This window comes from Haliotis asinina, chromosome 1 (genome assembly GCF_037392515.1).
Source record: "Haliotis asinina isolate JCU_RB_2024 chromosome 1, JCU_Hal_asi_v2, whole genome shotgun sequence".
Taxonomy (NCBI): Eukaryota; Metazoa; Mollusca; class Gastropoda; order Lepetellida; family Haliotidae; genus Haliotis; species Haliotis asinina.
Genome location: NC_090280.1, coordinates 48,146,223 through 48,218,311, shown reverse-complemented (window position 1 = coordinate 48,218,311; position 72,089 = coordinate 48,146,223). Strand labels below are relative to the sequence as shown.

The 72,089-nt window shown below is 39.1% G+C and overlaps 1 protein-coding gene across 1 annotated transcript; it reads right to left on the bottom strand.

The window, feature by feature from the left end:
- Nucleotides 1-14,706: 14,706 nt before the first annotated feature.
- Nucleotides 14,707-69,245, bottom strand: LOC137273201 (ankyrin repeat domain-containing protein 50-like). Its single transcript, XM_067805702.1, has 5 exons — nt 68,936-69,245; nt 67,572-67,751; nt 65,159-65,188; nt 15,975-17,950; nt 14,707-14,802 (listed from the first exon to the last, which is right to left on the bottom strand). The coding sequence occupies exons 1-5, from the start codon at nt 69,243-69,245 to the stop codon at nt 14,707-14,709; spliced, it is 2,592 nt and encodes an 863-aa protein (XP_067661803.1).
- Between the last annotated feature and the right edge of the window lie 2,844 nt (nt 69,246-72,089).

Here is a 72,089-nt window from a genome sequence, read left to right as displayed (position 1 = left end):
TCAAATCCCTTAAAGCTAAATGCCTGAAGGCACTTGATCTGTTAAAAGTGGTTTCCAACACAAAGTGGGGAGGGGACCAAACTACACTCTTGCACTTATACCGATCACTAATCGACGTCGAGGCAGATGAACCATCTCTTACACAACGACGAACAAAGTTAGCATTACAATATATTACAAAACTATACTCGAACGAATCTAACCCTGCACATAACTGTGTCTTCAATCCTCTCTATGAGGATCTGTACAACAAAAAGTGTTCTCTTGTTCCGCCTCTAGGACTCAGAATTAAGCCATTTATATCTGCTGCTGGCATTGACCTGGAAAATATAGCTCCTTCACGACTCCTTTCTTCTCCTCCTTGGCAATTAGTTAGGCCCCAAGTTGACCTAACATTAACTACTTTAAAAAAAACAGAAACGAATGAATTACAATATAAACAAGAATATAATCAATTAAAGAATAAATATAGCAATTACAAATCCTTATTTACAGATGGGTCCAAGGATGGTGGTGCGGTGGCATGTGCCGCTGTGATTGGATCCAGAACAATATCGTCTAGATTACCAGATAACAGTTCTATTTTTACAGCTGAAGCTAACGCCATACTAACGGCTCTTAAATATATTGAAAAACAACATAAACATAAACAGTATATACTCTTTTCAGACTCTCTTTCTTGTCTTCAGGCTATTAAAAATATTTCTTGTAAGCATCCACTTTTAATTGAAATTATTGAATTGTATAATGATCTTGCCACTGGCCAATACGACATCGTCTTTTGTTGGTTACCCAGCCACGTAGGCATTTCTGGGAATACGATGGCCGATCTTGCTGCCAAGGCGGCACTGAATTAATCTGTGACACCACTTCATATTCCATACTCAGATTTTAAACCTACTATTAGATCTTATATACGTGATCTGATGCAGAAGAAGTGGGACACCCCAGTAGATGTAAATAAATTACATGCAATAAAACCTTACATTGGTTACACCTACTTGGGTTGTCAGTCCAGACTTGAAGAGGTCATTATGCGACGATGTCGTATTGGCCACACCAGATATACACATGAACACCTGTTGAAAGGTGACGATCCTCCGTTCTGTATCCCCTGTGATGAAAGAATCACAGTCAAGCACAGTTTGCTTGACTGTGTTGCATATTCCATCACAAGGGATACCTATTTTCAATCACGAACTCTGAAGGATCTTTTTAGTAATGTAAGTTCTCATTTAATCATTGCATTTTTAAAAGAACTAGATTTGTTAAATGACTTGTAAATAGTTCAATATTATATTAGTGGTAGTCTAGATTAGTAACTAAGATTGTTAGTGGCTGTACCCTCAAAGGGGGTTGAAGTATTGTAAAATTATTGTCCTCCTGAGAGGGTACGTAAGTCCCAAAACATTCTATGTAAATTTAGTACGGCCAAACCTTTAATCGTAGTATCTTTGTTGTTTTTAATAATGGCTAATTTTCATTATAACCGCCAATGGCTGAAGGGATGGTGTTAATCCAGCTAGGGTCCATGCAGGTAGCAAAAGTACAGTAAGTCCCAATGGACCCTATGATGGTGATCTACCTTCGGTTGTTGGCGGTCTCTAGCCCGTGTTTTATATCGTATTGTCCTCTTTAATTACAATATTTTAGCTTTCAATGCTAGTTTTATGTTCATATCTGTGATAGCATAGTATTTTTACTGTCCTTCAATGACAGGTTTTTACGTTTTCAATTTATATTTTAAAACTGACATGAATTAAATTAAATTGTTCTCGTCACGATATGGCTGTAATATTGCCGATGTGACGGTAAATTTTAACTCACTCACTCACTCACTCACAGCAGTATTAGTTCGACTCGAAATGAAACAAAAGCATTGAAAATGATCACACTTATAAAAAGGTTTCTCGGAACATAGATTCATCGGCTCGACCTGTGTATTAAATAAGTAGACGTCGTGTGAGTCCCATGGTGGTATATATATATATATATATGTATATATGGTGATCTACCTTCAGTTGTTGTCTGTCTTTATCCCGTTTTTTATATTCTTTCGTCCTCTACAATTAAACTGTTTTAGATTTAGATACTAGTTTTAAATATCTATCTGTGATAACCTAGTTGTTTTACTGTCCTTTGTTGACAGATTGTTTACCATTCACTATTATATGTGATATTAATGGTTCTCGTCACGATATGGCTGAAATATTATCGATATGACGTTAAATTAACTGACTCACTCACTCACTCAGTCACTCACTCATATTGAATTGTCTGGTGTTTAATTATAAATGTTAGTGTTACAAACTGTTTCTATATTCATGTAATGGTATCCTAGTTGGATTTACGGTCATTCGCTGAAATGTTTGTTTTTGGTTTCTTTTGTTGTTGTTTCAGTTTTTGTTTGTTTTGTTTTGTAATAACTAAGTTCATGTATTCTAGTTATAAAATTATTACTTGTCTTTAGTTACGGCTGAAATATTGCCGATGTGACTATAAATCGTAAGTCACGTACTCTATTGCAGTAAAGTAAACAGTTGTCATGGTGGCTTAGTAAAGATATCTCTGAATGTGATGTGGATGTCTATATAACTATGACTTATTTAAAAGGACCCGTGAAAATGCAGGAGTAGAATAGGCCTTCAGCAACTCATGCTTGTCATAAAATGCGACTATGAGTGTCGTAAGAGGCGACTAACGAGATCGGGTGGTCAGGCTCGTTGCCTTGGTTGACACATCGGTTCCCAAGTGCGCAGATCGGTGCTCAAGTTGTTGATCACAGGATTGTCTGGTCCACTTTCGATTATTTACAGACCGCCGCCATATAACTGTAATATTGCTAAGTGCGGCGAAAAAGTAAACTCACCCACTCACTCATTTATTTAAAAGAAAAAAACGGTCATCGAAGAACAAATAATAACTGGTCGATCACAGATAAGAATCGAAACTAGTCTAGGCTTATTTTAAAATGCAACTAAAACAACTGATATAGATGAACAGCAAGTGAGAGAGGGAGTGAGTTAAAATTTATCGTCACATCGGCAATACTTCAGCCATATCGTGAGGAGAACGATGAATTACAAAAATGTAGATTAATTAATGACATATTGCAAAAACTTGTCGACGAAGGACAGAGAAACTAACTAGAACATCACAGAGAAGAATGTAAAGGAACTGATTAGTTTAACTATAGAGTACAATACAATATAAGAATGGACTATAGATCACCAACAACTATGGGCAGATCTCCACACTAGGGACCATGGCGACTTACATTACTTTTGCGGCACCCGTGGCGAGCCACCTCCTCGTGGTGGGTGCTGGGTCACGCTAAGAGCTCGCCGACACCCCCTTAGTGGACCCGGGGGGACATTTGGTCCACCAACCCGTTTGCCGTGGGTTGCGGTCCGTGTCGGCGGAGGAAGGGATCCTGGTGGTTGAGGGCAACAGGAGCTTGCAACCGTGTTCCTGTTGCTCAGTACACCACTTTGACCCTGACTTCACCTAGACGGGTGGTCGAATGGGCCCGGTTCGACCAATCGGCTGGCCATGCCAAGCCCTGTGCATGGAATCTATATATATTTATCATTGCACAAGTATAATTTGAAATTGATGTAATTTTGGTCTTGGTTTTATTTTTATAAACATGTTTGATTTGAATTATGACGTTTAGAACTTTGTCTAGAGTCTTATGCCCAGAAGGCGGTGGCTCATGGGCTAGTCTGGTGGATCAATTATTCATAATTCTTCTGCTGGAGTATATCATCCCGGTATCCTTGATGCTGCAGGCTGGAGGCCCGCTTGCTTTAGCATTGTCCTTGTGATACTCCGTGGTGGATGGGGAGCTCGGATGATGAAACCTAAATAACTCACCATGGCTGACGAAACCCCCACTAAAAAGAGCAAACATCCTCTTGAAAATGACCCTGTTGATGACCTCAGACCGTCTAAACACATTGACTACTGGCCACGTTTTATTGTCATTGACACCAAAGATAATGCACCTTTAAAGTTAAACCCTTTTGCGGTGTCTAAGGGTATCCAAGGCATTGCTGGTGATGTAAAGAACATTAGAAAATTACGTTCTGGTGCACTGTTGATCGAGTGCGCCAAAAGGCAACAGTCAACGAACCGTTTGAACACTGACACTTTCGTTGGCACTCCGGTTACTGTCACGGCCCACAAAACACTGAACACGAGTAAGGGAATTGTACGTGATCGAGATCGCTTGCTGGCAGACATGTCTGAACTTGATATCGCTTTCGAAATGAAAGATCAGGGTGTATTATTTATCAAACGTTTCACAACCCGTAAAAACAACACAACTATTCAAACTAATACCTATCTGTGGCACCCGTGGCGAGCCACCTCCTTGTGGTGGGTGCTGGGTAACGCTAAGAGCTCGCCGACACCCCCGCTGTGGACCCGGGGGAATATTTGGTCCACCAACCCGTTTGCCGTGGGTTGCGGCCCTGTGTCGGTGGAGGAGGGGATCCTGGTGGTTGAGGGCATGGGAGCAGGACCAGTGTTCCTAATGCTCAACACACCACTTTGGCCCTAACTTCACCTAGACGGGTGGTTGAATGGGCCCGGTTCAACCAATCGGCTGGTCACGCCAAGCCCTGAGCATCACTATATGTAATGGTGCACAAAATTTTGACAATTGTACTGAGTGTATTATTAGGTCTTGGTCGATTTTTGAGTCTTGTGAATTTCAGTTTTACAATCTAGTCAGACAAAACGTTATTCAAAGCCCTGTTTCACTTATTACTAATATGCAGGCTGTTGCTGTGAGAATTATTTTACATGTAGCGTTTACGCTATGCTCACTTTATATTTCGCCATCTTCGATGTTTGCCAAAACTGATCTTCAGGCTCTATGTGACCAAATCCCGAAGCCCTGTATTATAATGGGAGATTTAAATGGGCACAACCCACTCTGGTGTAGTGTAACTACAAACACTAAAGGTAGATTGTTGGAGGACGTTTGTTCTGACAATGATTTATGTATTTATAATGATGGTTCCAACACATATTTACACCGTGGTACAGGGACCTATTCTGCTCTTGACTTGTCATTGACAAATTCAGAACTACTAAATAAATTCGAATGGTCAGTCCATGATGACCTCTGTGGACGTGACCATTTTCCTACTATATTAAAAGCTGTAACTCCATCCGATGTTCCTCCATCATCAAGGCGAAATTTTAAAAAGGCTAACTGGGCTTTATATGAAGCACTGTGTGCTGAAAGACTTAAACCTGAACGTTTTATTGACGTTCCCGATGCTATTAAATGCTTTTCTGAGGAACTGAATGCCATAGCTGATGAGTGTATACCAAATTCTTCTGCAGTTCCACACATAAGAAAACCATGGTTCAACGATGAATGCAAACAAGCTAGGAAGGCAAGGAAAACAGCAGAACATTATTTCAGTCGCCATCCTATGGTGCATAATTTCAGTAAATTTAAAATTTTTAATGCTAAAGCGCGGCGTACTTTTAAACAGAACAAACGTCAATCTTGGCAAAATTATGTATCCAAAATAAATTCTCGGACACCCATGTCCAAGGTATGGAACATGGTCCAGAAAATTAAAGGTAAAGGTACTAAATCTACTGTCCATCATCTTAAACATGGAGATCAATTGCTTACTGATAAATTAGATATTGCGAATAAACTGGGCGAAACTCTCGCTAAACACTCTTCCTCTTCAAATTTTGTACCAAAATTCCAGCAATATCAAAAACAACAAGAAAAGAAAACTATTAATTTCAATTCTGATAATTGGGAAGATTATAATGAAACGTTTCCTATTCATGAACTCCATACTGCTCTTGATGAGGCTCATGACACTGCTACAGGAGCTGATAACATACATTATCAACTCCTTAAGCACTTACCAGAATCCTGCCTAGAAACTCTTCTCAATATTTTTGATGATATTTGGACATCGGGTAACTTTCCTTCTTCATGGCGTGACGCCATAGTAGTACTCACACCTAAACCTGGACGTGATCATACGGATCCATCCAATTATCGTCCGATTTCATTAACTAGCTGTGCTTGCAAGACCATGGAACGCATGATAAATAGTCGACTTAATTGGTACTTGGAAACAAATAACCTTATCACAGATATACAATGTGGTTTCCGGAAACAGGTTTCCGGAACAGGAGTACTGTCGATCACTTAGTGCGTTTAGAATCATTTGTGAAAAACAACATGCTGTGTCTATCTTTTTTGATCTTGAAAAAGCATATGACACAACCTGGAAGTGTGGAATTCTGAGAGATTTACATGACTTCGGCTTGTGAGGTCGTTTGCCTGAATTTATTGCCAACTTTTTAAATGACAGACAATTCCAGGTCCGTGTGGGTTCTACCATGTGTGATCATTACAATCAGGATCAGGGTGTTCCACAAGGCAGTATTTTATCTGTCACTCTTTTTAGCATCACGATCAACAGTCTATCTAAAGTTTTAAAAGATTTAATAGATGGATCTTTATTTGTGGATGATTTTAATATTTCTTGTCGTGGGAAAAATATGCATACCATTGAACGGCAATTGCAGCTTTGTTTAAACAAACTAAATCATTGGTGTCTTGAAAAAGGCTTCAAATTTTCGAAATCCAAAACTAATTGTATACATTTTTGTAGAAAATATAAACCACATAAGGACCCTGAACTATATCTAGATGGCACTCCCATCAAAGTTGTAAAGGAGGCCAAGTTCTTGGGCCTAATCTTTGACTCCCATTTAACATTTCTGCCTCATATCAAGTCCCTTAAAATTAAATGCCTGAAGGTTCTTGCCTTGTTGAAAGTTGTTTCCAACTCAAAGTGGGGAGGGGATCAAGCAACCCTCTTACACCTATATCGATCACTGGTCCGTTCGAAAGTCGATTATGGCTCCATCGTATATGGTGGAGCCTGCAAAAGCAACTTTAAACTTCTTGATTCTGTTCACCATCAAGGCTTAAGACTTTGTCTTGGGTCTCTCCGAACTTTACCTATTGATAGTCTCTACGTTGAGGCCGATGAACCATGTCTTACTCAACGTCGTACAAAATTGTCTTTACAATACATTACTAAATTATATTCTATTGAATCTATCCCTGCATATAACTGTGTGTTCAATCCCCTTTATGAGGATTTGTATAACAAAAAGCCTGCTCTTGTTCCACTGGCTCTTGTTCCACTGGCTGACCTTACTGCTAAAGCAGCACTCAACAAATCTGTGACGCCACTTCTTATTCCATACACTGATTACAAAGTTTGCTTTAGAACTTATATCCGAGCATTTTAGGGCGGTGAGATAAATGGTGAGCGTAAAATTGTAAAGTGAGTCGCACGGCAACAGCGGTAACTCGGTAACTCGGCTATGGATATTATTCTGTTTGATAAGGACTGAAGATCCCCCAGTGACCGGATCACCCGGTGGTGATAAAGAAAGATTAGCATTGAAATGACGTGGGTCAGAAGGGTCAGTGTTATATTTTCAGATCCCTTTGGAGCTCTGTCGCTTTGCTTTTTCGGAATAATCAGGCTTAGGTATATTTTTCCTTTCAGGATTTTGTTGTTCTGTAGGTAGTGATTGAGACTTTGTGGCTGACTGAGATGAGGAATGATCGACTAGGGCTATCCTTGAAAGTACAGTACTACACTGGGACCAGTGACGTGACTGTAACACGCCTCCCACAGAAGCATATTTTGTTCAATCTTGAAACCAGTTTAGTGTCCTGAATTTTTTTTTTGAGATTTATCCGTGGGATGTGTGTCTTTTAGATTTCCCAACTTTTAACCGTTGACTTTCCCACAAACTGACAAGTTTGTGTCAATGTGTGTTTTCAACAACACTACGCCGACACACGTCCCTAGACACACATCAGTCGTTATTGAACGGTGCTTCGGCTACCTGACTCGATCGAAAAACGTTTTAGCCGTCCAATGATATCGCAAGATCATATTTATCACATTAACAAATGTTTATATATTGTTCTTAAAGAATTATTGTTGTACATGTATTTCAAAGGGACTTTACGAGGTTCTATTTTCTGTAATGTAAGCATGTCGTTACCCTGGAGAAGTAGGGTTCAGTGAATTGGCATGACAAGAATCAGGTGTTTCAGGTCACAAGTCGTGTCTGCGGGTGGTTCTTGTTTCGTGATTTATTTTTTTTAATTTGGCATATTTCCTGCAATCACTTGTATCTCGGTTATTCTCTAATTATGCACAGGTTGTTGTACAGTTCTTTGGCGACAAACGTTAATAACCTTTAAATATATTTCATACTTTTTCTAACTTATATAAGGTTGTCTCGTCACGAGGTGGCTGAAATATTGCAGATGTGATGATGTATTTAATTACTTATTCAGTATTGGAGAATTCGGCAACAAGCATCAAAAGATTGCCCCATGAGCCACTATCTTGTGGGCCTGTGACTCTTAGTAAATTAATATTATAGTAGAAAGTGAATTCACATTAGCTGACATGTTTCCCTCGTTTTTAAGTGCAAATATATTACGTAAACAAGATATTGCGAATTTACAGAATGAATCACATGTCCAGGGAAAGTGTAGTCGATATGCTATAAGAAGAATAATATTGTCGGTTCCAATTCGTTCAACTGCCCAACCCCTTCTCTGGCATGGTTAGCCATCCCAGATAAGAGGTTACCCGGTGCTGATACATCTTGCGCCCACCTGTGGAGCTTTGGTCACAAATTCCATCCCTTGTACCTGGAACTCATTAATTATTGTTTATCGCTGAGAGTCTGGGCTACCTTACACGTTTCACGTTTAGCCGTATCACAAGTATACTTACAGAACTGATTTTCTTCCAACAAATCCAGTCTTGGCTATTCGTTGAAATCTGTGGTTGAACAGATACTACATTCTTCAATGTTCTGCAAATCAGCTCCTTTGGGTGGAATTGTACCATACTACAACTAGTTACATGCAAGCATTTAGTGAGGCACTGTAATATCCCGTATGGCTTGAATTCAGCAAGCGGTGCGTCATGACCACATTGCTGTTGCTGTACATAGTTTCTCGTTACAGGGATGTCCTTGATCACATCTACGCTGTACATTGAAACCCACGGCAAGGTGAAATACGCCAATTGCGCTTGAAGTATCATTGTTAAAGACCCAGATGTCAATAGTTCGATATCTTTATCTACAAATTGTTTGTTGCTCAATGTAAAACGTTATGCCAGCAGATATTCACTGCGCAGTGTATCAAACTGAGTACGGATTTCAGGAAACAAGTTCCAAGTCAGTCTTCAGGAAAAGTGTGATCTGTTCAATGTCCCCGTGTGGATTTATGTAATCGGACTAGTCGATACCATCAACAGGGGTTGAGGGGCTTTGGTAGCGGATCTCACCTGTGAGTAGCTGCAGAGCACATATCTGTCCGCGAATTTGTAATAGTAGAGGAACCAAACTATTATGAGGACACACAGATCCTAATCTGTGAAAATGGACTCATCCTGAAACACATAGTCTTTAGGGTAATTCAACTCTTACCTACTTTTTGCAGGAACATCGAGGAGAGTGGGCATTCGTACAGCATATTCATATGATTACATGTTTCGGTAAACTGCTATCTCATTGGTGAGAAAAGGTGGGACACAAACATGCCTTCCACCATGACACCTTCCTGTAAATTGGAAGTGGATTTATCTCAGAGCAAACACTGTCACTGGTAATGATCTTTTCTTAAAGGTTAGTTTTGCAGCAGGCATTACTTTCAATGATTATTTTAAAATGGCCGTTAATGCTTTCCCGTTAATGTCACCTCTTGTAATACAATGTCTTCCATTTGAATATTAGGTACTATTATATACTTGTAAGCACATCAGCTGTGAGCCATATCTGCATATACTGGTTATATTGTATAATAACGTAGAAAAATAAAGCACTTCAACAAAAGTCAACTGAAAAAAAGTAATCAAAAGATGTGACGATAAAGTTAAGCATTCAAACCTGACCGCGTCCTAAATGCGTGTTAAATAGATATTAAGAAATGAAACATCAAATTACGTTTTCTCCTTTTTCTTTAAATGTTTTAAATTATAATTGTATGGTACTAATCAGCGGAAACAGGTATGTAATATCCACAAATCCATACGTGGTAATATCCTCATGCACAATGAAAATTAACAGGACAGACTTAAATTTTAATTCCCTGGTGATTATGAACGACTGCTCATGTTTATGTATGCGGGGGATCAGCAAGCAGTATTGTAGGCTTAATATCCATTGTATTGTTTCTTTATATTCCGATACGTTACCACTTATTCATTCGTCAACCAAATATTTGCGTGGTTTTGCCTTTTAACCGTTGTATCTGACATCAATAGTTACGAAGTTTTCAACTGAGGGGAGATATATATTTTTGATCGGACAGCAATCATAAATTGCTGCATAATAGGAAATTTGCCATACTGACTAATCGACGACGGGGCACTGAGGGGTAAACTATCACTGGTGACATTGTGAAAATTCTGCGTGATTTGTAAAACTGATTTGATTGATTTAAATTGTAAAAGTAACACACTTGGTATTCGTGAAGCCAGCCGCTAGTGCTGTTTGTATTGGTAGGCTAATAGATCTTTCTCCGCCAAAAGACGCATAAATTAAGGAGAATATGACACATTCAGAAATCTAGCGTGATTAGACGATTAGGTAGTTGCTCTCTTGTGGGGAGACACACTTGCCCTCACTGTACTTAAGGCAGTGATCAAGACTCAACATCATATTCTCACTTTCTGCTTCAAAAAGCAACCCACAGTAAAAACATGCATGTTACCGATGTGCACTGAGTGGAATTCTCCATGAATACATGTAAGTCATAAAAACCTGTCGTTTTTGCTCTACCATGCAAGAAACATGATCTAGCTGATATCAGGTTACGCTCTGAACGTTAGCAAGATTTTTGTAATCTCACAGGCAACCATAGCATGATTGAAACAAATTATACATTGGTATGAAATAAATTTCGTTACAAAGGAGTGAATATGTCACATGAGTGAGTGAGTAAATATATAACGTTACATCGGCAATGTGTCAGCCACATCGTGACGAGAAGACACTCACACACACACGCCCCCCCCCCCACACACACCCATACATACATACATACATACATACATACATACATACATACATACATACATGCATACATGCATACATGCATACATGCATACATACATACATACATACATACATACATACACACATGTCCTTTTAATATTCAATAAATACATTGCTTAAAAGATCCTTAACTGTTTTTGCTCTGGAATATTTATTCCTTATGATTAAAAAAAACAATACAGTGAAGCAAGACATGCTTTACCGTGATTCTTTCATCACAGGGGATGCAAAACGGAGGATCCTCACCTTTGAACAGTTATTTATGGATATGCCTTGCGTTGCCAATACGACATGGTCGCATAAAGACCTCTTCAGATCCGGATGGTGATCCACCATCAGCTGTTGGGAACATATGGCCTGTGTTTTATTGTTGTATCGTCATATATAGTTCAACTGTTTTAGAGCTCATTACTAGTTTTAAGATCAAATCTATGATAATCTGAATATTGTACTGTCCACTGACAGGTGTTCACAACTTCCTAACTTACTCTGCATAAAATGTATTGTTCTGGTCACGCTATTGCTGAAATATTGCCTATATGACAATACATATTAACTCACTCACTCACTTGTGCTATAAACCAAAGGGGATTCAAAGGTGAACACAGGTACAGAGTGCCCCTCGCCGTCACGTTTTGCTTCAACAAGCAATTGTTCATTACCATTCACCAAATATATGGGCGTAGCAGTAACTGTACCATCAGTGTTTTAGTTATAGTCGTTAACAATTTTAGTCCTTCTACCACAGTCACTACCTTCAGGTGTTTGTGATCTAGAGCCTGTTCTTATTTTGTACTGACTATAGTGATTTGATTTTACGACAGCGTACTAGTTTTAAATTTATGTGTCTGTGATACGCCTTCGATGGCAGGTATGTTCTAACTTAATTGGGTTTTTTTCTTTTTCATATTGATATAAATCAGATTGTCCTCGGCACGATATGGCCGAGATATTGACATTGTGATGCTAACTGATAATTCACTCACTCGTTCAATCACTCTACCACAGAAAAAGTCCTGATTCAACGAAAATATGCCCTCACCATCATGGATGTTGTACCCTTTGGTTGCAGTACTCTCGCCTTGAGCGAAATATAGGACCACTCCAAACTTTCCCTTTGTGTATAGGAAAACCTTTTTGGGGTTTACAATTGAATGACAAATTGGGTATATAAAAGAAACAAATTCCTTGAAGTGACAAAATGAAGCGTGAAGGTATGATGAAGGGACACGTTTTTAAGGATGTACAACTTGACGCGTCGTTATTACATCGACAATTTTGGGTGTATATACTCATACATTTCATGTATATATGGTAGATAAAAAGTTGACCATCAAATACATCTACCATGAATGTACATATACATTTCAATCCTGTCTATCCTTCCCTGCACCTGAGGACTTGGACTCTAGATCTTGATTAGAAGGTACGTATAGATAAGGATCACACCCCACATCTTTCCGAATACATATGTGCAAATAATTTTGTGCTTTGTAATACACTGTGCTGTGTCATATTTATAATGTTCAGTATACGAGGGAAATCACTTAGTGCATTGGACATAAATTTCATCAGCAAACAAGGGACTCAAAGTCCTTTGATTTCGAATCCGAGTTGTGATCCAGTCAGTCAGTTCTGGAATGTATGCAATCTAGTTGTTCACGTCTGTAAAGTCTCGATCACTATAAAGTAGCCATCACTATAAAGTAGCAATCTATTAATTTTGGTAGTCTATGTTCGTTGTCATCGGGGTGGGTATCCATGGACATGTGATTTTCCATATGGTGATTCCGTAAGTCTCCTTTAGATTATTAATTTCAACATCCGCGCTCCCAAATACCACAGAATATCGAATATGCAGTGCTTCAATCAAGTGGGTATCCGACTTGCAGCAAGGATACAAATGTGACACACTACTTCCGAGGGCCTGGCATATCAACCCGATGGATGAACCCAGGACTATTCCACAACACGTAAAGTAGAAGTAAAGGTCGAAACGGTGCTCTTCATATCACATCACCTTCAGAGGTTCTAACTCTAGTGAGTGAGTTAATATTGATCGTCACATCGGCAATACTGCAGCCGTATCGCGACGAGAACAATTATAATTGCATTGTATATCAAGAAAATTAGAACCTAAACCCCTGTTGACGACGAACAGTAAAACCACTAGTATATCACAGATAACCATTTAAAACTAGTAATTATGTCTGAAAGATTTGACTATAGAAAACAAAACAATATGGACTTCAGGGAATGTACCTATTCCAAATCTGTCTAGAATCATACTCATCCACCTAACTAGAGACCCATATCGCTAACCAGTTGCGTCCGTAAAACATGTAACGAATGGCAAACAATGGGGTAACATTGTTATAAGGGTAACGCTATAGGGTAACATTGTAACAATGTAATAACCTTATTACAAATATTCAATGTGGTTTCACGTAAAATCGTAGCATCATTGGTCATTTGGTACGTTAGGATCCTTTGTGAAAAATCAATAGTAGAAAATAACTACATGCAGTATCAGTCTTCTTTAATCTCGAGAAAGCATACGATAACACCTGGCAGCATGGCATTTTCAATGATTTACATGATTTTGGTTTCAGTGGGCGTTCATCTTTTTTTTATATCACACTTTTTAACCGACAAGCAATTTCAATTTCGAGTGGGTTCACCCCTGTCAGACGATTATAATCAAGATCAGGGTGTCATGCAAGGCAGTGTATTTGTCTCTCACACTGTTTAGAATTAACATCAACATTGCATCCAAGGTTTTAAATGATTCAATAATTGATGGATTACTTTTCAGAGATGATTTAAATATTTCTTATCGCTGTCAAAGAATACAGCATGGTAATGAACGGCAACTGCAGTTGTGTTCAAACAAAATTTATAAGTGGTATCTTGGAAACGGTTTTAAGTTTTCTAAATGCAAAACTACTTGTATACATTTTTGTAGAGTGTATGAGTTGATGTTTACCGTCACATCGGCAATATTGCAGCCATATCGTGACGAGAACATTTCACTTAATAAAATGACAAAAGTAAAGAGTAAAAGCTGGCGACAATGGACAGTAAAAATACTAGACTATGAACGTAAAACTAGTATGTAAAACTAAAACACTGTAACGAGAGAAGACAATACAATATATAACACGGGTTATAGATCACCAACAACTGAGGGTAGATAACCATACTAGGGACCGTGGGGACTTACATTACTTTTGCTACCTACATGGAACCTTGCTGGATTTACATCATCCCCTCAGCCGCTGACCATTATAAGACGATTTACTTTGAAAGTTCTGGCTGGGACTTACGTACACATTTTTGTAGAAGGTATAAACCGCATAACTGTTTCTAAATGGCACTACCATTAAATATATTATGCCACATATTACAACCTAATGCCTGAAGGATTTACTAATAGTTGTTTCCGATTCCAAGTGGGGAGGGGAGCAAGCAACCCCTTACTGCTTTATCAATCTTTATGGTTTCATCGTTTATGGTGGAGCTTGCAAAGGCGACCTAAACCTTTCAGATTCTGTCCACCATGAAGTTCAGGCACTGTGCCTTGCCTCCTTTCGAACTTCGCCTGTTGACAGTCTCTATGTCGAGGCTGATGAGCCATCTCTTTCACAATGCCGTACAAAACTAGCTTTACAACATGTAATAAAACAATATTACAGCGAGTCAAATCCTGCAAAGAAATGTATCTGGAAACCCCTCTTGAAGATCTATATAACAGGAAGTCTTCTCTTGTTCCGTCTCTTGGTATACGAATTAAACCAATCATTTCTGCTGCCGCTATTGAGCTGGAAAATGTATCTCCTTCCAATCTTGTTTATACTCCTCCTTGGCAACTGGTGAGACCTGAGGTTGACCTAACTCTGACAAAGTTTAAGAAATCTGATACAAACAAGAATATATTCAATTAAGAAGTAAATACAGTACATACAAATCCATATTCACAGGTGAGTCTAGATCATCCATATAGATAATTAAGATGTAACGGGGACAAATCATGACAAGACGTGATTAATAATATCATCAAGGTAGAAATTCAATAACTGGATAGAAATGGTCGTAGAGGGTAAGGTTAAGTTGATATTGATGTGGAGCCAAGTCGAGAGTCGGGGGTACTCGTCTGAGCCCAAAACTGGGGTCGAGGGCATGTACACACTCATTTGATTGTCACTAAAAAGATAAACCCAGGGCACCAGCATTCCGACTAAGACTGAAGTTTTGAGGCCGAAGTCCCTAATTAAGTACCAAGCAGAGTAGGTTCAAACAGCATCTCTAAGGTTGATTAAAACGCTATTGAAAGAACATCCCCGTCTGGCGAGCTAGGGGAACTACGGTAAAGGTCCAAAGGTCCTGACACTGTACCTCTCGTACATACTAAGTCATCAGGACCTAAGTACGAGTTCCGGTAAAAGTCATCCCAGGTGTGGAATAACTGACAGGTAAAACAACTACGAGTCCGGTAAAAAGACATCGTTAAAGAACTCTTGCGCCTGTTCTGTGCTGCCAGCATCACAACTGTTCTCCCACAACTTGCTCTACCATGATTTCCAATATGCTCTGTCAAAGTTCACACTTCAACCGCACAGGCTGAGTGAACGGTGGTCAAACAGAATCCATCTGTGATATATACGTTGGCTTATACTGACAAGTACATTACAGGAACAACAGTAAAAAAAGACCTGACCGCAGACAGTTCAGGGATGGTGCAATTACATAGACTACAGGTGCAATACAGTAAACTAACCTGAAACCTATGACAAGTCAGCTCCTTTACTCACGAGTAACGTTACCACGTCTTTATGTCCGTATTTTTCTGCCAGCATCACTGGTGTCATATCCTGCACTCCTCTACAGTTGATATCTAATACATTCTGTGAGAGGACATACCTCACGACCTCCAAACGTCCTTCCTGACAGACCAAATGAAGGATGTTGTTCTTGCCATCATATGTGAGTGACAGATCGGCGTTATTCTGTACAAGTAACTCAACCACTTCCTTGTGTCCCCTTTGTCCTGCTGACATCAATGGGGTCATATTCCCATAGCCTCTGCTGTTGATGTCCGACATATTCTGTGAGAGCACATACGACACCATCTCAACGTGTCCACCCCGGCAGGCATAGTGAAGGATGGTGTCACCTCCATTATCCACCAATATCAGATTATGGATTGTACTCACAATTAGATCCACCACACCTGTATGTCCCCTTAACGCTGCTCCTAGGATAGGTGTCATCGTCTGAAATCCTCTACTGTTGATGTTCACCATATTCAATGAGAGGACGTACTTCACCACTTCAACATTTCCACCCCGACAGGCATAGTGGAGAATGTTGTCACCTCCCCCATCTAACTGTGTCACATCAGCTCCTTTACTGACGAGTAACTTTATCACATCTGTATGCCCCGTTAATGCTGCCCTCATTAGCGGGCTCATCTTCTGAAATCCTCTACTGTTCATGTCCGATATATTCTGTGACAGCACATACGTCACCACTTCTACATGACCACCCCGGCAGGCATAGTGAAGGATGGTGTCACCTCCATTATCCACCAATATCAAATGTTTGCCTGTATTCACCAACAACTCCACCACATCTTTGTGCCCCTTTAACGCTGCTCCTAGGATCGGTGTCATCGTCTGAAATCCTCTACTGTTGATGTTCACCATATTCAATGAGAGGACGTACTTCACCACTTCAACATTTCCACCCCGGCAGGCATAGTGGAGAATGTTGTCACCTCCCCCATCTAACTGTGTCACATCAGCTCCTTTACTGACGAGTAACTTTATCACATCTGTATGCCCCATTAATGCTGCCCTCATTAGCGGGCTCATCTCCTGAAATCCTCTACTGTTGATATTAACCATTTTCTGTGAGAGGACATACTTCACCATTTCAACATTTCCACCTCGACAGGCATAGTGAAGAATGTTGTCACCTCCATTATCTGCTAATGACACATAAGCTCCTTTACTCACAAGTAAGTCTATCACATCTTTATGTCCATCTTTTGCTGCGATCAATACTGGTGTAATATTTTCTCTCCACCCACTGTTGATGTTCACAGTATTCTGTGAGACGATGAACTTCACCGCCTCTATGTTTCCTTCCCGGCAAGCAGACTTAAGCATGTTTCTGTGTTTGTAATATCTGAGTGACCCATCAGGTCTCTTACTAAGGAGTACGTGTACCACTTCTCCATGTTTGTACTCCTTTGCCACCATAATCGGTGTCATATTCTTTGATCCTCTTCTGTCAACATCAACCATATTTTTTGAGAGGATGTACTTCACCACCCCGGCATCTCCCCCTCGACAGGCGCAGTGAAGGACGTTATCACCTGTTTCATCCACTAGTGACACGTCAGCTCCTTTGTCAACAAGCAACTCCACCACGTCCTTGTGTCTGTTCTCGGCTGCCATCATCACAGCTGTTCTCCCGCACCGCACCCTACCGTTGATATCCAACACATTCTGCAAAAGGACATGATTGACCACCTCCACATGTCCACCCAAGCAGGCCGAGTGAAGAATGGTTAGACCGAATCTATCTGTGATTGACAAGTTGGCTCCTTTGCTCACAAGTAACTCAACCACTTTTTTATGTCCCTCGCCAGCTGCCCATATCACGGGTGTTCTACCAATCCATTCTTGACAGTTAATGTCCTCATGACCTTGGGACAAGATGTCTTTTACCTTAAGGAGGTCCCCTGCCTTACAGGCGCTGTTTAGTTCACAAGACAAAGTCTCTGCAACACAAGTTTTCCGTTCATATATATTGGAAAAGATTATGAAGGTTACAAAACTAAAATTGCAGGATATCATATGATGTCGTCATTGCTAGCTCTTTGTCATATATTTACATCATTATGTTCGGTTATAAGTATGATCAGGTTTTACGAAAGGAAGCTTCAAATTACAATTAGATAATGGAAGGTCAATTCACATAACTCCATGTGTATTTTTTCTCAAGTTACAGTGACGTGAGCAGGGACAATATGTACCATCACACTTGTTCATCAGTATATCTCTATTGATGAAAGTCAATTCTATGCCACCCTATGTCCATGTCTGACTACCCGTTGCAGTAATGCAAGCCTGAACACGACCACGATGAGATTATTCGAATTGACATATTGTTCCCCATCTTTATCCCTGACTGATGTTGGTGACATGCCGCATATGTGTTTTTTAAGAGGGTTGCCCACATATGATTGAGACCAAGACACATCGGACGGGACGGTTGAACGGGAATGTGTGAGTTGATGTTCTGAATGTTCTACATGAACCTTGACCAAACAGGTCTGGAATTAATACATGACAATTTTATGGATAGCAACTTCTTGGGTTTATTTTCACGACGTTTCGGGGCTTACCCCAGCCCCCTCATCAGGTTGAGCTGAACTGAACAGTAAGCTAGGATAAGCCCCGAAACGTCGTGAAAATAAACCCAAGAAGTTGCTTTCCATAAAATTGTCATGTATTACTATGCCAACTTCTAAATACCTTTGAAGAATCAGGTCTGGAATTGTCAGCTGACCAGTTCACATGACTTTTGACAAATGAGAACAAATCAAATCGACAATAATAATGAGCCTCGTTTTGACATCACTGCTGGCACCTGCCCAAACAAAGGTTCTCCAAAGTCTGATGTGATGAGGCACCCGTGGCGAGCCACCTCCTCGTGGTGGGTGCTGGGTAACGCCAAGAGCTCGCCGACACCCCCGTAGTGGACCCGGGGGGATATTTGGTCCACCAACCCGTTTGCCGTGGGTTGCGGCCCTGTGTCGGTGGAGGAGGGGATCCTGGTGGTTGAGGGCAATGGGAGCAGGACCAATGTTCCTATTGCTCAACACACCACTTTGGCCCTTACTTCACCTAGACGGGTGGTAGAACTGGCCCAGTTCTATCAATCGGCTGGTCACGCCAAGCCCTGAGCTACAACTATTTCATGCTCAAAATTTATGAAACTGGTAATTTGATTTTTCATGCTTGGCTCTTTGGAGATTGTAATTTGAAATTCATCATTTTATATCTGTTTTTGCCTAGAGTCGTATGCCCAGAAGGCGGTGGCTCATGGGCCAATCTGGTGGAAATATTAATCTTTTGATTTTTCTACTGGAGTATATCATCCGGGTATCCTTGGTGCTGCAAGCTGGAGGCCCGCTTGCTTTGGCATTGTCCTTGTGATACTCCGTGGTGGGTGGGGAGCTCGGATGATGAACCATTTAAAACCAACTATGGCTTACGAAACCCCCATTAAAAAAGCAAAACGTCCACTGGACCCTGATGAAGATGATAATGAACACAGACCGACCCAATCAATTGACTACTGGCCACGCTTTATAGTGATCGAGACTCATGATAAGACACCACTAAAGTTGAACCCGTTTGCAGTATCGAAGGCTATTCAAGGCATTGCGGGTGATGTCAAAAATGTTAGACGCTTGCGTTCAGGAGCTCTTCTCATTGAATGTAGTAAACGACAGCAAGCTACAAACCTGATGACAACTGAAATGTTGGTAGGAATTCCTGTGTCAGTCTCAGCTCACAGGACGCTCAACACTAGCAAAGGCATAATTCGAGATCGTGATCAGTTGTTTGCGGACATGACGGAATTAGATATTGGGACAGAGATGAAAGATCAAGGTGTCATGCATGTCAAAAGGTTTACAACCCGGAAAAATAAAGAAACTGTTCCAACAAACACATACTTGTTTTCTTTTTCCTCGCCAACTGCTCCAAAATCTGTGAAAGCTGGATACTGTAACATCGCTGTTGATACCTATGTTCCTAACCCATTAAGGTGTTTTAAGTGCCAAAAATTTGGACATGGAGTGAATAGTTGTACATTGTCTGTCACGTGTGCTCACTGTGGTGAGCAGACACATACAACAGAAGATTGTACCAACAACTTTAAGAAATGCGTTAACTGCGCCGGAAGTCACTCGTCTTTCTCAAAAGACTGTCCAGTTTGGAAACGGAACATGGAAATCAACAAAATCAAATATACTCAAAACATTAGCTTTGCAGATGCAAAAAAACTTGTCCAAAGATCAGACTTAACAGAAACTTATGCTTCTGTTACCCGAACATCGCCTTCGCCAACCGTGAATGTAATCAAGTCTTCTGTTTGCTGTCAAACCAACTTAACATGGATTAATACTGACACTCCTCAGACTTTGCTACCTGAATCATCCACTCAAACTGCTGACGTACTTCCGGAGCCCATGGGTGTTCAGGATGTACCTTGTACACAGGAGAAATTATCTCAGACAAATGCAAAACGGACGTCTCAATCCAATGTGAAAGAAACTGAGAAAAACAAGCTTAAATCTAGATGTGAATCTTCACAAAAGGGTAAAAGTGGAAGAGCCTCAAAGGGGTCTAGTAACAAAATCCAACTTTTTAATAAGTTCGGATCCTTGGAAGATATGGATGTTTCCGAAAACATCCAAACAAGGGCACATAGCTTGTCGCCCTCCAAAAGAGTGCGGGGTAGATCCCCAATAAATCCCCCCAAAAGATAGTTTATTCCAATAATATTGTACAGTGGAACTGCAGAGGACTGAGGACTAATTTACATGAATTACAGCTAATAGTCCAAGATTTTACACCTTCAGCGTTATGTCTCCAAGAGACATATTTAAAACAAACAGATACATTTGACCTTCGTCATTTTAATACATATCATTGTTTTTCACCTCCGGGTGATAGAGCCTCTGGTGGATCATCCATTCTAGTCAGACAAAACGTTATTCAAAGCCCTGTATCACTTATTACCAACATGCAGGCTGTTGCAGTGAGAATTACTTTACATGTAGCATTTACGCTATGCTCTCTCTATGTTTCGCCGTCTTCAACGTTTGCCAAAACTGATCTTCAAGCTCTATATGACCAGCTCCCGAAGCCCTGTATTATAATGGGAGATTTAAATGGGCACAACCCACTCTGGGGTAGTGTAACTACAAACACTAAAGGGAAATTGTTGGAGGACTTTTGTTCCGACAATGATTTATGTATTTATAATGATGGTTCCAACACATATTTACACCCAGGTACTGGGACTTATTCTGCTCTCGACTTGTCATTGACAAATTCCGAACCATTAAATGAATTCGAATGGTCAGTCCACAATGACCTGTGTGGAAGTGACCATTTTCCTACTATATTAAAAGCTGTAACTCCATCTGATGTTCCTCCATCATCAAGGCGGAATTTTAAAAAGGCTAATTGGGCTTTATATGAAACACTGTGTGCTGAAAAACTAAAACCAGAACGTTTTATTGACGTTCCTGATGCTATTAAATCTTTTTCTGATGAACTGAATTCCATAGCTGATGAGTGTATACCAAATTCCTCTGTAGTTCCACACATAAGAAAACCATGGTTCAACGATGAGTGCAAACAAGCTAGGAAGGCAAGGAAAAAAGCAGAACATTATTTCCGTCGCCATCCTATGGTGCATAATTTAAATAAATTTAAAATTTTAAATGCTAAAGCACGGCGTACTTTTAAACAAAACAAACGCCAATCTTGGCAAAATTATGTGTCCAAAATAAATTCTCGGACACCCATGTCCAAGGTATGGAACATGGTCCAGAAAATCAAAGGTAAAGGTACTAAATCTACTGTCCATCATCTTAAACATGGAGATCAATTGCTTACTGATAAACCAGATATTGCTAATAAACTAGGTGAAACCCTTGCTAAACACTCTTCCTCTTCTAATTATGTACCAAAATTCCAGCAATATCAAAAACAAGAAGAAAAGAAAACTATTAATTTCAATTCTGATAATGGGGAAGATTATAATGAAACGTTTTCTATTCATGAACTCCATACTGCTCTTGATCAAGCTCATGACACTGCTACTGGAGCTGATAACATACATTATCAACTCCTGAAGCACTTACCGGAATCCTGCCTAGAAACTCTTCTCAATATTTTTGATGATATTTGGACATCGGGTAACTTTCCTCCGTCATGGCGTGACGCCATAGTAGTACCAATACCTAAACCTGGACGTGATCATACGGATCCGTCCAATTATCGACCTATTTCACTAACTAGCTGTGTTTGCAAGACCATGGAACGCATGATAAATAATCGACTTGTTTGGTACTTGGAAACAAATAATCTTATCACAGATATACAGTGTGGTTTCCGTAAAAACAGAAGTACTGTCGATCACTTAGTGCGTTTAGAATCATTTGTTAAAAACGCACTAATTAATAAACAACATGCTGTGTCTATCTTTTTTGATCTTGAAAAAGCATATGACACAACCTGGAAACATGGTATTTTGAGGGATTTACATGACTTTGGTTTGCGAGGTCGTTTGCCTCAATTTATTGCCAACTTTTTAAATGACAGACAATTCCAGGTCCGTGTGGGTTCTACCCTGTCTGATCATTACAATCAGGATCAGGGTGTTCCACAAGGCAGTATTTTATCTGTCACTCTTTTTAGTATCAAGATCAACAGTTTATCAAAAGTTTTAAACGATTCAATTGATGGATCGCTTTTCGTGGATGATTTTAATATTTCTTGTCGAGGTAAAAACATGCATACTATTGAACGGCAACTGCAGTTGTTTTTAAACAAAATAAATAAATGGTGTCTTGAAAACGGCTTCAAATTTTCGAAGTCCAAAACTAATTGTATACATTTTTGCAGAACATATAAGCCACATAAGGACCCAGAACTATCTCTAGATGGCACTCCCATCAAAGTTGTAAAGGAGGCCAAGTTCTTGGGATTAATTTTTGACTCACATTTAACGTTTCTACCACATATCAAATCCCTCAAAACTAAATGCCTGAAGGCACTTGACTTGTTGAAAGTCGTTTCAAATTCTAAATGGGGAGGGGACCAAGCTACCCTCCTGCAACTTTATCGATCACTGATCCGGTCAAAACTTGATTATGGCTCCATTGTCTATGGTGGAGCCTGTAAAAGCAACCTGAAACTTTTAGATTCTGTTCACCATCAAGGTCTAAGACTTTGTCTTGGCTCCTTTCGAACTTCACCTGTTGACAGCCTGTACGTTGAGGCTGATGAGCCATCTCTTGAGCAGCGACGTATCAAATTAGCTTTACAGTATGTAACAAAATTATATTCCAGTGAGTCAAACCCTGCATATAACTGTGTTTTCAGTCCTCTGTGTGAGGACTTATACAATATGAAATCTTCGCTTGCACCGCCTCTTGGTTTAAGAATTAAACCATTTCTTGCTGCTGCCGGCATTGAGCTGGAAAATATAGCTCCTTCCCGTCTTCTCTCTTCTCCTCCTTGGCAGTTGGTTAGGCCCCAAGTGGACCTAACACTGACTACATTTAAAAAATCAGAAACTAATGAATTACAGTATAAACAAGAATATCATGAATTGAAACATAAATATAGCAGTTATAAATCCTTATTTACAGATGGGTCCAAGGACGGTGGCGCGGTGGCTTGTGCCACTGTCATTGGATCCAGAACAATATCTTCTAGATTACCAGACAACAGTTCTATTTTTACCGCTGAGGCTAACGCCATATTAACAGCTCTTAAATATATTCAAAGACGCCATAAACATAAACAATATATAATCTATTCCGACTCTCTTTCTTGCCTTCAGGCTATTAAAAATATTTCTTGTAAACATCCACTTTTAATAGAAATAATTGAATTATATAATGATCTTGCTACTGGCCAATGCGACATCGTCTTCTGTTGGTTACCCAGCCACGTTGGCATTTCCGGTAACGCAATGGCCGATCTTGCTGCTAAGGCAGCACTTAACAAATCTGTGACACCACTTCTTATTCCTTATTCTGACTACAAAGCTAGCATTAGAGCTTACACTCGTGATCTGATGCAGAAGAAGTGGGACACCCAAGTAGGTATAAATAAACTACATGAAATAAAACCTTACATTGGTTATACATACTTGGGTTGTCAGTCCAGATTTGAAGAAGTCATTTTGCGACGATGTCGCATTGGCCATACAAGATACACTCATGCATACCTTTTAAAAGGTGAGGATCCTCCGTTTTGTATCCCTTGTGATGAGAGAGTCACGGTCAAGCATATTCTGCTTGACTGTGTTGAATTCTCCATCACAAGGGATAAATTTTTCAATGTCAAAACTATCAAGGACCTTTTTAGCACTGTTAGTTGTCATTTAATTATTGGTTTTTTAAAAGAAATTGATTTTTTGGTGGAATTTTGAAATTATGTTGTGTAAATAGATGCATTTTAATGATTGGTAGTTTGAATTAGTAACTTGAATCTTTGGTGGCTGTACCCTCAAAGGGGGTTGAAGTATTGTAAAATTATTGTCCTCCTGAGAGGGTACGTAAGTCCACAAACATTCACAGTAAATTTAAGTCTACCAGGATTTTAATCGTAGCATTCATGTTCTTTTAATTTCGGCTAACTTTTCATACAATCGCCAGCAGCTGAAGGGATGGTGTAAATCCAACTAGGGACCATGCAGGTAGCAAAGGTACTGTAAGTCCCCATGGTTCCTAGTGTGGTGATCTACCTTCTGTTGTTGGCGATCTATAGTCTGTTTTTATATTGTATTGTCTAAATAGTGGTATTAGTTTTAACTTTCCATGCTAGTTTTAATTGAAATTGTGATATTCTAGTTGTTTTACTGTCCTTCGTTGACGGGTTTTTATGATTTATATATGCTCTTTTTCATTGTTGAATGTTCTCGTCACGATATGGCTGAGATATTGCCGATGTGACGTTAAGTATTAACTCACTCACTCACTCACTGATGTGATGACGAAAATGTGAACATGTTGCCGACTTTCATTTAAATTTCTCATTCGTCACGTATAGTCTCCTATCGTATTACTGTGAAATACGCCTGTTTCCAATAAATACGTTTGGTCATTAATGAATCAACAACCTACGGTGGAATGGACGCGCTCTGCCACAAGGTTCTCTTCATCTATTTCAAATTGTGCTGTATGGAAGCGGTTAAAGTGACGATGATATGTGAAGCACTACTACTAGACATTAGTGGTTGAACTTGCCATATAATCTGCATCTACTTTGACTCGTTGTTTAAAACAGGACGTAACCAGAAATCAGTCCCTGAATGAGTGAGTTGTCAAATAAAGAAATTAACAACTGTGTTGTAAAAGTTTACGAATCCATACACATTTCTATGATATAGTTACACTAGCAGTATATAATACAGCGGCAGTACAAATTCCACTTCAAAAATCAGCTTAGACTGATAGATACTTGGGGTTCTAGTACGTTCCTCTTCTCTGACATAGAATATAGCACGATCTTAACATAGCGCACTGTCGCCCATGGGGTGTGTACAGGGTCTTAATAGTGATAATTATATTATCTGTCCCTGCTGAGGTGTGCTGGGGCCCACAGTCTCTAAGCCGGTTGAATTTATATTGGAGAGAGAGGAGGTTCATGTCTTCTGTCACTTGAGTTTTTTGATCATGCAGCGGTTAATGAAGTTGTTGTCGCGATGAGCTCACGACCAGTTCAAAGGGCCGGAGATGGTCTCTGAGAATTTCTTCCGTCATGATAGTATACATTGGTATGGCAGCTTCCCATTTTAAGATCGATTTAAATCCAGCCTCTGTTCACACTACTCAGTAAAGTATTTGAGACTGTTCAACGGTGATAATTTTTATCGGGATTTGTGCCTTTCCGTGTACCAAAGTCCCATCACCAGTGGGAGGAAGGCTGTAGAAGTGACAGTGTAATTTACCCGTCTGTTAGTAGCATTTTCAGGGGTCAGTATTGACTGGGAGGAGTACGTTCCATTTCAGGAATACAAATGCTCTATCTGGGCCGACCAGGGACTAACATAGGCCACCAGGCCTTTGTTCTTGTTATTGTTGTTGTTGTACTGTAACACTATGGTATACTCCCTTTGTAAAAAAAATGAAATAAAATAAAGTTCGTTATTTTTGTAAGTGTACTCAACGTTTGGACACACATTTGTCAGTTTGTGACATATCCTTTTTGTTTGTTGACTTCATAAATACGTCCTGCGGTACCTATGTCTGTATGTATGTAATGCTCCGTAAAACGTAGCAAATCTACCGCACGTTTATTGACGTGGGGCTCATACCTTCGACACAGACCTTTCCACATCCACCTTCCACACAGTGGGACTGCAAACTACAGACTTTGGACCCACAATGTTCAGACAAGACCTTTAAACAATAAGAGTAGTATGAGCAAGAGAGTAAGGGTAGACACGTTTACACGTTAATCGCACAATCGGGAAAAGCAGGACGTTATGGCTGTTATGGCATTATTATAACCAGGGGCATTATAACTTTCAAAATCAAATTTAAACTTACGAATTTTTTAAAAGCAGTATTTCTGTTATTTTAAAGCTCGACTAAATCTTCTTACAAACGCCTGTGTTAAATCATGTATTGTCCAAATTGTCCAATTTCTTGTACATATGCTAGTTTCAAATTGGACTTGTGACAGGCTTGACGTTTTGCTGTCCTTTGACGACGGGTTTTATCGTATGTGGATATTCTTCAGAATCAAATTTGTTCTCTTCACGATATGACTGAAATATTGCCTATGTGAGGGTAAATATTAAATCACTGACACGTTATGGTGCACCGTATTTAAGAGTACAGTGGTTATGCATAATCAGACATAACAACTGTTTAAAACACGGTCTATTAGCTTACAGAAGGCCATGACTAGAGATCTTAGGAACGTGTCACGGTATGTCAGCTTTGGAATCAACTCAACACTTACGCTATATATGTCTATACACAATGCCATTGAATATTAAAAGATACCAAGCAATGAGTTGCCTGGAGACACTGGTTGATGATAGTTATTATGATTATCATTTATTTTGATTGAAATTACATTTACACAATGGATAAATGTATTTTACAGTAGTCCAACATTGTAATTTCAATCTGCACACAATCAGCACATACTAACATACCGTCGCACATAAACTACACAGACATACATACAAAAAGCAAACACACACACACACATACACACACATCGACAGCAAACAGCATACAGAGCATACACATACACACAAGACGGACTCCTACATAACATTCACCGACCCACACTGACACGCAGTCACACATAGCATACACAAACACACACTGACATACATAGCATACACATGCACACAGAGACAATTCCACATAACATACACCAACCGGCACTGACACACATAACCTACACCTACACATCGAATCAAAGTTAAACATAACATACACAGAGTCACGACCCACAAACACTGACACACATAGCAAACACAGACAAAAACTGACACATATACATGCAACATACACAGACACAAAATCACACATAACATACACAGACACGCAGTGTCACGTATAACCTGCACAGGCGCAAACAGAGACACATGACATATTAAGACAAACACTGGCACAAACACACAATCACACATAACATACACTGACACATATAATAGACACCGATACACACTGGAAACTGTTACGAGAGTGTACACAGACACACATTGACACATATAACATGCATAGACACAGAATCACATATTATGTACAAAGTGACACACTGACATAATCCCTCATGACATACTCAGACACACATCTTCATACATAACATACACACAATCACATATATCATGCACAGACACACACTGATATACAACAACACATACCATACACACAATATAACACATAACACACAGACATGCGCGATAATACATGACAAACACAAACACACAACAACTCACATCTCCACGCACCGACTCATATCATAATCAATATAATAACATAGCTTACATTGTGCTGAGTCTCAGACAGGACACTATATAGTCCTGCTACCTCACTTCTCTTGAATTCGTCACTTGACCAACGACAGTAGGAAAATATGAAGGAATCTTGGACACATTCAGTTTGGCACAACCTCATAGCAATAGTTCTCAAAACGACAGATCGGCCCTCTGTATTCTCTGCCAACTGAAGTCCACATTCCCTGGTGCTGGATATGAAAAGTGTTATGTAACCACATGCTGTGAGAAAGAATCGTAGACTTACACTTGAGGAAATCCACATCATCCTGTTTTCATGGATGACTACAGAGTCCACAAATTCATTAGAAACTGAAAAAAATTAAAAAGAGTCAAGTTATAACCTCCAGGTAGACCATCGATCTTACGTCACCGTTTACAGAGAACCACCTGTAAATTTACACAGAAGTTGACTTTTAATAGAGCAATGCAACGTACACCTTTAGACGTTTGACCCGTGAAGGTCCCGGGGTAGAATAGGCCTTCAGCAACCCATGGTTGCCGTAAAAGGCGACTATGCTTGTCGTAAGAGGCGACTAACGGGATCGGGTGATCAGGCTCGCTGACTTGGTTGACACATGTCATCGGTTCCCAACTGCGCAGATCGATGATCATGTTGTTGATCACTGGATTGTCTGGTCCAGACTCGATTATTTACAGACCGTCGCCATCTAGCTGGAATATTGCTAAGTGTGACGTAAAACTAAACTCACTCACTTACTCACCTTCAGACGTTTAAGCAGATGGTGCAAACTGTCTGAAATACGTCCTTGGGTGACATTTTAGAAGTTCGGAAGTAGAATGTATAGAACAAACTTTATGGACAACAACTTTTATTTCGTGAGTGCTACGTTTTTGCGAGCAGCTACAGGAATCTTTGTCGAAGCGGTGTACTCACGAAATAAAAGAAGTTATCCATAATGTTTGCTCCATATATCATGAAATACGTTCTTGTTGCTGCAATAAAAGTGGTATCAATATGCCAGTCACCTTTCAACAGTTCGATCTATATTGATATTTGCTATATGTATATGTCCATATTTACCCTGTATTTCGTCACTATGTCTGAAATATTGCCGATATGGCTAAATATTCACTCCCTCCTCACTTACTCACTCACTCACGCAGATACGCAGACACGCACACACAGCCCCATCCTCTACACTACGCTCAAACTAACAGTACCAACCTGTTCACCACCCTCAAACCAACAGTCACCACCTCTACACCACCCTCAAAAACGAGAGTGTGTTTTGTGTGGTTTGTATAATTACTAATTGAGTCGTACTTGTTATTTGGTCACAATGTTTAGAGTTTTTGGTGATAGTTATTATGGGTCGCATTTCGTATCACGGTAATAGTGTTTTAACGCAACGCTATTAAGGTAGCGCTTTAGAGTTACCTCCCTTTAGTGTGTTACGACTTGGTGTACGCGAAGGTTCCATATTTCGCTGTAATTCCTAAGACTCATTGAATGTGTGTGTCTGTGTGTGTGTGTGTGTGTGTTGTTGAGTCGATCACCTACGGACACACACACACGAATTTCCTTGAGTTGTCATCATTCGGCCTACATCAATCTGCCTGCCTTTTTGTCGACCCTTGACCTACATGACCGTTGCCTGACTGCGCACAATGTTACATTCAGCATAAGTCTTTTTTCACTCTCAGACCCAGACTTTGGTGAGTTGATACTATATTTGTGTCCCTTGCTTTAGATTTGACTAAGTTGCATTGTTCTAGAAACCTTTATTGTGAAGCTGTTGCGTCGTGCGTTTGTTTGCTCAATACAAAATATGGAATATTTTAGATTTGTCTGTGTTGCTGGTCCCGAGGGAATCTGTTATACCTTTTGTTCCGACAAATTATTAATTGTAACAAACTAACATTACCACCACCCTAAACTAACAGCCCCGTCCTCTTCTCCACCCTCAAACTTGTTCCGAGAGTGTGTTTTCTGTAGTTTGTATTATTACTGACTGAGTCATAGTTATAAATGGGTCACAATGTTTAGAGTTTTGGATGACAGTATTATGGGTCACATTTCGTATCACGGTAAAAGTGTTTTAGCGCAACGCTATTAAGGTAGCGCTTTTATAGTTACCTCCCTTTGGTGTGTTGTGACTTGCCCAACAGTCCCACCCTTTTCACCACCCTCAAACTAACAGTCCCATACTCTTCACGACCCTCATACTAACAGTCACAACCATTTCATATCATTTTGTCAATGTCAGTGATGGCTGCAGTCATTTATATTTTTTTTCAGTATTGTTATCGTGAGTTCAGCTCCATTTCAGAGACGCGTGAGGATCAGTGTTGCAGTGAAAACATAGAAGAATTTCACTTTAGTAAATAAATAAATAAATAAATTTTGAAATAAGTTTTGAAAAGGGATTATGAAGAAAGGGGTTTACACATGATTGATATCAAAACCTTTGCTAGTGCCATGAAACTCTCCATACTCAAACTATATGTCACAAATAAACACTAGTATGATGAACAAGGTCTGATCTCTTATGAAAATTTGAGAAATACAGATGGGATAAGTTAGCTCTTAGATCTTATATATATTCTAAAAAATTTACCCGATATACTACAGATATATGTATACAAATGACGTCAATATAGACGCTTTACAAAGAGCGAGTGAGTGAATTAATATTTAACGTCACGTCGGCAATATTGCAGACATACTGTGGCGAGAACAATTAATTATAAAACTACAAATGAATTAATAGCAAATACATCGTAAAACCCTGCCAACGAAGGACAGTAAAACTAACTAGAATATCACAGAATAGAATGTAAAACTAGTGAATAGTGAATAATGTCCTCAATGTATCCATACAGGACAGTACAATATAAAAATGAGCTATAGGTTGCCAACAACTGAAGGTAGATCACCATACTAAAGACCATGGTGACTTTACAAAGGGATTTCCTGACTTCAACTAACGGTTCAAGAACATGCTATGACAAATGCCTGTCTGCAAAAAATGTAAAACTTTTGAATTTTCAACATAACAGTTTGCATGGAATAGTTTATACCAAAAGAGAACTTTTCTAGATGAAATTGGTTGACAATTTTGTACCGAAGCGGATGAAAACATTTGTCATATATATTGGGAATGTGAGGAACCAAAACAAAACTTTGGAATAATCTTCAAATTTGGATTAATCAAAACATACAGGAACTACAACGAAAAACAATTCACGTTTGGTTTGCTACTCTAAATGTTAACCCATTACTTTATCGCATGATACTTTCTGCTAAAAGTCTCATCTATATATGCACCCTGATAAATATAATACCCAACTTAGAAAACTTTATAAATATACTAAAACATGTGTACATGGTGGAAACATATTTCCAAAGAAAACAATATGTTCGATAAATTCTCAAAAAAGTGGTCCCCTCAGTTCCCACTTTTTGATTTAGAATGACAATGGCAACTGCTGAAATTCTATGTACACTATACCTACATATATATTTAATGTTTCAGCAATGTAGACTCAACTATTACTACATCTATCAGTATCCTCGAACCTTGTATTGATGGGTACAAAAATAACAAAAGAAAAAAAAGAACGTGTAAGCCTAAAGGTAACATGTAACAATTTCTAAAAGACATTGTGTATTAGATGGTTCACTACAATATATATATTAATTATGTGCATAATATATGTATTATATAGTCAGTTAATCTTTGTCTGTATCTTCTGCGTTAAAACGTCGCCAATGTTTTCTTTTCAATATAGCTTAAGAAATTTGTTCGAGCATATTTGCAACACATGACAACATTAGACAGGTATTGACGAGTTTTAAAGTATTTTCATTACAAAAAGCAATAAATCGTGGATGTTTTTACAAAATACTTTTTCTGAATATTTCTGGCGTACCTTTGTGTCTCATTGTGTTGACTTTTCCTTGGGAAACATGCAACAGTTAATTCAACAAGCAACAGTTTAAAGACTCGGGTTTCATTCCATGAAATTCATTTCGACAGTAAACTATCAAAAGGAGAAAATCAAGCGAGTTTTCCGTGTGAAAGGAGTTTGTGTTGATGTGTTATCTCCCCTTCATTATTATCGCTTTATGAATGTTGATACACGCACAGAAGAGCATGACGTGCAACTAAATTTTGTGACTATTTAGACATTATACGACATATTGCTAAAACGTAGCAACACATAAATAAAGTAAAATTAAGATTGCGAATCCCCATAGTATTACCTTGCGATTGAACATTTCAATCTGAGAATTTTATTCAGTTCAAGAAAAAGTTGCTTAACAAGCAATCGTTGGTTCAAATCGTGGTTCCTGATATGTATTACACAGCTGTTGGAACCAATATAGGTGCGGTACGTGATGAGATTTAGCTTACGACCAACCCTATAGCTACTTGTTTTGGGTGAACTTTAGTGACTGCCAGAATCCATATGGATAAAACTTGTAGGATATAGGAACGCTGGACCAATATAGTCGGAAAGAGTCAGTCTGTTCTGCAATAGCTTTAGTCACGTATTTGTTAGGGACAAATAACATGAAATTAAATGAATAAGTCATAGCTGAGAAAAACAACATATTTCATATGAATATTTGTGGCATGTATTTATATATGATTTGCTTCATAATATAACCATATGTAGAAAGGGTTTTGTCTGGAGATGGGTTGTGGTGCTCTGTTTAATGCTTGACTTTTATAAAGCAATGAAATTCCACGAACATACACTGCGTTTTTGTGAGGGAATGGAATGTTTAAGATTGGAAATAACCTCATAAAATATACAGTAAACACAAAGATTGTATGTTTAATGTCATCCTGCTACAAATTGAAAAAAAAAAATGTTTTTTTCGATGAGTTAAAATTTAATGCCACATCGGCAGCACTTCAGCCATACCGTGACTAAATCAAGTTGAAAATTCGTCTTAAATAAATGTTTAAAAAATGAATACATGTCAACGAAGGACAACAAATATACTAAAATGTCACAGTATTTTAGAAATGAAATCCGTTGCTTTGGGTGTTGGTTGTGGAGGTGGTTTCTGATCCTGGTTGTGATGGTTCTGTAGGTCATGCTTGGGGATGTCGTTGTAGTGGTGGTTGTGAAGAAGACTGTGTTTAGAAGATTTATGGTCATGGTGGTTCCATGGGTGGTGTGTGGAAGAGGTTGTGGAGACGGTTTTGGTACCAGCTGTTTAGGAGGTTTTAGAAGTGGTGTTGGTTGTGCACAGGTTTTTTAAGAGTGTCTGGTTATGAAGGTGGTTGCTCTTGTCGGTTGTTGAGGTGTTGGTTGTGGAGGTGGTTTGTGGTTTTGTTTGTGTAAGTGGTTTGTGGTGTTGATTGCAGATTTGATTTGTGGTGTTGCTTTTTGATGTGGTTTCTGGTGGTGGCTGTGAAGGTGACTTGTATTGTTGGTTGTGGATGTGGCTTGTGATGTTGGTTGTGGATGTGGTTTGTAGTGTCTCCGCAGACGCAGTTGTGGTGGTGATGATTTGAGCTGCTGGTTGTCGAGGTGGTTTGTGGTGTTTGGTTGTAAACGGAGTTTGTGGTTTTGGTTGTGGATCGGGATTTCGGTGTTGGTTGTGGAATTGTGGTTTGTGGTGTTGGTTGTGGATTTGGCTTGCGGTGTCGACTGTTTGGTTTGTGCTGTTGGTTGTGGAGGTGCCGCCTGGTTTTGGTTATTGTGGTGGTTTTCGAGCAGGCTGTAGTGCTAGTTGTGGTAATGGGTAGGGTAGAAGAAACTAATGTGGAACGGTACAAATGGTAGAACTATTTGGACAAGGCAAGATAAAACACGGGCTATATACATCACCAGCAGATAAAGGTAGATCACCATTCGAGGGTCCATGGGAACTTACAGTACCATCATCCCATCAACTGTCAGCAAGTTTACACAATGCATCCATACATTGTGTTAAATAACCCATTCTGCGGGTAGAAAGTATATTTAAATTCACTATGCAGTTATCGTAAGTTGACAGGATTTGCTTAAATGCTACAGTAGACGACTTGGAGAGGTAACATTCACGAGTATATTGTTTAAGCGAATCTGTGTAAGATGAACAAAAAAGTAAAAAAATAATTTCGTTTTCATTAAATTATTTACATAAAGGGCTTTATTTCTATGTCCTTCCATGGATACACGTCTTCTTTATTAATCATTCAGTTTGATAGTCCTAATCTAAATCGTATTTATAATTTTTTTTCAACTATTTTATGTTAAATGTGGTAGGTACTTTTCGGGTTGGTGTATTAACATTCTGTAGTAATCCCAGCGTGAGCTATTATCAAAAGATCTTGATTAAATATAATAATATGTGCTTCTCGTGATTGACACAAACAAAGATTCACATTACCAGTCGACTGATTTAGACACACAGATCCGTTACCATGAGAAAAACGGGATTTCTGATAAACACGCATATCTTCATGCATCCATATAACTTCCAGCTAGTATTTTATGCATCTGATACAGGAATTGATATACAAAGGATGTCTCTCACATCCGCTATATATCATACATGTTGGAGTTAAGCAACCGAATTTATCCAAAGTAATGGTTGTATTAAACATAAAACAAGATAACTGTATTGATTTCTAACAGTTACAAGTTGATTATCAAAACTCCATCTTTCTGTTGCCGCAGCTGGGACACCTTTTCTGAAAATTGCTATACGTGTTTTATCAAATTTTACGGACAGGCTCCATTTCTTTGTGTAACGTTCTAAAATATTTAATTGTGTCTGAAGCCCAACACCTGATTCTGGTAGAAGCATAACATCATCGGTAAATAATAGTATTAAGATTTCTATTAGATCTACAAAACATTTGGACACCATGTTTTCCGTTTGCCATAATTTCGTAGTATAATTCATTAATCAAAAAGAGAACAGGACTGAGAACATAACCTTGTCTCAGACCGATCGGAAGTAAAATAAAACCAGTAAGGTCGCTGCGTACGCTTTCTTTCACATTACAAAGCATTGCTTTCAGAAGTAAGTACATTTTCCCTTTAAGCCCAGAATTACGTAAACAATACCAAAGTTCTGAACGATCAGCCAAATCAAAAACTTTGCGAAAATCAACAAGGGCAACGTATAACGTCCGCTTACGACGAGATGAACGTATTTCTGCTAGAGCAAGTATTGTAAATATATGATCTGACTTTGAGTATTTTTTTCTAAAACCAGTTTGCTATTCAGGGATAACACCTTTCATTTTGATGGTTGATTATGCAGAAAACTATTGCAAAATGCCTCTGTAATTATACTTTATGTACAAATTCAATTTCTTTCAAAAATGCAATAATAAAATGATAGTTGAGGTTAAAGAGGTCCCGTACTGTTTTGATTTTGAAACGTCAATGCAGTCAATCAGGACATGCTTGAAATTGATTCTATCATCACAGGAGGATCTTCACCTTTCAATAAATATTTATGTGTATATCTTGTATGGCAAATGTTTAAGTGAAAGAAGGTTGACTGTTTTCCTACCCACTGGGGGTTTCAAACAGCATTTACTGAATCAAGTGCCTTCAGACATTTAGCTGTCAGGGATTTAATATGTGGTAGGAAAGAGAAACATTGGTCAAATATTATGCCCAGAGGTTTACCTTATTTTACAATTTTAATTTGAGTGCCTGCTAGATGCAATTCTAGGTCTCTTTACATGCAGTTATTAGGCTTCTACTTCCGACAGAAATAAAAGTTAGTTTTATTTTTGAATACTTAAAAACATTTCGTTCTGACCAATCACTAATTTTATTAAGACATGACTGCTAATGTCTCTCAGTCGTGTGCAACTCTACATCGACGTGACACATTAACATTATCCACAAATGATAAACCGTCAAGATAAGCTGTATATTTTTACACTGAACAAAGTTGCAGATAACATGCTACCTTGTGGTACACTTTGGTCATGATCATGCACATTAGACATGGTTGAACCCACACGTACGTGGAGCTGCCGATTTGTTAAAAACTGAGATATAAATTGAGATAAACTTCCTCTCAAACCCATTTTATGAAGATCTTACATAATTCCATACTTCCAGGTCGTATCATACGCGCTGTCTAAATCGAAACATTGATACAGCACGTTGTTTCTTGAGAGTAGCATCCTCTACGAACGTTTTCAATCTAACTAATTGGTTTATACTAATATTTTATCTAAAACATTTGTCATAAGAGTGTCTCTTTCCAAGTACTGTATCGGTCGGTTATTGACTGTTATCTCCATGGTCTCACATAAACAGTTGGTAAGAAATATTTGCCTATAAGTTAAAGGATCTGTATGATCAAGGCAAGGTGTAGTTATAGGAACAACCATCAGCTAAATGTTTTATTAGTTGATAAAGAATATCATCGCCCCCTGTTGCTGTATCGTGTACTTCCCCTAAAGTAGTGTGAATTCATGTAAAGAGAAAATTTCATTATATTCATCACCGTTATTAAAAGTTTCTTTCCTCCCGTTCTTTAAATTTCTGAAATTGAGGTGTGTAATTCGATGAGGAGGAATGTTTGGCTACAGATTCCCGAAGTCTGTTCGCGATATCTGCTGTATCTGCCATTAATGGGTTTCCTTTCATCATATTCCAAACTTAACACATATGCGTCCTCGAATTCATTTTAGAGACATACTTGTGCCAAGATTGGCGTTTAGATTACTTGAAGGAGCGTCAGGCCTCAGCATTTGATATCTTAAACTTGTTCATGTTATGGCATGTGGGGTGATTGCGAAAATATTTTTCTGCCTTCCTCCTAGCTTTTCTAGCTTGTTTACAGTCGTCGGTATACTATGGACATGTGGTTCTGTAGACGATTTAGGAATAATTAATTTACATACAGAAGAATGTTAGCGTGATTTATAGAGTTAAACTGTAACGCCACTGCAATATGTCAGCCATATAGCTACATGAAGGGTTGTGTTAAATACATACTCATGGGTCAAAGAAAGGGAACACTTTTCATTTTGATTTTTTAAGTTGTCCAAGTTAGCAAATTCCACTTAGGCCGAAACGGTTCGCCCACACACTATTTAATCATTCGCCCAAACGCAACATGTTGGCTGTGTAAAAGCACGTGAATTTGCGGAAAATGGCAAAACGTGCATCTCGGAGATTGTGAAGAATGCTTGTCGAGAAATGGTAAAAAGGCAGCAAATCGGTGGCCATTCATCTCTGATAGAAAACAAGCACAAGAGACACAGAGAGAGAGGCAGATTGGTGGCAACAACAGCCATATTGACATGATGCTCAACTCTACACGTGGTAACATTATCAAGGCCTAGATTTTTCGAAGCTCTCTTAGCGCTTAAAATTGTCATAAGTGCCATACATTAACATCGATTTACGACTGTCTTATCGCTAAGAGACCTTCGAAAATCTAGGCCGAGGCCGTTCCAACGTTACAGACTGACTAGCATCACCCAAGACAGGCCATACTCACACAGACCACGTGTGAGGAATCATCATCATCAAGACCGGCATCTGGGTAGTCTTCACCTGCGCAATCGATTCCTCATAGCAACGGAAACGGCTGCAACTGCGTACCGTGCTACGCCGTCAACTTGCAGCAGGTATCAGAGCTCGACGTCCCTTGCGTGGAAACCAGGATCATAGTGGTGACCTCGGATCATCATCGCCATCTTGTACGAATTTGGCAGCGAGTGTTTTCAACAGACAAAAGTCGATTCACCATGTTCCATAATGATTTCAGGTTTTGCTTTGATTTTATCGATCATTAATGAGGGTATTGACTTGTTTGCCCACTAGATTATGAAATATGTCTCACAATGGGCAGCAAAAACATGATATCAAAATATAAGAAAAAATAATAAAGTCGGATATTAAGCTATGCTAAAGTAAAATAACCATTAAAGTACAGGCTATAGACCACAACATTGGCATAAATGCTGTTGTGTTAATACTGCACATGTCATGACACGTTCGTTACCTGTTATTGCCGATGTTGCTTGTTCAGCGACTTCTTTAAAGAGTCTGGAACCACCACGTTGTGTCAGTGCAGAAGATGTCTTCGAGGAATAATTGACAATCACAGAAAAGGGTCCCCATTGACGAGTTCATTTGAACTACTTCACTAGTCTTTCAACTACTTCCTAATGCCTACTTCCTTCCAGCCGCTGAAGACAAAATGTGTCCTGTTTAATAATTCGCAGTGCTTGGAGAAAGCAAGGCAGAGGGCGGAGTCTTCAGAGCTAGTTTATCGATATCATCAGATTTAGTATACGTCAGTTTTGAATTACAATTAATCTTTTACAAAGATAACTCATACCCATTTGCAATGTCTTGTAGAATGTTTTCAGTTTTTGGTTGTTCTTCAGAAACAATTTACCAACACACATTCTTGAGTGTCAAAATATTTTTGCTATATGCTACTAACAAAAAGTATCGGAACACTCTGAAAACTGATACTCATATATAAGCTTAGCATTTACACTTTACGGTAAATACATATTTCTGTGCGCCTAATGGGCACTTCAAACGGCATTTTAGAACATGCAACTTCAAATTACAATTATTTTTTCATAAAGGCAATTCAAGAATGGGATCTAGTAATATATATAATGAATATTGTATAAGGTATTGTATATTGTTACAACGTAGCTGGCTTCTTTTAAACACGAAGGATCTCAATATCTGATATTGATTACACATCCATTACACTCTCTTTTTCATATCAGTATGTTTTTGAGAAAGCAAATGATTAATCATGTCCACAGTGCAACTTAGCTACTAGAATTACATTCAAAGATGCCTGGTCAATCTGTTACACCACAGACGTTTCTCTGGATCTGAAAGAGACATATATCTTGAATTCAAGGCACAAGTTATCCCGGGCTTCAGTATATTCTCTCTAATGATACGTCACTGTTTTGTGCAAAATAACTTCTTATTTTCTGCGTATGAAAGCACGTAAACTATATCTTTAGAAATTGCGGATAATGGAAGATATAGGCAGCTAAGCACTTCCCTGATATGATCGATATAATTTGATGATCATGTGATTTTAGCGTCCTGTGTAATATCTGGCTTACAAAAACCTCTCAGCATTTTAGAACAATATGCAGAGTAACAAAAGACAAGACTTGTCATTTAAGTGTAAAACATCTTTATTGGATGCTGATCGACACCTGTATAAACTAGGTATTGCCTACTCTTCTCTCTTCTGTAGAAATTTCCACAACTCCAGTGAGTGAGTGAGTGAGTGAGTGAGTAAGTTAATATTTATCGTCACACCGGCAATATTTCAGCCATACCGTGACATTATTTTCATACAAAATAATTCACTTGAATGAACACTTAAATGAAATATATTCATATTGTGAAAATCTGTCAAAGAAGGACAGTAAACAACTAGAATATCACAATTAGTATCAAAACTAGTGTGAAAAGCTCAAACTCATATCATTATATAGACAATGCAGTATAAAAACAGACTATAGGTCGCCAACAACAGAAAATACATCACCACACTAGGGACCATGGGGACTTACAGTACCTTTGCTACCTGCATGGACTCTAGTTGGATTTACACCGTCCCCTCAGCCGCTGGCGATTGTAAGAAATTTTAGCCAAATTAAAATAGCAAAAATACTACGCTTAGAATTCCTGGTAACTATAAACTGAATAGATGAAAGCTATTTTATTAATAGTAGTGTAAATTAGCACAGTGGCTGTGCCTTCAAAGGAGGTTATAGTATCGTAAAAGTATTGTTCTTTCATAGTAAACATTTCACGTAGCAATAAATTTTAAACGTAGCATATTTGTTATTTTAAGTTTTGGCTAAATTGTCTTACAATCGCCAGCAGCTGAGGGAATGGTGTAAATCCAGCTAGGTTTCAATGTAGGCAGCAAAAGTAAGTCATCAAATCTGTGACACCACTTCTTCTTCCATACTCTCATTACAAAGCTAGCATTGGAACTTACATCTGTGATTTGATGTAGAGGAAGTGGGACATCCAAGTAGGTATAAATGAATTACATGAAATAAAATATTGGTTACACCTACTTGGGCTGTCAGTCCAGATTTGAAGAGGTTACTTTACGACGATGCCGTATTGGCCATACAAGATATACTCATGTTTACCTGTTAAAAGGTGAGGATCCTCCGTTTTGTATCCCTTGTGATGAGAGAGTCATGGTCAAGCATATTTTGCTTGACTGTGTTGAATTTATCCATCACAAGGGATAAGTACTTTACAGTTAAAACAATGAAGGATCTTTGTACCAGCGTTAGTTCTCATTTACTTATTGCTTTTTTTTAAAGAAATTGATTTTTTGATTGAATTGTGATTAATATATTCTGTAAATAGTTCCATTTTAATTAATGGTAGTTTAGATTAGTAACTTGAACTGTTAGTGGCTGTACCCTCAAAGGGTTTTCAAGTGCCGTAAAATTATTGTCCTCCTGAGAGGTTACGTAAGTCCCAAAACATTTTCATGTACGTTTAGACGTTTAGACTGTTTTTAATCGTAGTATGTGTGTATTTTTAATTTGCGGCTACAAGTGACTAAATTGCTAACATCTGAAGGGATGGTGTAAATCCAACTAGGGTCCATGCAGGAAGCAAAGGCACTGTAAGTCCTCATGGTCCCTACTATGGTGATCTACCTTCAGCCTGTTTGTATATTGTATTGTCCGAAGAATGATGTTATTTTTAACTTTCCACGCTAGTTTTAATTCAAATTGTGATATTCTACTTGTTTTACTGTCCTTCGTCGACAGGATTCACAATATACATATAGCCCTTCATTGTTAAATGTTCTCGTCACGATATGGCTGAAATATTGCCGATGTGACGTTTAAAACGTTTTCTTTTCCCTTCCTCCTTTTCTTTTTCGATTTCCAACCTGTTCAGTTCTTCTTGTTTTTTTTATTTTCTTCTTTTTGAATTTGTAATTGAATTTCAAGTTTCTTTATTTCTAATTGGTCTGAACCTTCCTCTGGCACCATTTCCAAAACATCATCTTTAAAAAACTCCCTCTTCAATATATTGATTCAACACAATTTTCAAAATCTGAAATTTCCTGATAGCAGGTTTGACATCAAGTTTGAGATGTGAAGAAATTTGCATTTCCTCAACTGACTTATTGTCTCAGAGTCAGGGGACAATACAAACTTGTCAAGTTCAAACACCTTTTTGCTGGTTCCGCAAATTTGCAGAACTTTGAAATAAATTTCACAAATGGTCTCAAATGGCAAACAAATTCTATCCCGGACGAGCCCCCAATTTTGTTACTGTTAAGAATTTGCAGTGACAAACGATGTAAGAAACCCCCTGTGAACCAGAAAAACAGAACAAAGACAAGTCTAAAACATTCAAATACTGTATTATTAGATCTAAGCAAGACAGCAAGTTATACAAGGTCACAAGTCAATTTCACAACACTGATTTCAAATACAATACAAATCAGACAATATTTAAGGCAATGGGTCACAAAATATAATATAGCAAACTCGCCAAAGTCTTAGAGCTAGAGAGAAACAGTTACGCAGAATGTAACACACAATGCAGTCTGACGGCGGCTAGGAAGATTCAGGAGTTGATGATTTGTTGGCGATGATGTATGTCCTCCAGTAATGTGAATGTGTCCCACTCTCAACACAGCAACTAACCTTTAAATATCTATTCTCAGTCATTTCCCGAAAGTTCGGGCATATACGGAGTGGTGAGTGAGTGAGTTAATATTTAACGTGAGGGTAATATCTCAGCCATATCGTGACGAGAACATTTAATATTGAAATGAAATATATGTATAGTATAAAAACCTGTCAACGAAAGGACAGTAAAACAACTAGAATATCACAAATGGGATTTAAACTAGCGTGGAAACTAATATCACTATTTGGACAGTACAAAATAAAATCAGGCTATGGGTTGCCAACACCTGAAGGTAGATCACCACACTAGGGACCATGGGGACTTACAGTACCTTTGCTACCTGCATGGACCCTATTTGGATTTACACAATCCCCTCAGCTGTTAGCAAATTAGACATATCTACCTACAAATTAAAAATACACATACTCTACGACTAAGAACAGTGGAAAGTTTAAATTTACTGTGAATGTTTTTGGACTTACGTACCCTCTCAGGAGGACAATAATTTTACAATACTTCAACCCCTCTTCAGGGTACAGACACCGAGAATTCAAGTTACTAATCCATACTTCCAATACTTAAAATACATCTATCTACACAACATATTATTCAAAATTCAACCAAAATATCAATTTCCTTAAAAAAAACCCCAATAATTAAATGAGACCTAAAGCTGGTAAAACGATCCTTAATAGTTTTAAATATGCTTGACCGTGACTCTCTCATCACAAGGGATACAAAACGGAGGATCCTCACCTTTTAACAGGTACGTATGGCTATATCTAGTGTGGCCAATACGACATCGTCTTAAAATAAACTCTTCAAATCTGGACTGACAACCCAAGTGGGTATAACCAATATAAGGTTTTATCTCATGTAATTTATTGATACCCACTTGGGTGTCCCACGTCCTTTGCATCAGATCACGGATATAGGATCTAATGGTGGCTTTGTAATCACTATAAGGAACAAGAAGTGGTGTCACAGATTTGTGGAGTGCTGCTTTAGCAGCAAGGTCAGCCAATGTGTTACCAGAAATGCCTACATGGCTGGGTAACCAACAGAAGACGATGTCGTATTGACCAGTAGCAAGATCATTATACAATTCAATAATTTCTATTAAAAGTGGATGTTTGCAAGAAATATTTTTAATAGCCTGAAGGCAAGAAAGAGAATCAGAATAGATTATATATTGTTTACGTTTAGGGTGTCTTTGAATATATTTTAGAGCTGTTAATATGGCGTTAGCTTCTGCTGTAAAAATAGAACTATTATCTGGTAATCTAGAAGATATTGTTCTGGATCCAATGACAGTGGCACAAGCCACTGCGCCACTGTCCTTGGACCCATCTGTAAATAAGGGTTTGTAATTGCTATATTTATGTTTTAATTGATGATATTCTTGTTTATATTGTAAGTCATTTGTTTCTGATTTTTTAAATGATGTTAATGTTAGGTCAACGTGTGGCCTAACCACCTGCCAAGGAGGAGAAGAAAGAAGACGGGAAGGCAATATACTTTCCAGCTCAATGCCGGCAGAAGAAATAAATGGTTTAATTCTGTGCCCAAGAGGTGGAACAAGAGAAGACTTTTTGTTATACAAATCCTCATAAAGGGGATTGAACACACAGTTATAGGCAGGGTTTGATTCATTAGAATATAATTTAGTAATATATTGTAAAGACAATTTTATACGACGTTGAGTAAGAGATGGTTCATCGGTCTCAACGAAGAGACTGAAGTTCTGAAAGATCCCAGACAAAGTCTTAGACCTTGATGGTGGACAGAATCAAGAAGTTTAAGGTTGCTTTTGCAGGCTCCACCATATACGATGGAGTCATAATCGAGTTTCGAACGTACGAGTGATCGACACGGGTGTAAGAGGGTTGCTTGATCCCCTCCCCACTTTGAGTTGGAAACCACTTTCAACAAGTCAAGAGCCTTCAAGCATTTAGTTTTAAGGGACTTGATATGAGGCGGAAACGTTAAATGGGAGTCAAAGATTAGGCCCAAGAACTTGGCCTCCTTTACAACTTTAATGGGAGTGCCATCTAGAGATAGTTCAGGGTCCTTATGTGGTTTATATTTTCTGCAAAAATGTATACAACTAGTTTTGGATTTAGAAAATTTAAAACCGTTTTCAAGACACCACTTATTTATTTTCTTTAAACAAAGCTGCATTTGCCGTTCAATAGTATGCATATTTTTACCACGACAAGAAATATTAAAATCGTCCACAAATAACGATCCATCAATTGAATCGTTTAAAACTTTTGATAAACTATTTATCTTTATGCTAAAAAGTGTGACAGACAAAATACTGCCTTGTGGAACACCCTGATCCTGATTGTAATGATCAGACAGGGTAGAACCCACTCGAACTTGAAACTGTCTGTTATTTAAAAAGTTGGCTATAAATTGAGGCAAACGCAAGCCGAAGACATGTAAGTCTTTCAAAATACCATGTTTCCAGGTTGTGTCATATGCTTTTTCGAGATCAAAAAAGATAGACACAGCATATTGTTTATTAATTAGTGCATTTTTAACAAATGATTCTAAACGCACTAAGTGATCGACAGTACTTCTGCTTTTACGGAAACCACACTGTATATCAGTTATAAGGTTATTTGTTTCCAAGTACCAAACAAGTCGATTATTCATCATTCGTTCCATGGTCTTGCAAACACAGCTAGTTAACGAAACCGGCCGATAAGTGGATGGATCCGTATGATCACGTCCAGGTTTACGTATTGGTACTACTATGGCGTCACGCCATGATGAAGGAAAGTTACCAGAAGTCCAAATATCATCAAAAATATTTAGGAGAGTTTCCAGACAGGACTCTGGTAAATGTTTCAGGAGTTGATAATGTATGTTATCAGCTCCTGTAGCAGTGTCATGAGCTTGATCTAGAGCAGTATGGAGTTCATGAATAGAAAACGTTTCATTATAATCTTCCCCATTATCAGAATTGAAATTAATAGTTTTCTTTTCTTCTTGATTTTGATATTGCTGGAATTTTGGTGCATAATTAGAAGAGGAAGAGTGTTTAGCAAGGGTTTCACATAGTTTATTAGCAATATCTGATTTATCAGTAAGCAATTGATCTCCATGTTTAAGATGATGGACAGTAGATTTAGTACCTTTACCTTTGATTTTCTGGACATGGGTTTTCCCGAAATTTATTTTGGACACATAATTTTGCCAAGATTGGCGTTTGTTTTTGTTTAAAAGTACGCATTGCTTTAGCATTTAAAATTTTAAATTTATTTAAATTATGCATCATAGGATGGCGACGGAAATAATGTTCTGACGTTTTCCTTGCACTCATCGTTGAACCATGGTATTCTTATGTGTGGAGCTGCAGAGGAATTTGGTATACACTCATCAGCTATGGAATTCATTTCCTCAGAAAAAGATTTAATAGCATCAGGAACGTCAATAAAACGTTCGGGTTTAAGTTTTTCAGCACACAGTGTTTCATATAAAGCCCAGTTAGCCTTTTTAAAATTCCGCCTTGATGATGGAGGAACATCGGATGGAGTTACAGCTTTGAATACAGTAGGAAAATGGTCACTTCCATACTTACCTGTTCTCCTTTTTCGTCACCAACTGCTCCAAAATCTCTTAAAGCAGGTTATTGTAACGTCAATGTGGACACGTACATTCCAAACCCTTTGCGGTGTTTTAAATGTCAAAAGTTCGGTCATGGCGTCAGTACTTGCACATTGTCTGTTGTATGTGCTCACTGTGGCGAAAAGACACATACAACAGAAGATTGTGACAGTAATGTTAAAAAATGTACAAACTGTGCGGGTGACCACTCCTCCTACTTTAAAAGTTGTCCTGTTTGGAAACATCAAATGGAGATAAATAGAATAAAATTCACTCAAAACGTTAGTTTTGCGGAAGCTAAAAAGCTAGTTCAAAGCTCAGAACATAAGGAAAGCTATGCTTCTATCACCAGAACATCGTCAGAAACAGTAACCGCCAAAACAACAACGTCATCTGTATGCTGTCAGACAAACCTGACCTGGGTAAAAACGGAATCTCCTCTCATATTCTCACCTGCAATATCGACCCAAACAACAGAATCAGTTCCTAGTACATCTCAAAGCCAATGTGAAACATCCTCTGATCTTAACGCATCATCTCAGCCTACAAAGTCTAAACAACTCTCTAAGGGCAAAGGTACAAAGCCAGATTCTTTGAAAAAACTTAGTGGTAGAGCACCCAAAGGGTCAGACAAAAAAATCAATTTATACAACAAATATGGATCCCTTGAGGACATGGACGTGACTGAAAACGTCCGCTCCAGGGCACACAGCTTGTCGCCCGCAAAAAAGGTACGGGGAAGATCCCCAATAAATCCCCCCAAACGATAGATTATCGTAATCCTATTATACAATTGAACTGTACGGGACTAAGGAATAATTTCCATGAATTAGTGAGTGAGTGAGTGAGTTAATGTTTAACGTCACATCGGCAATATTGCAGCCATATCGTGACGAGAACCAATAATAATATACCTAATAGAGAATGGTAAAAAACCTGTCAACGAAGGACAGTAAGACAACTAGACTATCACAGACAGACATGTAAAACTAGTAATTAATCTAAAAAAGTTAACTCTAGAGGACGACACAATATAAAAACAGGCTATAGACCACCAACAACTGAAGGAAGATCACCATACCAGGGTCCATGGGGACTTACAGTACCTTTGCTACCTGCATGGACCCTAGCTGGATTTACACCATCCTTTCAGCCGTTGGCGATTGTGCGAAAGTTTAGCCAAATTTTTAAAAGAACAAATATACTTCGTTTAAAATCGGGTAAGCAAAAATTAAACTGAGAAAAGTTTTGGGACTTACGTACCCTCTCAGGAGGACAATAATTTTACGATACTTTAACCCCCTTCGAGGATACAGCCACTAACAATACCAGTTGCTGATTTATACTACCGATAATTAAAATACATCTATCTACAACACAGTAATCAAAATTCAATCATGAAATCAATTTCTTTTAAAAAGCCAATAATTAAATGGACACTAACAGTGGTAAAAAGATCCTTAACGGTTTTGACATTGAAGTATTACCCCTTGTGATGGAGAATTCAACACAGTCAAGCAAGATGTGCTTGACTGTGACTCTCTCATCACAAGGGATACAAAACGGAGGATCCTCACCTGTCAACAGGTATGCATGTGTATATCTCGTATGGCCAATACGACATCGTCGCATGATTACCTCCTCAAATCTGGACTGACAACCCAAGTAGGTATAACCAATGTAGGGTTTTATTTCATGTAGTTTATTTATACCCACTTGGGTGTCCCACTTCTTTTGCATCAGATCACGGATAAAAGATCTGATGCTAGCTTTATAATCTGAATATGGAATAAGAAGTGGTGTCACAGATTTGTTGAGTGCTGCCTTGGCAGCAAGATCAGCCATTGTGTTACCACAAATGCCTGCATGACCGGGTAACCAACAAAAGACGATATCGCATTGGCCAGTAGCAAGATCATTATACAATTCAATAATTTCTATTAAAAGTGGATGTTTACATGATAAGTTTTTAATAGCCTGAAGACAAGAAAGAGAGTCTGAGAAGATTATGTATTGTTTCCGTTTGGGATGTCTTTGAATGTATTTAAGAGCTGTTAATATGGCGTTAGCTTCCGCTGTGAAAATAGAACTGTTATCCGGTAATCTAGAAGATATTGTTCTGGATCCGATGACAGTGGCACAAGCTACTGCGCCACCATCCTTGGACCCATCTGTAAATAAGGATTTAAAATTGTCATATTTCTGTTTTACTTGATTATATTCTTGTTTATATTCTAATTCATTAGTTTCGGATTTTTTTAATGATGTTAATGTTAGGTCAACTTGTGGCCTAACCAACTGCCAAGGAGGAGAAGAAAGAAGACGGGAAGGAGATATACTTTCCAGCTCGATGCCGGCAGAAGAAATAAATGGTTTAATTCTGTGCCCCAGAGGAGGGACAAGAGAAGATTTCTTATTGTACAAATCCTCATAAAGAGGACCAAAAACGCAGTTATATGCAGGGTTAGACTGACTAGAATAGAGTTTTGTGACATATTGTAACGATAATTTTATGCGGCGCTGGTTTAATGATGGTTCATCAGCCTCTACATAAAGACTGGCAACAGGAGACGTACGGAAAGATCCAAGACACAGTCTCAGACCTTGATGGTGAATTGAGTCAAGTATTTTCAGGTTGCTTTTGCAGGCTCCACCATATACGATGGAGCCATAATCAAGTTTGGAACGGATTAGTGCCCTGTATAATTGAAGGAGAGTTTTCTGATCCCCTCCCCACTTAGTATTCGCAACAACTTTCAACAAGTCTAGGGCCTTCAGGCATTTATTTTTCAAATACTTTATGTGAGGTAAAAAGGTCAAGTGGTGATCAAAAATTACTCCTAGGAATTTAGCTTCCTTTACAACCTTTAAAGGTGTGCCATCTAAAACTAAGTCTGGGTCTCTGTGAGGTTTGTATTTCCTACAGAAGTGGATACAGTTTGTTTTTAACTTTGAAAATTTAAATCCATTTTCTAACGACCATTTATGAATTCTATTTAGACATAATTGTAACTGCCTTTCAATAGTATTCATATTTTTACCACGACATGAAATGTTAAAATCATCCACAAAAAGAGATCCATCAATAGAATCATTTAAAACCTTAGAGAGACTATCAATTTTAATGCTGAACAATGTGACAGATAAAATACTGCCTTGCGGGACACCCTGATCCTGATAATAATGATCAGACAGGGTAGATCCCACTCGGACTTGAAATTGCCTGTCAGTTAAAAACTCGGATATGAACTTAGGCAAATGGCCTCGTAATCCAAAATCATGCAAATCTTTTAAAATGCCATATTTCCATGTAGTGTCGTATGCCTTTTCAAGGTCAAAAAAGATGGACACTGCATGTTGATTATTGATAATTGCATTTTTCACAAATGACTCTAATCGAACTAAATGGTCAACGGTACTGCGATTTTTCCGAAATCCACATTGAATGTTAGATATTAAATTATTAGATTCCAAGTACCATGTTAGTCTGTTATTGACCATGCGTTCCATGGTTTTGCAAACGCAGCTTGTTAAGGATATAGGTCTGTAATTCGAAGGGTTAGTATGATCCCGACCCGGTTTTGGTATGGGAACAACAATTGCTTCACGCCATGATGGTGGAAAGTGTCCAGATGTCCAGATTTCATCAAATATGAATAGAAGAGTTTCCAAACATGGCTGGGGTAAGTGTTTCAGGAGCTGATAATGGATGTTATCAGAACCTGTAGCAGTATCATGAGCTTGCCCCAGGGCAGCATGGAGCTCATGAACAGAAAATAATTCGTTGTAATCTTCTCCATTATCCGAATTGAAATTAATAGGTTTCTTTTCCTGTTGTCTTTGATATTTTTGAAATTGGGGTACATAATTTGAAGAGGAAGAATGTTTAGCCAAAGTTTCACCAAGTTTGTTAGCAATGTCTGATTTATCAGTCAATATTTTGTCATCGTCTTTAAGATGGTGAATGCTAGATTTAGAACCCTTTCCTTTGATTTTCTGGATCATGTTCCATACCTTATTCATTGGCGTACGTGAATTGATTCTAGATACATAATTTTGCCAAGACTGGCGTTTATGTTGTTTAAAGGTACGTCGCGCTTTAGCATTTAAGATTTTAAATTTGTTGAAATTATGGACCATAGGATGGTGACGAAAATAATTCTCCGCCCTTTTCCTTGCCTTCCTAGCTTGTTTGCAGTCGTTGTTGAACCATGGTTTACGGATGTGGGGAACCACAGAGGACTTCGGAATACACTCATCGGCTATAGTGGTTAGTGCGTCGGAAAAGCACTTGATAGGATCAGGAACACCATTAACAAGTTCAGGTAGAAGTTTTTCTCTACATAGCGTTTCGTATAAAGACCAGTTTGCTTTTGTAAAATTCCATCGTGATGATGGAGGAACATCAGTAGGGTTTACAGGTTGTAGAATGGTAGGGAAATGATCACTACCACAGAGGTCATCATGAACTGACCATTCAAATTCATTAAGCAGAGTGGGGTCTGTAAGTGACAAATCAAGTGAAGAGTATGTGCCAGTACCAGGATGTAAATATGTTTTAGAAGTATCATTCAAAATACACAAATCATTGGCGGACAAAAAGTCTTCCAAAATCTTTCCCCTACTGCTGGTATGCGTACTTCCCCAAAGGGGATTATGTGCGTTGAGATCGCCCATTATAATACAAGGCTTTGGGAGCTGGTCATAGAGTGTTTGAAGTTCATTTTGCTGAAGAGAATAAGATGGAGGAATGTAAAGAGAGCATAATGTGATAACAATGTGCATAGTGATACGAACAGCCACAGCTTGAAGAGGTGTTTTGAGAGAAACAGGACTGTGAATTATGCCTTGTTTGACCAATATTGAACTACCCCCGGTGGCCTTAGCCTTCGTAGGTGAAAGGAAATGATACGAATCATATTGTCTGATTTTCAACTGATCTGCACTTTTTAAATATGTTTCCTGTAAACAAAATGCCGATGGTTTCAGATCTTGTGATAACAATTGCAAATCATTGAAATTGTTCCAAAGTCCTCTGCAGTTCCACTGGATTACTGGTTGATAACCGTACATGGTGGTTTAACTGGTGAACGAGATGATCGCTTACTCCCATGAGTAGAGACTGGAGGGCTGACCTCCATGTCCAAAGGTTCAAATCGGTTTTGAACCGAAGCAGGGCCTGAGGGAGAAGAATGCACTTCCAAGTTTTGTATGGCCCTAGCCTTTCTTCTCATTTGTTTCTTTTCTGTCTTCGACAATTGTAAGGGAGTTTCTCTTGTAACATTGTCTGATTCTGAGTGTTGTGTCAGTTGGACATCTGTTTGTGTTTCGGTTACTGATGTGTCTGCTTCAGAAGAAACTTGTTCCAGAATGATCTGATCATCATTCACCCAACTGATCGACGTTTGGCATTGAGTAGAAACTCTGGAAGGTTTGACAACAGGTAGAGGAGGAGAGGAAACTACAGCTGAGTAAGTAATAGACGAAGTCTGAGATGAAACAGAAACTAACCGTTTTGCTTCGTGATAAGAAACATTGTTTGTATGTTTAATTTTCAGTATTTTGGATTCTCGTTCAAAGACAGGGCAAGATTTAGATGAGGCTGCATGCTCCCCGCCACAGTTGACACAACTGTATGATTCATTTGTGCATTCAGAACTTTCATGAGTGCCACCGCAACGGTAGCAAACAGAACTCTTTGCCTGACAAGACTTCGCACCATGCCCAAACCTTTGACATTTGTAACATCTGAGTGGATTAGGCACGTATACGTCCACTGCAATGTTGAAGTAGCCAGCTTTAATAGACTTTGGAATGGTCGGACAGTTAAATGTAAACAGGTAGGTATTTGTTTGTATTATATTGTTGTCTTGCTTTTTGGTAAAACGCTTCACAGCTGTAACACCTTGGGTTCTGAGTTCAGCTACAATTTCCTCCTCACTCATAAACGAAAGACATTTCGCCCGATCTCGAACGATTCCTCTACTTGAGTTCAATGTTCTGTGCACTGAGACGACAACCTGTGTATTAACAAACTGCTTAAGACCGAGCAGATTGACAGATTGTTGCCTCCGAGCACATTCAACTAACAATGAACCATTTCGAAGGCAGGTGACATTTTTCACTTCTCCGCAGGCACCTTCAATACCCTTGGAGATAGCAAATGGGTTGAGTTTCAGTGGGGTACCGTCAGCAGAAGCAACAACGATAAACCTAGGCCAAGAATCAGATTTTTCAGTCGATATTTCATCATCAGAATCAACATGTCGACGTTTGTTAGCTTTTGCAGAACCAGAGTGAATGTGGAGTGACATGATGGGATAAATACATTCGACAACTCTGCTCCCCACCCGCCATCGAGTGTCAACAAGGACGACATTACAGTGGAAACCAGCCTGTAACACCAGGGCTACAGAGGTGTTATACTCCAGTAAATAAAGACATGAATAGCCATGATATCTAAAAGAACATATGCCAGGCTGGTTCGGCCCATGACACATTTCTCAAGAAACATAGAATTCAGGGGTCAATATCACCAGATTGGCCCATGAGCCACCGCCTTCTGGCATAGGACTCTAGGCAATTGTTATTTACAATAGAATACCCTCAATATTCAGTGTCAAAATATAATGTAAGGAATATATATTGTCAACATGAACATGTCCATGCCCAGGGCATAGCGTGACCAGCCGATTGATAGAACCGGGCCAGTTCTACCACCCGTCTAGGTGAAGTCAGGGCCAAAGTGGTGTGTTAGGCAACAGGAACACGGTTCCAGGCCCCTATTGCCCTCAACCACCAGGATCCCTTCCTCCACCGACACGGGACGCAACCCACGGCAAACAGGTTGCCCAATTTAGTCGCCTCTTACGACAAGCAATGGGGTGCTGTGGACACATTCTGTCCCGGGTCCACACGGGAATTTCCATGAATTACAGCTTTTAATCCAAGATTTAGCACCCTCAGGGTTTTGTCTGCAGGAGACATATTTGAAAGAGACAGATGTTCTTAACCTACGTTCTTTCAGTGCATACCATTGTTTTTCGCCTAAGGGTGACAGGGCCACTGGAGGGTCTTCCATTCTAGTTAAACAGAACGTTATCCATAGCCCAGTTACACTTACTACTAATCTTCAGGCTGTTGCAGTGCGACTAACTTTGCACGTTCCGTTTACATTATGTTCTCTGTATGTTTCTCCATCTTCAACGTTTCACAAACTCGATCTTCAAGCTCTATATGATCAAATCCCAAAGCCCTGCATTATTATGGGAGATTTAAATGGACACAACCCACTCTGGGGTAGTGCAACAATAAATGCTAAAGGTAAAGAGCTGGAGGAATTTTGTTCAGATAATGATTTATGTATTTATAATGATGGCTCCAATACATATTTACATCCTGGTAGAGGAACGTATTCTGCTCTCGACTTGTCAGTCACAAGTTCAGAACTACTAAATGAATTCGAATGGTCAGTCCACGATGACCTCTGTGGAAGTGACCATTTTCCTACTATTATAAAATCTGTAACTCCATCTGATGCTCCTCCATCATCAAGGCGGAATTTTAAAAGGCTAACTGGGCTTTATATGAAACACTGTGTGCTGAAAACCTTAAACCTGAACTTTTTATTGACGTTCCAGATGCTATTAAATGCTTTTCTGATGAACTGAACTCCATAGCTGATGAATGTATACCAAAGTCCTCTGCAGTTCCACATATACGGAAACCATGGTTCAGTGATGAATGCAAACAAGCTAGGAAGGCAAGGAAAAAAGCAGAACATTATTTCCGTCGCCATCCTATGGTTCATAATTTAAATAAATTTAAAATTTTAAAGGCTAAAGCACGGCGTACTTTTAAACAGAACAAACGACAATCTTGGCAAAATTATGTATCCAAAATTAATTCTCGGACACCCATGTCCAAGGTATGGAACATGGTCCAGAAAATTAAGGGTAAAGGTACTAAATCTAGTGTCCATCATCTTAAACATGGAAACCAATTGCTTACTGATAAATCTGATATTGCTAATAAACTGGGTGAAACCCTCGCTAGACACTCTTCCTCTTCTAATTATGTACCTAAATTCCAAATGTATCAAAGACAACAAGAAAAAAGAAGTATTAATTTCAACTCAGATAATGGGGAAGAGTATAATGAAACATTTTCTATTCATGAACTCCATACTGCTCTTGATCAAGCTCATGACACTGCTACAGGAGCTGATAACATACATTATCAACTACTGAAGCACTTACCAGAATCCTGTTTAGAGACGCTGTTATCAAGTTTTCATGATATTTGGACTCCTGGGAAATTTCCTTTTTCATGGCGTGATGCTATAGTAGTACCAATACGTAAACCTGGACGTGATCATACGGATCCGTCCAATTATCGACCTATTTCACCAACTAACTGTGTTTGCAAGACCATGGAACGCATGATAAATAATCGACGTATTTGGTACTTGGAAACAAATAACCTTATCACAGATATACAATGTGGTTTCCGTAAAAGCAGAGTGAGTGAGTGAGTTAGTATTTAACGTCACATCGGCAATGTCTCAGCCATATTGTGACGAGAACATTTAATACTGAAATGAAATACATGTATTGTATAAAAACCTGGCGAAGGACAGTAAAACAACTAGAATATCACAAATGAGATTAAAACTGGTGTCGAAAGTTTAAAACTAATATCACTATTCGGACAATACAGTATAAAATCAGGCTATAGGTTGCCAGCAACTGAAGGTAGATCACCATACTAGGGACCATGGGGACTTACAGTGCCTTTGCTACCTGCATGGTGCCTAGTCGGATTTAAATCATCCCCTCAGCTGTTAGCAATTTAGACATATCTAGCCAAAAATTAAAAATACAGATATACTACGACTAAGAACAGTGGAACGATTAAATTTACTGTGAATGTTTTTTGGACTTACGTACCCTCTCAGGAGGACAATAATTTTACAATACTTCAACCCCCTTTGAGGGTACAGCCACCAACACTTCAAGTTACAAATCCAAACTTCCAATAATTAAAATACATCTATTTACACAACATAATTTCAAAATTCAACCAAAAAATCAATTTCCTTTAAAAAATCAATAATTAAATGAGACCTAACGCTGGTAAAAGATCCTTAATTGTTTTAACTGTAAAATACTTATCCCTTGTGATGGAGAATTCAACACAGTCAAGCAGGATATGCTTGACTGTAACTCTCTCATCACAAGGGATACAAAATGGAGGATCCTCACCTTTTAAAAGGTATGAATGAGTATATCTAGTATGGCCAATACGACATCGTCTTAAAATAACCTCTTCAAATCTGGACTGACAACCCAAGTAGGTGTAACCAATATACGGTTTTATTTCATGTAATTTATTGATACCTACTTGGGTGTCCCACTTCTTCTGCATCAGACCACGGATATAAGATCTAATGGTGGCTTTGTAATCACTGTAAGGAATAAGAAGTGGTGTCACAGATTTGTTGAGTGCTGCCTTGGCAGCAAGATCAGACATTGTGTTACCAGAAATGCCTACGTGGCTTGGTAACCAACAGAAGACGATGTCGTATTGGTCAGTAGCAAGATTATTATATAATTCAATTATTTCAATTAAAAGTGGATGTTTACCTGATACATTTTTAATAGCTTGAAGGCAAGAAAGAGAATCAGAATAGATTATATATTGTTTACGTTTAGGGTGTCTTTGAATATATTTTAGAGCTGTTAATATGGCGTTAGCTTCTGCTGTAAAAATAGAACTATTATCTGGTAACCTAGAAGATATTGTTCTGGATCCAGTGACAGTGGCACAAGCTACTGCGCCACCGTCCTTGGACCCATCTGTAAATAAGGATTTATAATTGCTATATTTATCTTTCAATTGATTATATTCTTGTTTATACTGTAATTCATTCGTTTCTGATTTTTTAAGTGATGTTAATGTTAGGTCAACATCTGGCCTAACCAACTGCCAAGGAGGAGAAGAAAGAAGACGGGAAGGAGCTATATGGTTCAGCTCAATGCTGGAAGCAGCAAGAAATGGCTTAATTCTGAGCCCAAGAGGCTGAACAAGGGAAGACTTTTTGTTGTACAAATCCTCATAGAGAGGATTAAAAACACAATTAAATGCGGGGTTAGACTCATTAGAAGCTAATTTTGTAATGTATTGTAAAGATAGTTTGATACGACGTAAGTTGAGAGAAGGTTCATCAGCTTCGACGTATAGACTGTCGATAGGAGAGGTTCTAAAAGAACCAAGACAAAGTCTTAGGCCTTGGTGGTGAACAGGATCAAGTAGTTTTAGGTTGCTTTGACAAGCGCCACCATATACGATGGAGCCGTAATCAAGTTTAGATCGGATCAGTGATCTATATAAGTGAAGAAGGGTAGATTGATCCCCTCCCCATTTTGAATTTGAAACAACCTTAAATAAATCGAGTGCCTTCAGGCATTTGGCTTTAAGGGATTTAATATGCGGCAAAAAGGTCAAATGTCAGTCGAAAATAAGTCCCAGGAACTTGGCCTCCTTGACGACTTTGATGGGAGTACCACTGAGAAATAACTCTGGTTCTTTATGGGGTTTGTATTTACGACAGAAGTGTATACAATTGGTTTTTGATTTAAAACCGTTTTCAAGACACCATTTATCAATTTTGTTTAAACACAGCTGCAGTTGCCGTTCAATAGTATGCATATTCTTACCGCGGCAAGAAATATTAAAATCATCCACAAATAAATATCCATCGATTAAATCGTTTAAAACTTTAGATAAACTGTTGATCTTGACGCTTAAAAGAGTGACTGACAAAATACTGCCTTGTGGAACACCCTGATCCTGATTATAATGATCAGACAGGGTAGAACCCACGCGGACTTGAAATTGCCTGTTATTTAAAAATTTAGCAATGACTTCAGGCAAACGACCTCGCAAACCGAAATCATGTAAATCTCCCAGTATGCCATATTTCCAGGTTGTGTCATATGCCCTCTCAAGATCAAAAAAGATAGACACAGCATGTTGTTTATTAATGAGTGCGTTTTGCACAAATGATTCCAGTCGCACTAAGTGATCGACAGTACTTCTGTTTTTTCGGAAACCACATTGTATGTCTGCGATAAGGTTATTTGTTTCCAAGTACCAAACAAGTCGATTATTTATCATGCGTTCCATGGTCTTGCAAACACAGCTTGTTAGTGAAATAGGCCGATAATTGGATGGATCCGTATGATCACGTCCAGGTTTAGGTATTGGTACTACTATGGCGTCACACCATGACGGAGGAAAGTTACCCGATGTCCAAATCTCATCAAAAATATTTAGAAGAGTTTCTAGGCAGGATTCTGGTAAGTGCTTCAGGAGTTGATAATGTATGTTATCAGCTCCTGTAGCAGTGTCATGAGCTTGATCAAGAGCAGTATGGAGTTCATGAATAGAAAAAGTTTCATTATAATCTTCCCCATTATCTGAGTTGAAATTAATAGTTTTCTTTTCTTGTTGTTTTTGATAATGCTGGAATCTAGGTAAATAATTAGAAGAGGAAGAGTGTCTAGCGAGGGTTTCGCCGAGTTTAATTGCGATATCTGATTTATCCGTAAGTAACTGATCTCCATGTTTAAGATGATGGACAGTAGATTTAGTACCTTTTTGGACCATGTTCCATACCTTGGACATGGGTGTCCGAGAATTAATTTTGGATACATAATTTTGCCAAGATTGACGTTTGTTTTGTTTAAAAGTACGTCGTGCTTTAGCATTTAAAATTTTAAATTTATTTAAATTATGCACCATAGGATGGCGACGGAAATAATGTTCTGCTTTTTTCCTTGCCTTCCTAGCTTGTTTGCAATCATCGTTGAACCATGGTTTTCTTATGTGTGGAACTACAGAGGAATTTGGTATACACTCATCAGCTATGGAATTCAGTTCATCAGAAAAGCATTTTATAGCATCGGGGACGTCAATAAAACGTTCAGGTTTAAGTTTTTCAGCACACAGTGTTTCATATAAAGCCCAGTTAGCCTTTTTAAAATTTCTTCTTGATGACGGAGGAACATCGAATGGAGTTAAAGCTTTTAACATAGTAGGAAAATGGTCACTTCCACAGAGGTCATCGTGGACGGACCATTCGAATTCATTTAGTAGTTCGGAAGTTGTCAGAGACAAGTCAAGAGCAGAATAGGTCCCTGTACCAGGATGTAAATATGTGCTGGAACCATCATTATAAATACACAAATCATTGTCAGAACAAAAGTCCTCCAACAATTTCCCTTTAGTGTTAGTAGTTACACTACCCCAGAGTGGGTTGTGCCCATTTAAATCTCCCATTATAATACAGGGCTTCGGGAGCTGATCATATAGAGCTTGAAGATCAGTTTTAGCAAACGTCGAAGAGGGAGAAATATAAAGAGAGCATAGCGTAAACGCTACATGTAACGTAATTCTCACTGCAACAGCCTGCATATTAGTATTAAGTGAAACAGGGCTTTGAATAATGTTTTGTTTGGCTAGAATGGATGATCCGCCAGTGGCCCGATCACCCGGAGGTGCAAAACAATGATATGTGTTAAACTGACGAAAATTAAATGTATGTTTGTTTTAAATATGTCTCTTGGAGACATATCGCTGAAGGTGTAAAATCTTGGACTAATAGCTGTAATTCATGTAAATTAGTCCTCAATCCTCTGCAGTTCCACTGTACAATATTATTGGAATAAACTATCTTTTAGGGGGATTTATTGGGGATCTACCCCGCACTCTTTTGGAGGGCGACAAGCTATGTGCCCTAGAATGGACATTTTCAGAAACGTCCATTTCTTCAAGAGACCCATATTTATTGTACAATTGAATTTTATTTTGTGATTCTTTAGGAGCTCTGCCACTTTGTTGTTTTGAAGCATCAGGCTTTGGCTTCGGTTTACTTTTCACCGTTTGTTGACTCTCAGCTGTAGATTGAGACTTTGAGTGTGACTGAGATGCTGGTTTATGATCAGACGAAGTCTTTGAGGTATTAGGAAGTGATTCCTCAGTCTGTGATGATATAGCAGTGCACAAATGTTGTGGAGAGTCGCAATTGACCCAAGTCAAGGTAGTTTGACAGCCTGTGGTTGACGTTGTTTTAGAACTAGACCCCAATGATGTTTTTGCTACTGTAGCATAACTTTCTGAAAGTTCAGATCTCTTTACCAGTTTTTTGGCCTCAGAAAAGGAGATATTTTGTGTAAATTTTATTTTATTGATCTCCATTTGCTCTTTCCAAATAGGACACTGTTTAGAAAAGGACGAATGGTCGCCTGAGCAATTGGTGCATTTTTTATAATCACTGTCACAATCTTCTGTTGTGTGTGTCTTCTCACCACAGTGAGCACACACAACAGACAATGTGCAAGTATTCACATCGTATCCATATTTCTGGCATTTAAAACACCTGAGCGGGTTGGGGATGTACGTATCAACTGGAATGTTACAGTAGCCTGCCTTCACTGATTTGGGTGCATTTGGAGATGAAAAAGTAAACAGGTACGTATTCGTTTTGATGGTTTCGTTGTTTCTCCGCGTTGAAAAGCGCTTGACATAGAGCACACCTTGATCCTTCATTTCAGATCCTATATCAAGTTCCGACATATCATCAAACAATCGATCACGATCTCTCACAATACCTTTACTTGTATTCAAGGTCTTGTGAGCAGAGACCGTGACCGGAATGCCCACGAAAGATTTGATGTTCATGAGGTTCGTTGCTTGTTGTTTTTTCCCGCATTCAACTAGCAGGGCACCCGAACGCAAGCGTCTAATGTTTTTCACCTCCCCTGCAATACCCTGAATACCCTTGGACACAGCAAAGGGGTTCAGTTTTAACGATGTCTTGTCAGGTGTCTCAATCACAATGAATCGTGGCCAATATTCAATCGATGCAGATGGTCTCAGGTCAGTATCAACAGGGTCAATATCAAGTGGACGTTTTGTTTTTCTAAGTGGTATTTCGTAGGCCATGGTTAAGGTAATATGGTTCATCATCCGAGCTCCCCACCCACCACGGAGTATCACAAGGACAATGCTAAAGCAAGCGGGCCTCCAGCTTGCAGCACCAAGGATACCCGGATGATATACTCCAGCAGAAGAATTAAAAGATTAATAATTCTACCAGATTGGCCCATGAGCCATCGCCTTCTGGCATAGGACTCTAGGCAAAATACAGAGCAACATATTTCAAATTCAAAAATGTTTTAGATTATAAAGCCAAGTCCAAATTTACAACAATTCCAAATGGTGTATGTGCATTGATAAATATAATAATACCCCATGCACAGGGCTTGGCATGATCAGCCGATTGGTCGAACCGGGCCCATTCGACCACCCGTCTAGGCGAAGTAAGGGCCAAAGTGGTGTATTGAGCAACAGGAACACGGTTGCAAGCTCCTATTGCCCTCAACCACCAGGATCCCTTCCTCCGCCGACACAGGGCCGCAACCCACGGCAAACGGGTTGGTGGACCAAATATCCCCCCGGGTCCACTACGGGGGTGTCGGCGAGCTCTTGGCGTTACCCAGCACCCACCACGAGGAGGTGGCTCGCCACGGGTGCCCCGTGAAAGCAGAAGTACTGTCGATCACTTAGTGCCTTTGGAATCATTACTGAAAAATGCGTCGATTAATAAACAACACGCTGTGTCTATTTTTTATGCTCTTGAGAAGGCATATGACACAACCTGGAAATATGGTATTTTAAGAGATTTACATGATTTCGAGATGCGAGGTCGTTTGCTTAAATTCACAGCCAACTTTTTAAATAATAGACAATTTCAAGTCCGCGTGGGTTCTACCCTGTCTGATCATTACAATCAGGATGTTCTACAAAGCAATATTTTGTCTCTCACTCTTTTTGGCATCAAGATGAACAGTTTATCAAAAGTTTTAAACGATTTAATAGATTGATCGTCATGAATGATTTTAATATTTCCTGTCGTGGTAAAAATATGCATACTGTTGAACGGCAACTACAGTTGTGTTTAAATGAAATAGATAAATGGTATTTTGAAAACGGCTTCAAATTTTCTAAATCAAAAACCAACTGTATACATTTTTGCCGTAAATATAAACCTCATAAAGACCCAGAACTATTCCTAAGTGGCACCCCTATCAAAGTGGTCGAGGAGGCTAAGTTCTTGGGACTTATTTTTGATTCACATTTGGTCATTTTTGCCCCATATTAAATCCCTAAAAGCCAAATGCTTGAAGGCACTCGATTTATCAAAGGTTGTTTCTAATTCAAAGTGGGGAGGGGATCAGACTACCCTCCTTCATTTATATCGATCACTCGTCCGCTCAAAACTTGATTATGGCTCCACTGTATATGGTGGAGCCTGCAAAAGCAACCTGAAACTATTACATTCTGTCCATCACCAAGGTCTAAGACTTTGTCTTGGTTCCTTCAGAACTTCACCTATTGACAGTCTTTACGTTGAGGCTGATGAACTATCTCTTGAGCAGCGCCGTATAAAGTTAGCTTTACAGTACATTACTAAATTATACTCTAATGAATCTAACCCTCCATTTAACTGTGTTTTAAATCCAGTTTATGAGGATTTATACAACAAAAGGTCTTCTCTTGTCCCGCCTCTTCGACATAGAATTAACCTCTTTCTTTGTGCTGCCAGCATTGAACTGGAAATTATAGCTCCGTCCCGTCTTCTTTCTTCTCTTCCTTGGCAGTTGGTCAGGCCCCAAGTGGACCTAACATTAACTACATTTAAAAAATCAGAAACGAATGAATTACAGTTGTTACGGTTAAGAATTTACCGTGACAACAATTTAAGAAATCCTCTTGTAAACCAGCAAAACAGAACAAAGACAAGTTGTTTACGTTCAAATTCTATTATTATTGTGCAATGAGAGCAATGTATACAAAGTCACAAGTCAATATAACAATGCTGATTATAAATACAATTCAAGAGATACAAAATCTAAGTCACTGGTCACAAAATACAATATAGCGAACTCACGACAGTCGTGGTGTGAGAGAGAATCAACAATGGCAGAATGTCAACAAAGCGATCGGTGGGACAGCAGATAATGTAGATTCAGGCGTTGACAGGATTTCAAGCGTGTTGGCAGTATATCCAGCAAATATGAATGAATGTCAGTGTGAGTTTCGCCCTTCACACGTCAACAAGCCTTTATATATGTATACAGTCATTTCCAGGAAGTTCGGGCACAAACAAACATCGTCAACACTGTAGAATGCCCTCGAATAAGTCTCCCAGAAATAGACACATAGAAAACTAGGAGCAGATAAATTCCGGAAAATCAGAATGCCAAAAGTGTTGACCAGCTATTAAAACAACATGTGACCCATCATATTTAATATTCAAAGCACTAAAAGTTGTGAACCAGTAATAAGTATTACTTAATCAATAACAAAAATATACAGAAAATACATACTCGTGACACTCTACCCCTTGAGGAAAGGAAAGTTTTGCCGAAACTTTCTGTTACAATCATAGCATTAATAACATAGTATCATGACATGTAATAATATGAGCAATATGAAAAACGTCTTGCAGAAATACTATGACAAAATGCAGATACATACATACAGCATCATCAAGTCATCAAACATTTATACCCTCGAAAGTGCATCAGCACAAACATTGCCTTTGCCTTTTAATGTGTTTGATCACAAGATTGAACCCTTGCAAGGTCAAACTCCACCTCAAGTCTCTGATTTCTGTTCTTCATTTTGTGAAGAAAAGTCAAGGGATTGTGATCAGTAAAAACTTCAATTGGCAAAGTGGTGGTACCAAAGTACACTTCAAAGTGCTGCAAAGCTAATAAAAGACCTAATGTCTCTTTCTATATGGTAGAATAATTTCTTTGATGCTTGTCAAATTTCTTTGAAAAATAACAAACTGGATGTTCAATCCCTGAATCATCCTCTTGAATAAGGACAGCACCTGCACCAACATCACTTGCATCAATTTGCAATTTGAATGCTTTCTCAAAATTTGGTGCCAGCAATACTTCGAGAAGAAGAGTATGGCTTTGACGTTTTCAAATGCAGTCTCACAACTGCTATCCCACTGAAATTTTACCTTTTCCCCCATAAGGTTAGTAAGTGAAAATACAACATCTGAGAAGTTTTGACAAAACTTTCTGTAATAGCCAGCCATACCCAAGAATCTCATGAGTTCTGTCTTAGATTGAGGTACTGGAAAATGTATAATTGCCTCAACTTTAGTATGAAGTGGTTGTACCTGGCCGTGCCCTAAAAAATTCCACTTGTGCCGAGATTCACAGTTAACTTAGCCTCAGACAGTCTTTCGAAGAAAGCACGAGTCCTTTTCAGATGGTCATCCCACTCCATGTCATAATCGATGACATCATCCATGTACGCCTCGACACAATCAAGGCCTGACGTGACGTGTTGACGAGTCTCTGGAACGTCGCTGGATCGTTCTTCAGACGAAACGGCATCACCTTGTGCTGATACAGTCCATCTGGTGTAGCGAATGCCGATATTTCTTCGTACAGTCTGTAAATGGAATCTGCTAGAAGCCCTTCAGTAAGTCAAACTTAATTATATACTTGGCCTGACCAATGCGATCAATGCAATCGTCCACTCTAGGAATAGGATACGAGTCAGTTCGTGAGAGTGCATTGACAGCTTTCATGTCAGCACAGCAGCGCCAACCACCTCCACTCTTCGGCACAAGAACACATGGTGAACTCCATGGACTGTCACTGGGTTCAATAATGTCATTGTCCAGCATGTATTTTACCTCCTTCCGTAGAATTTCTCGCTTCACTGGATTCATCTGATAAGGGTGTTGTTTTACAGGCACAGCATCACCTACATCTATATCATGACTAACATCAGTTCGACCAGGCACATCAGGGAATAAGTCAGAGAACTCCTAAATCAAATCTGACATCTGAACTTTCTGTTCAGGGGATAAATGTGATAGTTTGTCATCAAGGTGAGCTAACACATCAGAATTTCTCAACTTTGGTGAAACATTATCACTAAGATCATCAAACTTCACATTGCAACATCATCAATGTTGTCAACATTTTCACAATTGTCTTTAGTGCAATCAGTAACTGGGAGAGTGTGGCAATACAATTGACATGTTTGGTTTCTAACCTGTCATGATATTTCTTAATCATGCTGACATGACACAATCTCTTTTGTTTACGACGACCAGGCGTCAAGACGACATAGTCTGTGTCACTAACCTTTTTGTCAACAACATGTGGACCTTGATATCTTGCTCACAGCGGCTGACCAGGTATGAGAAGCAAAACTAACACTTTCTCACCACAAGCGAAATTTCTCTTTTTGGACTTTTTGTCATAGTGTTTTCTGGTGAAACGTTTCTTCTAGCCAACTCACTTGCCTTTAATAGTCTGTCCCTAAATGTAGACACATAGTCTAAGAGATTGATCTCAGGTCTGTCATTGAGCCATTGTTCTTTCAAGTGTTTTAACAAATACAAGTTCAAAGGGGCTAAACCCTAAACTTTCCTGAACTGACTCTCTGACAGCAAACAAAAACAAATGCACACCCTTATCCCAATCTTTCTGTGTCTCAAAACAAAAGTCTTGATATGGTACATAGCTTGTTGAAACACCTTAGACATAAAATTTGAGCCCTGATCAGACTGAATAACATCTGGTAAACCAACTAAGGTAAAAAACTTGATCAAATCTTTGACAATCACAGGAGCAACAATCCTACGAAGCGGAATTGCTTCAGGAAATCTGGTAGAAGCACACATGATTGTGAGCAAATACTGATTACCAGACTTAGTCTTCGGTAGTGGACCAACACAATCAATAATACCTCTACTGAAAGGTTCCTCAGAAGCCGGTATAGGTTTCAAGGGAGCTGTAGGAATTTTCTGATTTGGTTTTCCAACAATTTGGAATGCATGACAGGTCTTACAAAATTCAGCCACATCTTGTCTCAGGCTGGGCCAAAAAATATGGGCCAAAATTTTCTCATAAGTTTTGTTTAAACCCAAATGACCTGCCATAGGACTTTCATGTGCCAATGAAAGTACATGTTTTCGAAATACTTTCGGTACCACAATTTGATGGTACAATTTCCATTCATCCTCCGCAGGAACATCTGGCGACCTATATTTCCTCATCAAAACACCATCCTTGTAGTCATAACAAACTGGAACCTTGCTTACCTCCTCAAAATAAACAGCCTTACTAGCCAACGTCTGCACTTCAACATCCTCACCCTATGCACTAATAAGCTGCTCTCTGGAAAGAACATGTTCACCACCTGACAAACTTTCTGACAAGAAGTCCTGAGGAGCTACTACTCTTTGAAGATAAGTCATCTGTCTCCACCTTACACAAAGAATGATCCATAAAAGTACCTGACAAGTCATAAATGGTATCATTCTGCAACAAAGTCTTGGAAGAAATGCCTTTCGAGATTGAATGAGTCACTGCACAAGAGGGAAAAATACCCGGAAATTCATCCTCCAACTTTTCAGTACTAACTGAACTCTCCGGTAAAACAGTGACAATTGGATCAGTGCCATGTTTAGCCCCCATAAGATCATTACCGATAAAAAAATCGACACCCGGAACTAGGAAAGAGTCAAGGACACCAACTTTCACCTCACCTGAAATCAGATCTGAGGTCAAATTCACAAAATGGAGAGGAGCAAAAGAATTGCCACCTATACCCTGAAGCAAAACATCTGAGTTAGCTGAAGACTCATCACAAAAAGGCAAAATATCCTTCAAAATCAGAGATTGAAGCGCTCCAGTATCCCTCAAAATAATGTGGGGTAGAATTATCTCCCATAAGTGACACAGAACCCTTATACACAAAGGGCAAAAACTCCGAACTACAGAATCTGGACACTTACTCTCACAGACAAAAGTCTCCTCAGAACCACCTGGAAAGAAAGGCTGAGGTGCGAAGGACACAAAAGCATTTGGGGAAACTGTAGCCTGATTTTTAAACTGGAGTTTGTAACATGCAGACACCAAATGACCTGGCTTCTTACAATACGCACAAACAGGATCAGAACCACTGGTAGTCTTAGGCTTAGACTGAAAAGTATGTGACTGCTTGCCACTAGAATTTGAACCTGTTCCAACACCACTGTAACCTGCATGTCCTGAAGTCTTAACCGGGGAGAAGCCCTTTTGGCCAGAAGACTTTGTATTACCCGGAGACCTAAAAGAACTCAAACAATAATCGTCTGCCAACATTGCTGCCTTATCTAAGTCATCAACCTTTTGTTCATCCAAATAAGTCTCAAGGTCAGCATGAACACTCTGCTTGAAATCTTCCATCAACACAGTCTCAAACCATCAAAATCTGTGACCTCCTTAGACCTACACCACCTATGAAACAATGTTTCCTTTTTTCTTGCAAACTCTACAAAAGTCTCATTGTCCCTTTTGTGAGCATTTCTCAATTTCTGACGATAATCCTCAGGTACTAACTCATACGCTTTCAAAAGCGTACTCTTCCCAAGATCATAATCTGAGCTTTGCTCAGAATACACTGTCATTGGATCCAGAACAATATCTTCTAGATTACCAGATAATAGTTCTATTTTTACAGCAGAAGCTAACGTGATACTAACGGCTCATAAATACATACAAAGACACCCTAAACATAAACAGTACATAATCTATACGGACTCTCTTTCTTGCCTTCAGTCTATTAAAAATATTTCTTGCAGATATCCACATTTAATTGAAATTATTGAATTGTACAAAAATCTTGCTACTGGCAACTTTAATTGAAATTGTGATATTCTAGTTGTTTTACTGTCCTTCCTTGACAGGTTTTTATAATGTACATATGATCTTTTCATTGTTGAATATCTCATCACGATATGGCTGAGATATTTCCGATGTGACGTTAAATATTAGCTCACTCACTCTAAAACTTTCCCCTTAGTATTCGTCTGAGCACCACCCCAAAGGTGGTTGTGTCCGTCTAAATCACCCATAATAATGCAGGGCTTGGGGAGTAGCTCATAGAGATCTTGAAGTTCACACTATTGTATACAAGAAGATGGTGGAAGGTATACTGAACACAATGTAAAAGCAATGTGCAAAGTTACACGGAGTACTACAGCTTGGAGCTTGAAGAGTATTTAGATGGACAAGACTATGGATGATACCATGTTTTAGTAAGATAGTTGAACCCTCCAGTCACTTTAGGTCCAGGAGGGGAAATGACGTTACAGGACATATAGCCTGTTACGTCAAAGTTATCAGTGTTATTGTAGTATGTCCCTTGTAAACAGATGGCCGATGGTTGAAAATGTTGAATTAAGAGTTGTAAATCATTTAAATTATTCCTAAGACTTGTATAATTCCACAGTATTACTGGACTGGTGGTCATTTAAGGCGCAATTATGGGAGACCGCTCACGATCTTTTTTCTTTGGAGAATGACTCCGGGAGTGGGTGTTTTGAAGACGGGACACGTCCATGTCCTCTATCACTCCAAACTTAGTAGTATTTTTCTGTGCTTTAGGAACACGTTAGGCGTTTTCTTCTTCGAATAATTAACATTGGCATTAGTGTTCTTATGAGCTGGTTGAATCTGGACAGGTGGAGGCAGTAAAGTTAGAGCAGAGGAGTCAGTCCAAGTATAGTCAGTCTGACAACCGACGGAATTCCATGAATTGGCTCTAGAATCTGTGTTAGAAGTTAGAGTAGACGTGGAAACAGCAGCAGCATATGATGGCCGTGGTGATTCGTGGGCAAAAACAAGTTTCTTCGCATCAAGGAAAGATGTGTTACATTCATGTTTGATGCGTAAAATTTAGATTGTACCTTCCAAGTTGGACAGTCTTTGGATGAAAAAGGATGATTGCCAGAAGAGTTTACACAAGAAGGAGATTTGTCACATAGTGTGCTATTGTCACATTTCCCACCACATCTATGTCAGGTTGCTGGGTTTCGGCACGATTTTGAGCCATGTCCATATTTTTGACAAGAGTAACATATAAGGGGATTTGGTATAAAAGCATCTACCCTTAAATTGCAATACCCAGCTTTGAGTGAGTCCGCGCTTGTTGAGACACCCAAGGTAAACAAATATGTATTTGTCTTCGTGACTTCTTGATGTGAATCGCTTTACTCCCTGTGAGTGAAGTTCTGAAACGATGTCACACTCATTCATGTCTGATAGGCATCGTCCTACGTCGCACAATGCTTTTACTGTTTAAGGTTCTACGAGGTGAAATCTCAACAGGAACATTTGCCAGTGATTTGGTAGAGAGTAAAATTTGAGACTGGATCTGTTTCTTACATTCTATCAGTAGAAGTCCAGATCGCAGCTTTTTAACCTCCTCTACGTCTCCAGCTAAGCCTTCAATACCCTTAGCAATGGCAAACGGATTTAACTTGAGAGGACTACCATCGGGAGACGACATAACAAGAAGTCGTGCCCAGTGATCAAGATTTTTATGAAGAGTCATTACGTCATCATCTGAAGAGCACGAATCATCAGATTCGTGTGAACGTGGTTTTTTTTTGTTTTTTTTTGTTTTGTTTTTTTTTGTTTTTTGTTATTATTTTTTTATGCTTTTGTTTTGTTTTGTTTTGTTTTTTGTGTGTTTTGTTTGTTTGGGTTTTTTTTGTAGGGGTGCCAAGGTTATCCACGGAATGTCTACGTGGACGATGCCTCATGTCTGTGGACCTCCAACAGACGACACCTAGGATACCAGAAGGGTATACTCAAGCAGAAGTGTATCTTGAAAAAGATATCTCCTATCAGATTGGTCCATGAACCATCGCCTTCTGGCATAAGACTCTAGGCAATCTAAGTATACGACATGTTTAGAATATACAATGTCAAAATGGTCGAAATTGTTGTAAACCTTTCTCAGTAATCAAATATAACGTTCATGCACAGGACATGGCATGACCAGCCGATTGATAGAATCGGGCCGATTCTATCACCCCTCTAGGTGAAGTAAGGGCCGAAGTGGTGTGTTAGGCAACTGGAACACATACCAGGGTCTACTTGCCCTCAACCACCAGACTATCGTCCTCCACCGACACGGGACGCAACCCACGGCAAACAGGTTGCCCAGTTCGGTCGCTCCTTGGTCCGGTCTCATTGATGACGTTAGGCGTCTGATGACTGATGATTCGTGTGAACGTGGTTTTTTTTTTGTTTTTTTTTGTTTTGGTTTTTTTTGTTTTTTGTTATTATTTTTTTATGCTTTTGGTTTTTTTTGTTTTGTTTTTTGTGTGTTTTGTTTGTTTGGTTTTTTTTTGTAGGGGTGCCAAGGTTATCCACGGAATGTCTACGTGGACGATGCCTCATGTCTGTGGACCTCCAACAGACGACACCTAGGATACCAGAAGGGTATACTCAAGCAGAAGTGTATCTTGAAAAAGATATCTCCTACCAGATTGGTCCATGAACCATCGCCTTCTGGCATAAGACTCTAGGCAATCTAAGTATACGACATGTTTAGAATATACAATGTCAAAATGGTCGAAATTGTTGTAAACCTTTCTCAGTAATCAAATATAACGTTCATGCACAGGACATGGCATGACCAGCCGATTGATAGAATCGGGCCGATTCTATCACCCCTCTAGGTGAAGTAAGGGCCGAAGTGGTGTGTTAGGCAACTGGAACACATACCAGGGTCTACTTGCCCTCAACCACCAGACTATCGTCCTCCACCGACACGGGACGCAACCCACGGCAAACAGGTTGCCCAGTTCCGTCACTCCTTGGTCCGGTCTCATTGATGACGTTAGGCGTCTGATGACGGGTGGTGGGATTCTCTGCCACTCTCAGGGCACGTTCCACCTCATCTCTCGTCTCTGGAGGATGTTGACGGTTCCTTAACCGTCTACTCAGATGGTCCCACAGATGCTCTATGGGGTTTATGTCGGGTGAACAGGCAGGCCGAGGGAGAACATCAACATTGTGGCGGTTGAGGAAGTCCTGTGGCACTGTCATGTTGAAACACTATGCTGTGGCTGTTTCAGCAAGAATGGAAGTACAGCTGGGCGCAGAACTTGCTGTCTGCACTGAACAGTACTCAGGTTCCCTTGCACAAAGACCAGGTCAGTCTTCTGTTCTCCACAGATCCCTCCCCAGACATAACACTAGACACTGGTGCTAAACGTTCACCTCCTCGGCGATAAATTCGTTGTCTGCCGTTGTTCTGCAACAACTGGAAACGACTCTCGCCAGAAAACAGTAGTCGGCGCCTTTCTCGCCCTCGCCAGATTCGAACTTGCCTCGCCCATTGTAACCTTAGGCGTCGATGTTGTGCTGTCAGCAACATTCCTCTGAAGGGACGGTAGCCTCTGATTCCTGCAGCAGAAAGTCGTCGGAGTACGGTGCGTTGACTGCTGCCATGTCCTAGCGCTGTTGCAGCCGTCGCCGTCCAATTCGACGATCATCCTGGGGTGTTGTGACAGGTGTTCCTCCCGTTCTGGGTCTGTCTGCAGTCCTTCCTGTGTGTCGGTAACGTTGCAGCAGCCTGGATACAGTTAACGGCATGCACCCTTACCTTCGTGAAATCTGGACGTGTGTTGCCCCCATCTGGTGCATACCAATCGCCCTCTCTCGCTCATCTCGTGTCAGTCTGGGCATATGGATTGTGTGCTTTTGTCATCTGTGTGTTCAACCCATGGTTTCACCTTATTTATACGCCAATTCGGCGCGTGCATCTCCCTCTGCAGCCTTTGCACGTGTTTTACCATTTGCTAGTGCAGCGGGGGCACCACCGGTGATGATGTGTTTGGGAGATGCGATTTTGCATCCTTGTGCTTGGGGACAACTGTCTGAATGCATACTGTCAACCAGCTATCAACACTTTCACAGCAAATTGACTATTTCCGACCTATACTTTCTTTTGCCGCCTGGTTTAATACAGATTTCCTTTCATCGATGAAAAGGTTGTGGAACATGCTACAAACATGCTAATCGATCAACTGATAAAACTGGCATTGTCCATACATTTTACCTGGACCGCATACACCAGGAGTTGCTGCGTGAGCAGAGCAGCTTGTCATGGTTTGGATCTTAAGTGTCTGACAGTGACAGGTAGTCCAGATGGGTAATGTGCGATTCGACGATATGTCTCTGACCTGTGGAGTGCCATAGGGTTCGCTCAATATTACTTACAGTGCAGACGCTACCTCTAGGTTGCCCATCACTTTCATGGTGATGACCCACAACTAGTAAATCACGTTAACACAAACGAAGAAAAACACCATGTCACAAACTCAGCATTGAATGTTATCGAACATGTTGATGTTGAACAAGACAGAAATACTCTTTATATGAGGCCATCAAGACTGAAGAAATCACCAGTCAACTTCAATCTGCAGTAGATGTTTCATTTTCGCTCAAAAACTTGGATGTTCATAATGACAGCAAACTATCTATGGAAATTCAAGTTTCATAGTTATATATAACTGCTACTTCCTTTTGAGATACATTGGATAAATTCGCCATCTGTCGACCAAGAATGCTTTATTCCTCTTTCACCAATAATATTTTAACAGTTTATTGTTTGGAGTTTCTAACGAGTTGATCAACAAGTAACAAAGGTTACGAACATCGCTGCCCATATCATAACAAGAAGCAAGAATTTGAAACTTGCATATTCCCTGAGGAGGACAATAGATTTCACAAATATTTCACCCATTTAAGATGTATGGCTGCAATGCTTTGGATAAAATTTAATTACGTACCCAGAAGAGGAACTTGGCGGGGTTAAGACCTGTCTTAAACCGTTCACAAAAATGTGGGCAAACTAGAGATACATACCAAGATGAACAATATATTTAATGACTCTCCAAATCTAATATTTATTAAATATTCACATGTTACTTTTAAATTTGCAATTGCAACATGTATCGGTAACTTTCAGAAGTTCCAAAATCTATTTGTTACCTTGTTATCTGAAAGGAGACTCTGACACTGTCAGTGCTCGGCAAACGACGATTGTTCATAGTTGTGTGCATTTCAAATGAGTAATGGCGAATGCGACAGAAAAATGGAACAAAATATAATAATTGTAAAGTGAAACTATCACATTATTTGGTGATTCATGTTAAAGTTTAGATGAGCACTTCCACAGTAGAAATGTATTTTCGTCTACATATGCCAAATGTTCCAGAAATTCGAAACAGTTTAAATGGATAATGCATACATTTGTTCAGACATATCTTGTCGCTGAATGACGTTGAGTGGTTTGCTCTTATAAATGGCTAAATGCATTAGTAGAGTGGCACATCATTATGGTAAATGACAAGCAAAAGTAATATACACACGTCTAGAAATATTCTGAATAGTAATGTATTGTCCATATAATGATATTAGTTTGCACGCTAGTGGTAATGCTAATTGTTATATCCTAGTTGATTTTTGTGCTTTATCGACAGGTTTTCGTAATACACATATATTCAATTTCAGTGTTAAATGTTCTCGTCACGATGTGGCTGAAATATTGCCGATGTGACGTTAAATATTAACTCACTCACGATCACTCCCTCTGTATCGTAAGTCATGTATACATGAGGGATATGGCAAGTGTTTGTTTTATGGAAACAATAGTGAAATTGTACAGACCACTACTACTTCTTACTTTATGTGCAACACATATTTCGTGGATGCTGCTGAGCGAGAAAGTTACAAAGTAAAAACACGGCCGCAGTTTTTTTTTTCTTATTTCCAACTATTGATGGAATCTGGAGTTTGTTTCCTATTTGATTCTGTCCCTCCTACCACTGAGTAACTACATATTGGTTAAAAGGGGTTCTAAAATCAGAGATCAGTAGCCGGCAA

Excerpts from the sequence above, each read along its gene's own strand:
- LOC137273201 (XM_067805702.1), bottom strand. The coding sequence starts at position 69,245 with ATGACAGTGCCACAGGACTTCCTCAACCGCCACAATGTTGATGTTCTC. Across the intron at positions 65,189-67,571 it reads TGGACTTCTACTGATAGAAT|GTGGTTCTGAGGAGACTTTT; the intron begins GTAAGAAACAGA and ends CTTTCTTTCCAG. Across the intron at positions 14,803-15,974 it reads AAGACGTGGTAACGTTACTC|AGATGGCTCATCAGCCTCGA; the intron begins GTGAGTAAAGGA and ends GCATTGTGAAAG.